This window comes from Bufo bufo, chromosome 4, assembly GCF_905171765.1.
Source record: "Bufo bufo chromosome 4, aBufBuf1.1, whole genome shotgun sequence".
NCBI lineage: Eukaryota > Metazoa > Chordata > Amphibia > Anura > Bufonidae > Bufo > Bufo bufo.
In genome coordinates, this window is record NC_053392.1 from 294604768 (window position 1) to 294676856 (window position 72089).

The 72089-nt window shown below is 45.4% G+C and overlaps 1 long non-coding RNA gene across 1 annotated transcript; it reads left to right on the forward strand.

The window, feature by feature from the left end:
• Positions 1–11600: 11600 nt before the first annotated feature.
• LOC120996936 lies at positions 11601–42555 on the forward strand. Its single transcript, XR_005777988.1, has 3 exons — positions 11601–11716; positions 41813–42045; positions 42373–42555. It is a non-coding gene; the product is annotated as an uncharacterized LOC120996936 (long non-coding RNA).
• Positions 42556–72089: the final 29534 nt, after the last annotated feature.

Sequence of the window (72089 nt, forward strand, 5' to 3'; positions counted from 1 at the left end):
TTTATTATGTAGCTGAAGTTAATATAAGCCACTTACTAATGTATTGTGATTGTCCATATTGCTTCCTTTGCTTGCTGGGTTCATTTTTCCATCACATTATACACTGCTTATTTCCATGGTTATGACTAGGGATGAGCGAATCGACTTTGGATGAAACATCCGAAGTCGATTTGCATAAAACGTAGTTTCAATACTGTGCCACTTGGAACCGAACCCAAGTTCGGGAAATGTTTTTTTACAGTAGAAATAAATTTCTGAAGTTATTATGCGAAGTCTCACGAGACTTCGCAATGTAATAACTTCGGCTCATCGGAGCCAATACATTCTAATACTGTACGGAGTGCTCACTTACTGAGATACCCCTACAGTGGAAACCCCTATAAAAGTGACTCCATTTTGGAAAGTTCACCACACAAGCAACTTTTCAAGGGTTGTAGTGAGCACCTTGACCCAAATGGAGTTTTATAGAATTTAGAAACACTTGGTAGTAAATATGGCAACCCATATGTGTGGTCATAAACTGCTGTATGGGTTAAATGCAGGGTTCAGAAGGGAAGGAGCGCCATTTGGCTTTTGCAGGGCAGATTTTGATGAAATAGTTTTTGGCCGCCATGTTGCATTTAAAGAGACCCTGAGGTACCCCTACAGTGGAAACCCCATAAGGTGACCCCATATTGGAAACCACTCCCCAAGGAACTTTTTTAATAGGTGTGGTAAGCACGTAGACCCAACAGACATTTTATAGATTTTAGGTGCACTTGGCTGTAAAAAATTAAATGTTTCACACGGGCGAGTTTTCCACGTGGGTGCAATGTATGAGGTGAACACATTGCACCCGCACTGAATCCAGACCCATTCACTTCAATGGGGCTGTGCAGATGAGCAGTGATTTTCATGCATCACTTATGCATTGCGTGAAAATCGCAGCATGTTCTATATTCTGCATTTTTCACGCAACTCAGGCCCCATAGAAATGAATGGGGCTGCATGAAAATTGCAAGCATCCGCAAGCAAGTGCCGGAACAGCCTCTTCGCAAGCAAATGGATAAGGTATGTTTTTGGGGGTTTTTTTGCCATCATTTCAGGAAAAATAGATTTGTTACCACAAAGCGCGAGGAAATTCAATTTGACAGCAAATAGAATGTTTCCTGAAATTCGAATCAAAGTGAATTAATTTAGCTTCGATTAGCTCACTACTCGTCCCCCATACAGCATCATTGTTTGCTGGCAGCAGAGAGCTATTTAGACTAAACCAGGGATGTTCAACCTGCAGCCCTCCAGCTGTTGCAAAACTACAACTCCCGGCGTGCCCTAAATGCTGTAGGCTGTGCAGGCATGCTGGGAGGTGTAGTTTTGCAACAGCTGGAGGGCCACAGGTTGGGCATTGCCGGACTAAACAATCTGCTGCCAGCAAAATATAATTTAGGTGATCACACCAATGATCTATCACCCAATGAACAAGCTTTTCACTTGTTCATTGGGTAACTGGCGAGACCTTTAGGCCCCTTTCACACAAGTTTTCCACACAGTCGCGATGTGTGAAGTGAACGCATGGCACCCGCACTGAATCCTGACCCATTCATTTCAATGGCTCTGTGTACATGTGTGTGTGTTTTTTTTTTTTTCATGTATCATTTCTATGTTGCATGAGAATCGCAGCATGTTCTATATTCTGAGTTTTTCACGCAGCCCTGGTCCCATAGAAGTGAATAGGACTTCAGTAAAAAAAACACATTGTATCCGGATGCAGTCCGGGTGCAATGCTTTTCACTGATGGTTGCTAGATGTTGTTGTAAACCTTCAGTTTTTTTCACGCACGAAAAAAAGGAACAACTGAACGCAATCGCAGACAAAACTGACTAAATTTGCTTGTGAAATGGTGTGAGTTTCACTGAACGCATCCTGAGCCAATCTGTATCGTTCATGTGAAAGAGGCCTTACACCACAGATCATTGCTAATGAGCCTTCCTAAGAACGCTTGTTAGTAATTATCTACTTAATGGTTGGCCAGCGTTAAAGGGGATTAAGTCTATAAAGAGAACAATAGAGCTGTCAAATTGTTATCCTAATTCTACCTCTACCATTATACTAACAGATAATATATTTCCCTCGCAGTAGCAATAAAATAACAGTGCGATCCCTATTTATATGGGAGTCCTGACTGCTAAAAAAGGACAATATTATGTATTTACTTTTCAATAGCAAAATAATGCATATTAGTATGAATCAATACTGAATATTAGTAACATACCGTAGTAACATGGTTTATAAGGCCGAAAAAAGACATTTGTCCATCCAGTTCGGCCTGTTATCCTGCAAGTTGATCCAGAGGAAGGCAAAAAAAAACTGTGAGGTAGAAGCTAATTTTCCTCACTTAAGGGGAAAAAAATTCCTTCCCGACTCCAATCAGGCAATCAGAATAACTCCCTGGATCAACGACCCCTCTCTAGTAGCTATAGCCTGTAATATTATTACACTCCAGAAATACATCCAGGCCCCTCTTGAATTCCTTTATTGTACTCACCATCACCACCTCCTCAGGCAGAGAGTTCCATAGTCTCACTGCTCTTACCGTAAAGAATCCTCTTCTAAGTTTGTGTACAAACCTGCTTTCCTCCAGACGCAGAGGATGTCCCCTCGTCACAGTCACAGCCCTGGGGATAAACAGATGATGGGAGAGATCTCTGTACTGACCCCTGATATATTTATACATAGTATTTAGATCTCCCCTCAGTCGTCTTTTTTCTAAAGTGAATAACCCTAATGTTGATAATCTTTCAGGGTACTGTAGTCCACCCATTCCAGTTATTACTTTAGTTGCCCTCCTCTGTACCCTCTCCAGTTCTGCTATGTCTGCCTTGTTCACTGGAGCCCAGAACTGTACACTGTACTCCATGTGTGGTCTGACCAGTGATTTGTAAAGTAGTAGGAATATGTTCTCATCACGGGCATCTATGCCCCTTTTGATGCAACCAATTATCTTATTGGCCTTGGCAGCAGCTGCCTGACACTGGTTTTTACTGCTTAGTTTGCTGTTCACTAAAATTCCTAGATGCTTTTCCATGTCAGTGTTACCCAGTGTTTTACCATTTAGTATGTACGGGTGACTTGCATTATTCCTTCCCATGTGCATAACTTTACATTTGTCAGTGTTAAACCTCATCTGCCACTTATCTGCCCAAGCCTCCAATCTATCCAGATCCCTCTGTAGTAGTATACTGTCCTCTTCAGTGTAAATTACTTTACACAGTTTAGTGTCATCTGCGAAAATTGATACTTTACTATGCAAGCCTTCTACAAGATCATTAATAAATATATTGAAGAGAATAGGGCCCAATACTGACCCCTGAGGTACCCCACTAGTGACAGTGACCCAATCTGAGTGTGTACCGTTAATAATCACCCTCGGTTTTCTATCACTGAGCCAGTTACTTAGGCTACATGCACACAAACGTTGTTTGTTTCCGTGTCCGTTCCGTTTTTTTTGCGGATAGGATGCGGACCCATTCATTTTTAACGGGTCTGCAAAAGACGCGGACAGCACACCGTGTGCTGTCCGCATCAGTATGTCCGTTCCGTTGCCCCGCTAAAAAAAATAGTGCATGTCCTATTTAATTCTAGTTTGCGGACAAGGATAGGCATTATTACAATGGATACGCAAAAAAACGGATACGCAAAAAAAAATGGATGCCATACGGAACGTCATCCGTTTTTTTTGCGGATCCGCAAATTGCGAACCGCAAAACACATACGGTCGTGGCAGGCACGCTGTCGTGTGCATGAGCCCTTAATCTGCAGGCAGCATGTTACAGAGCTGGAGGAGATGAGCAGATTCATATATAGTTTTGCGGGAATGGATTCAGTAGAATTTGAATTTCATTAATTTATATTCCTGATCATTCTGGGTTTTGACATGAAGGAGGTGGTTCTATCATTGATTTATAGTCATACCCATCTATGACTGTTACTACAGAGATAGCTGTCAATCGCTGATAGGACCTCCTTGACTTCAAAGCCCAGAACGAGCATGGATATAGATGGATATAGATTGAATTTTTCCCATTATCTATATAGTAATCTTCTCAGCTCCTCCTGCTCTATAACATGCTGCCTTCAGCTCAGATACTATGATCAAAGTTTCAGGAAATTCTCTCATTACTACTAATTAGTGGTGTTAAGATGTAGGGATAATTTTGCCTTGCGTCAATTGGTGTCCAGATTTATTGATCCCCTTTAGTGATTAGTTTAGTATGGTACTAGTTCGGGGGGGGGGGCACATGTAGGAGGACTTTGAGTCAAATGTGGCTCACAAACTATTAGTTGGGGAAGCTAGCTCTAAGGCTATGTTCCCATCTGTGGCACGGAGATCCGCCCACCTGATCCAGCAGAGAATGCCTAGAATTGGCTGGACACAAACCGCAGCAGTCAGACACTGGACACAAACCGCATTTGGATTGCAGCCAAATTTCCGCCGGACCCCATTATATTTAATGTGGCTAGCAGGCATACCCTTTGCATCCAGCAGTGCCTGATCCGGAGAATTCCGGCAGGCTGTTCTCTGCCAGAACAGCCTGCTGGAACCCATGCCGCAGATGTGAAAGTAGCATTAGTCATCGGTTTTAAAGGGAATCTGTCAAAAAAGTAGTTTTTTTCAGCACTTCCCAGCCCCTACCGAATGCTTTAGCATAGTCAAAACTGCTTATAGACTCCCTTTAAATCTTTATGTATCTCACAAGACATCTTTGTATCTGAATAGATTGAATGTGAGTGATGGTTTTCTGTAAAATAATTTGAATAAAATATTCTCTGATATAGAAATCTCTGATATAGAAATCGGTGTTCTGAAAAAAGATCAGCAATTTCTGCACCATTAAAATGCCACAAGCCAAACAGAGTACATGAAGAAACTGAATTAAAATGGCATACAGGTATTAAATCCATTATCTCAGGTCACATGATGAAAAACCTGGGTAAGAACCTACTTTTACTTTATTTCCGCTAAAAGCTTTGCTACTAAAGCATCGCATTATCTCAGGACTCGAGTACATTTTTTAAGAACAGCTATCGACGATGACTGTAAAAATCATGAGCAAGATGTCAGAAAAGTTGGAGTAAAGGTCACCAATGTGTTATTTTTAAATCACTTTTCATTTAATTAAAAAAATAGCAATTAAAGGTATTCAATGACACATGAGCACAGCAGTATGCATAAAAATAGAATTTAATAATACTGGGCTAATGCACAGTGGGGTTTCTGTAAGTATCCAGATGTTATTAAATAAAGAATCCTAGGAAATAGTACTGTGGACTACCGTTTTGTTACACGTAACATTTTAGAAATTGCCCTTAACCCCTTAGTGACCAGCCTGTTTTGAGTCTTACTGACCAAGCGTTTTTCTTCCTTTTTTCATTGTTGCATTCCAGGAGCCATAACGCTTTTTATTTTTCCATCTATATAGCTTTATGAGGGATTGTTTTTTTTTGGGACAAGTTGTAGTTTTTAATGGCACCATTTTGGGGTACACATAACTTTCTGATTAACTTTTATTAACTCTTTCTGGTCGGGAGATGGGAAAACCAGCAATACTGCCACTGCGGTCTTACGTTATAAATTTTACGGCGTTCATTTTTCGGTACAAATAACATAATATCTTTATTCTCTGGGTCAGTACGATTACAGTGATACCAAATACATATAGTTTTTTTACGTTTTACAACTTTTTTGCAATAAACCCCTTTTTTTTAAAGAAAAAAATGTTTTTGCATTGCCACGTCCCAAGACCCATAACTTTTTTATTTTTCTTTATATGGAGTTGTGTGAGGGCTATATTTTTGTGGGACGACTTGTACTTTTCATTGGCATCATTTTGGAATAAATGGCGCTTTTTGATCTCTATTTATTTTCATTGAAAGGAGTATTTTCAATGGAAAAAAAATATTTTTTTTATGGGATTTTTTATTGAATAAATTAGTTTTATTTTTTACTTTTTTTTAACACTTAATAGTTCCACAAGGGGACTATAACAGGCAGCTTTTTGATTGCTTTTAAAATGAAATGCACTATCCCTATAGTGCATTGCATTTTGAGGGCAATGCTATTCTGACATTGACCAGCAGGCTGCACCAGAGAGGCGCAGCGTGCTGGATATTACTCAAGGCTGGTCCTGGGCCTACATCAGACCCCAAGCAGCCTTTACACACATCGGTACAACGTGATCGCATTTGCGGGGTGCTGATGGGAAACAGAGGAAGTCCACTCCCTCTGTCAGCCCTTTACATGCGGCGGGCGCCATTGACCGTGGCATGTAAAGTGTTAAACAGCCCGGATCAGCACTCTTGCAGCGCTTAGACTGGGCAGCCATAAAAAGACAAAGACTATTGTAACGGTCACGTACACACACACACACAGGGGGGAGGATAGTGACCACTGCGCTCCACCCTCACGCCTGGCCCTGCCTACTTGCCTCACAAGTCCTGATGACAGGGGACAACTGGGCGGCAGTCCCTAACTTAGGATACGTGCGGGAAGGACAAACAAGACAAATAACGGATAGTGAACGGACCGGGTCAAAACCAAGAGGACAACGCAGTACAGAGGGATAAGCAAAGAATGGTCAGGAGAAGCCGGGGTCATAAATACCAGGAGAGTCGAGAAGTACCAAAGGAGTCCGCAAAGAATAGTCAGGTGGAAGCCGAGGTCAAAATACCATGAGGGATGCGCAGTACAGGAGGAGCAGGCAAAGGATCGTCAGTGAACAGGATCAGGTAAGTATACAGGTATCCAACAAACGCCAGGAACCTAAATTAACAGGCAACCTGTGGCCAGCAGGCTGCCTGTATTTATAGTGGGGAGTGAGGATCATGTGACGTGGCCAGCGTCACATGACCGACAGACCGACCAGTCGAGCACCGAGTGATCAGCTCGGCGCTCAAGGCAGACCTAGGAGCAGGGAGCCTCCCAGCTAGAAAAGCCGCCCTGGGAACAAGGTCAAACACAGATCCTCGCTCCCGAAGCTAAGCAGCAGGTCTGCGGTTGATGGGAGACCGAGTGCGCCTTCGGCACCCCGTTACAACTATATCTGTAATATGGATATGTGCACAAGGTCTTAGAGGACATTGTCTAGCATAATTCCTCTACACATGGTTGGGAAAGGGTATCAATGTGTGCATTGACAAATCACAAGGACGCTTTTAGTAGGATACTGGTGTAATGATGTTGTCACTGTTTTCCTTGTTCTCCGAGCTACAGATATTGATGGCCTATCCTTAGGATAGGTCGTCAGTATTAGATAAGTGGGGGTCCAACACCCAGCACCCCCACAATCAGTTATACAGACAGAAACAGAAGGCTCTGTACATGTCTAGTTTCCACCGATGACGAACTGAAGCTCAGCTCCCATTCACTTGATGAGCTGCAGTATATCAACACTGTCACTACAAAGTGTACAGAGCTATCTGCCTCCAGTTCTGTACTACAGTCAGGTCCATAAATATTGGGATATCAACACAATTTTAAAATTTTTGGCTCTATACACCACCACAATGGATTTGAAATGAAACGAAGATGATGTGCTTTAACTGCAGACTGTCAGCTTTAATTTGAGGGTATTTACATCCAAATCAGGTGAACGGTGTAGGAATTACAACAGTTTGCATATGTGCCTCCTACTTGTTAAGGACCCAAAAGTAATAGGACAATTGGCTTCTCAGCTGTTCCATGGCCAGGTGTGTGTTATTCCCTCATTATCCCAATTACAATGAGCAGATAAAAGGTCCAGAGTTCATTTCAAGTGTGCTATTTGCATTTGGAATCTGTTGCTGTCAACTCTCAAGTGGAGATCTAAAGAGCTGTCACTATCAGTGAAGCAAGCTATCATTAGGCTGAAAAAAAACAAACCCATCAGAGAGATAGCAAAAACATTAGGTGTGGCCAAAACAACTGTTTGGAACATTCTTAAAAAGAATGAACGCACCGGTAAGCTCAGCAACACCAAAAGACCCGGAAGACCACAGAAAACAACTGTGGTGGATGACCAAAGAATTCTTTCCCTGGTGAAGAAAACACCCTTCACAACAGTTGGCTAGGTCAAGAACACTCTCCAGGAGGTAGGTGTATGTGTGTCAAATTCAAAAATTAAGATAAGACTTCACCAGAGCAAATACAGAGGGTTCACCACAAGATGTAAACCATTGGTGAGCCTCAAAAACAGGAAGGCCAGATTAGAGTTTGTCAAACGACATCTAAAAAAGCCTTTACAGTTTTGGAACAAAATCCTATGGACAGATGAGACCAAGATCAACTTGTAGCAGAGTGATGGGAAGAGAAGAGTATAGAGAAGGAAAGGAACTGCTCATGATCCTAAGCATGCCACCTGTCACGAGGGTGTCAAGAGCCACGTCTGACTCCATTATACCCGGGGTCAGGAAGTCGCAGCGGGTGGCTGCGCGCTCTATGTATAAAGATAGTGCTGTTTCTTAATGGTAGCTTTCTTGGTTTGCCTTGCAATCCTTTTTGGCTCACTCAGGGATCCGTAGCTTCTTCTCCTCAGCTGTTTCTTGTCCAGCACTCCCAACCTCCTTATATTCCCCTCTCCCACTTCTCTGGTTGCCAGATATAGAGCTTCCTGCCTGGACTTCTATACTGACCCACTGGAACTGTGTAGCTGTGATTCCTGGTTGTTGTTCCAGAGCGTTACCCTCCGGATCCCTGTTGGGCTTTTGTTGTCCGCTGTTGTCGCCCACCTGGGATTATATGTTTTGTCTGTATTGTCTGTCCTCTCCTTGGTGTTTTCCTTTAGTGTTAGTGGTGCGGACTAGTGTTCCCACCGTCCTATTCACTACGTAGGGATCATCTTAGGGAAAGCTAGGGTTTAGGCACGTGATCGGCGTACAGGTGAGGAACCCGTCTAGGGACGTCAGGGCAGTCAGGTGCCAGCCTCAAGGTGAGTTAGGGGTCACCACCTTTCCCTCTCCCTTGGACAGGGCCTTCCCATTTCCCTCCCTTTGCGTCACGTATGTGATCGGCATGCCGGTCATGATACCACCTCAGCAGTTAAGCATGGTGGTGGTAGTGTCATGGCGTGGGCATGTATGGCTGCCAATGGAACTGGTTCTCTTGTATTTATTGATGATGTGAGTGCTGACAAAAGCAGCATGATGAATTCTGAAGTGTTTCTGGCAATATTATCTGCTCATATTCAGCCAAATGCTTCATAACTCATTGGACGGCGCTTCACAGTGCAGATGGACAATGACCCAAAGCATACCGCAAAAGCAACCAAAGAGTTTTTTAAAAGAAAGAAGTGGAATGTTATGCAATGGCCAAGTCAATCTCCTGACCTGAATCCGATTGAGTATGCATTTCACTTGCTAAAGACAAAACTGAAGGGAAAATGCCCCGAGAACAAGCAGAAACTGAAGACAGTTGCAGTAGAGGCCTGGCAGAGCATCACCAGGGATGAAACCCAGCGTCTGGTGATGTCTATGCGTTCCAGACTTCAGGCTGTAATTGACTGCAAAGGATTTGCAACCAAGTATTAAAAAGTATTATTCTGTCCTATTACTTTTGGTCCCTTAACAAGTGGGAGGCACATATGCAAACTGCTGTAATTCCTACACTGTTCACCTGATTTGGCTGTAAATACCCTCAAATTAAAGCTGACAGTCTGCAGTTAAAGCACATCTAGTTCGTTTCATTTCAAATCCATTGTGGTGGTGTATAGAGCCAAAAATGTTAGAATTGTGTCGATGTCCCAATATTTATGGACCTGACTATATTACTGCAACAGACCGTATTAGTGAATGTGTTAATGCAACAGACTGTGTCGTTCAAAGACATTTAGTGCAAAAACTGCATTCTTATACTTGTTAGTGAACACATTACTGCAAGATACCATGACATTTACTGCAAAAATTGCATTGTTATATGAATTCTAATACAGCAATACTCTATGTAGTTTAAACAGTTTAAACATGTCAATAGCAGTGTAAAGTCGGTTTGTAGAAGAGGAGGGACATTTAATTGCACCACTGAATTTAAATTACAGGGGAAAAAAACTTTCAGTTTTACTAGTACCGTTTAATAATCTGTTTACCAAACCCGTGACTTTTCAGTTATAGGCCTCTGGAAAACAGAAGAGTGCAAAACAAAAGAACCATGCCTCATCATCCAAAAGTCAGAATGTGGGTAGTAGCAGAACCAAACTCTGGTCAGTAATATTATCAGTAGGCCACAGTCTCCCTGGCTTTCGGTAGGTGCCACAATATTATTGAGGACAAATAACATGGGATTATGAACTGGATGGTTCACTCCTCCTCTCAGTCACAGCAGTATTACGTGGATGTCACCTCTGAATCTAACACCTTGACACCTGACCTTGAAGCCAGGGGTCACAACATTCCTCCTGCTTCTCTTCCTTGCAACCTCAGAGAAGCCTTTAGTTGCATACTCTGTCTTTACTGCTCCCTTCTGGTGGGGAGCCTTCATTATACCTAAAAAGAGGCAACAAAACCCCATGTGCTATGAAAGATACTCAACATAGTCTCCCTGTTGATAACTTCTGTGAGAACAGTTTGTGTTTGGACTGCCATGGAGAGGAGGTTCAGGGGAAGGTAGGGGACCCCATCCATAGCTGTGATGATGGTAGTATTAGTAGTGGCACTTATAGCCAAGGTGGTGGCAGTAGGAGCAGTGTTAGTCACAGTGACACTCAGGGAATATACAAAGCAGGCATTCAGGAGGAGGGCCATGAAGCACATGATGACATATCACAGTCTGATAAAAGTAGCGTCGAGGGTGAGGGTGATGATGATTGTGTGTTGGACAGGACCTAGGAACTGGATCCGGTGCTGTGGAAGAGGTAACATCAGAGGAGGAGGGTGGTGGCCACGGCAGCAGTGGCAATAAAGATTAGAGGCAAAGTACGGCCAAAACCTCCCAAAAAACTGCCAGAGCCAGATCTGCTATTATGGTCAGTTTGGGAACTGGTAATGTCATTGATATTGTGGGCGAAGGTTCAAAATGTGCCAGCCCTAAGCCAAGCTCAGCTGTGCTATCTCTATGTGGAGTGTGCGAGTATCTCCCGTCTGGCAGTTTTTCTCTACAAGGCCAGAAGACAAAGGCATTGTCATGTGCAAGATCTGCAGGATTAAAATAAGCTGTGGGCATTCAAACACAAACGTAGGTACTATGGCTCTATTGCAGCACATGGTATCACCGGTTCCTGTGGGAGATTATATATGACCACCAGCTAGCACAATAACAGTGTCCTCCTTCACTTGGTCTCATTTATGGCAGTCGGGCTGCATCCACGTGAAGTACAGTATCCTTGTCATCGTCATCATCAGTTACTGTTTCTCCCATTCAGACTACTTCTTCTACACTACTCTGTCGACAGTCATCGATAACAGAATGTGTGGCCAAGAAACAACTAAACGTACCCAGCAATTCACTGGTGTCCTAGCTTAACTCTCACCTGACCAAGTTTCTGATGGTACAGTCAATGCCCTAACACTTAGTGAATTCTGCTGCCCTTAGGGAGCTGATGGCGTGCGCTCTGCCTTGCTGGAAGATACCTAGCTGGCATTATTTCTCAAAGAAAAAAAAAACTATCCCTGCCTTGTACTGTCATATGGCAGAGAACGTGGTCAGCTCCTTGCAATTCTCGTTGCCCATCAGGGTGCACGCCAAGGTGGACACCTGAAGCAGCTGTTATAGGTAAGGTTACTACATGTTTTTCACCAACTGCTGTGTCAATGTTTCAGTTTTACATAATACAGCATTTAATGAGTTTTTAGTGAAGAAGAGTTGTCCAGCCTTTCTTTGAGAAGTTCCAAATGCACTTTATTCAATATCAAAATTTAAAAAGCATCCATGTACAGGTTGCGTTGGTCTACGCGTTTCAGACAGCAAACAGTTTCAGCCCTTACTCATGATCATTAAACATACACTCAGTCCTCACTTTTATAGGAGGAGGAAACCACACCTTGACCAATCAAAGGGTCATGTGGCCAGTGGCCACTCCCTCCTGCAAAAGGTGCATGACGATAAAACAAACTTAAAGTATCATCATAAATAACTTGAAGATACAGGGAATCCAATGTTTAGTATTGTAGAATCAAGTCTAATCTTTTATTTAGCCCTTGGGGTTGGCGACTTTGTAATCTGAAAATCCAAAAGGATTCTCTATTTAAAAGTTTCCTTTTACAGTCGCCTCCCCTTGCTGGTTTATTGACCCTTTCATTACCTTGCACAAGCATATCTAAAGGTGAGGACTGGGTGTATGTTTAATGGTCATGAGTAAGGGCTGAAACTGTTTGCTGCCTGAAACGCGTAGACAAACACAACCTGTACCTGGATGCTTTTTAAATTTTGATATTGAATAAAGTGCATTTGGAACTTCTCAAAGAAAGGCTGGACAACTCTTCTTCACTTATCCTCATTGCTCCCAGTCTGGGTGAGGGAGCGGTCCGTGTCCTTATGGTTGGAGTTTCCAGACAGGTGAGAGCTGCTCTAATTACCTTTGAATAGACAATGATTTTTTAGTGTCTCCATATTCTGAAAGCCATATATATATTTTTTTTTTTTTTGGGCGACTGTCTTATGTAGGGGCTCATTTATTTTTTTCAGGATGAGATGACGGTTTTATTGGTGCTATTTTAGGGTGCATATGACTTTTTGAACGCTTGCTATTGCACTTTTTGTGATGGCTTTTTTTACACCGTTTTTTTTTTTTACAGTGTTCACCTGAGGGGTCTAATATGTATACTTTTTTTTATTTATTTATGTTTTACACAATAACAGCATTTTTGAATTTTAAAAAATCATGTTTCAGTGTCTCCCAGGGGCAGACTGACAACTCATGGGGCCCCCGGGCATTAGGAGATTATGGGGCCCCTGTGTCCCCGCCCACCCTCAAGCTACACCCACCCACAGCCCCACCTACGTATCGTGCCACGCATGCTCCAGGCTCATGTGGGCCCTTGGGCAATAAAGTCTCAGTGGGCCCCCTTAAACAGTGATAACTCTCTGAGTACAGATAATATAGTAGATGTCCCCTGCGGTCCTATGTAACAACACAGATAACACAGTGATGGCTATCTGAGTACAGAAAATTTAGTAGTGTTACCTGCAGTCCTATGTAAAACCACAGATAACACTAGTGCTGATAATGTGGTAGTGTTAACTGCAGTCCTATGTAAAACCACAGATAACACTAGTCCTGATAATGTGGTAGTGTTACCTGCAGTCCTATGTAAAACCACAGATAACACTAGTCCTGATATTGTGGTAGTGTTACCTGCAGTCCTATGTAAAACCACAGATAACACTAGTGTAGATTATGTAGTAGTGTTACCTACGTCCTTAGTGTGCCTTCCTGTGTCTCTCCCACGGACTCCATGCTGGCAGCACTGCCTCCTCTTCCATCTTCTTCTTCTTGCCCTGCACAAAATGTCCTGATGCAGCTGCGTCAAGACATAGGAACACTGTTCGCATGGTGATGGTGACACACACAGGGAGAGACACACAGGGACAGATACACACAAACAGACAGACACACACAAACACACACAGGGACAGACAGACACACACACAAACACACACAAACACACAGGGACACACACACAGACACACACACACAGGGAGAGACACACACACAGGGAGAGACACACACACAGGGAGAGACACATACACAGGGAGAGACACATACACAGGGAGAGACACACACACAGGGAGAGACACACACACAGGGAGAGACACACACAGGGAGAGACACATACACAGGGAGAGACACATACACACAGGGAGAGACACATACACACAGGGAGAGAAACACACACACAGGGACAGACACACAGATAGGCCTCACCACACTCCAGTCAGGCTTCTCTCCGTACAGGAACACACAGGGTCACTAGTGGGGGGGAGCAGGTTTACTAGTGGGGTGAGAGGAGGAGGGGGGAGCAGGGTCACTAGTGGGGTGACAGAAGGTAGGAGGAGCAGAGGCACCAGTGGGGTGACAGGAGGAGTGGGGAGCAGGGTCACTAGTGGGGTGACAGGAGGAGGGGGGAAGCAGGGTCACTAGTGGGGTGACAGGAGGAGGGGGGAAGCAGGGGGGAGCAGGGTCACTAGTGGGGGGGGACAGGAGGATGGGGGAGCAGGGTCACTAGTGGTGGACAAGAGGAGGGGGGATCAGGGTCACTAGTGGGGTGACAGGAGGAGGGGGGAAGCAGGGTCACTAGTGGGGTGACAGGAGGAGGGGAAGCAGGGGGGAGCAGGGTAACTAGTGGGGGGGACAGGAGGATGGGGGAGCAGGGTCACTAGTGGGGTGACAGAAGGTAGGAGGAGCAGAGGCACCAGTGGGGTGACAGGAGGAGTGGGGAAGCAGGGGGGAACAGGGTCACTAGTGGGGGGGACAGGAGGATGGGGGAGCAGGGTCACTAGTGGTGGACAAGAGGAGGGGGGATCAGGGTCACTAGTGGGGTGACAGGAGGAGGGGGGAAGCAGGGTCACTAGTGGGGTGACAGGAGGAGGGGAAGCAGGGGGGAGCAGGGTAACTAGTGGGGGGGACAGGAGGATGGGGGAGCAGGGTCACTAGTGGTGGATAAGAGGAGGGGGGAGCAGGGTTACTGCAGGGTTACTAGTGGGGTGACAGGAGGAGGGGTTGCAGGGTCACTAGTGGGGTGACAGGAGAAGGGGGAGCAGGGTCACTAGTGGGGGGAGCAGGGTTACTAGTGAGGTGACAGAAGGAGGGGGAAGCAGGGTCACTACTGGGGGGAGCAGGGTTACTAGTGGGGGGGAGCAGGGTTACTAATGGGGTGACAGGAGGAGGGGGAGCAGGGTCACTAGTGGGGTGACAGGAGGAGGGGGAAGCAGGGTCACTAGTGGGGGGAGCAGGGTTACTAGTGGGGGGGGCAGGGTTACTAATGGGGTGACAGGAGGAGGGGGGAGCAGGGTCACTACTCTCCCATCTCCTCATCAAAGAGGCTGAAAAGACGCTTTTTATGGCGCATTACCAGTAACGCACCTTATCAGTAACGCACCCAAGTACCTGCTCCGTGTACACAGGGCCCGGGCTGCAGGTGCTTCCCAGTGACAGATCGTAGCACGTTCACTTTCAGGCAGAAAATGGCACTTGCAGCTGTATATTCAACAATAGCCTGTGCCTGTGCGTGGGTAGGGATGCAGTGAGAGCGGAGCGCAGGCACGGTTTAGCACGTATGAGGAGGCAGGCCCACTAAGGTGGAAGGTGGACCCAGGCAGCATAACGAGCAGGGGAACGGAGGCACTGGGCAGTGCTGCAGCAGCCATAGCAAGTGAAGTGGCGAGGTGATCAAGTCATCTCGCCACTTGCTAAAGTTAAGTGTGTGTGACTCGTGCTTATATTAAAGTAGCAGGCAGCGGCGCTGGAGCTGCCTACACCTGCACTAATAATTAACTGTCTGAGCCTGGCGGACCCCCTAGTGGCAGCGGGCCCTCAGTCCATGCCCGAGTGCCCAAATTGTCAGTCCGCCTCTGGTGTCTCCATATTCTGAGAGCCATAGTTTTTTTAATTTTTTGGGCGATTGTCTTAGGTAGGATATCATTTTTTGTGCTATTTAGGGCTGTGTATGACTTTTTTGATCACTTGGTATTACACTTTTTGTGATGTAAGGTGACAAAAAATGTCTTTTTGACACTTTTTTTTTTTTTTTACGGTGTTAACCTGAGGGGTTAGGTCATGTGATATTTTTATAGAGCAGGTCATTACGGATGCCTCTGATCGGGCGGATAAAGCTCCTGCACCCGCCTGATCAGCGCACTGTACCTGTACTGCGCTGGGGTCTCTGTCCTGCATTTCTGTGCCGTACATGTACAGTGCTGGTAGCGAACAGGTTAAAGAACTTAAAAGAGGGGGATCAGAGAAAGTTTGTAAAAAAAAGTACATTTGATAAAATGATATAAGAAATCTGAGTCCTCGGAGACTTCAGTGCTAGAGTTGAGCGAACGAACACCTGGATGTTCGGGTTCGAGAAGTTCCGCCGAACTTCCCGTAAATGTTCGGGTTCGGGATCCGAACCCGAACCGAACTTCGTCCCGAACCCGAACCCCATTGAAGTCAATGGGGACCCGAACTTTTGGGCACTAAAAAGGCTGTAAAACAGCCCAGGAAAGAGCTAGAGGGCTGCAAAAGGCAGCAACATGTAGGTAAATCCCCTGCAAACAAATGTGGATAGGGAAATGAATTAAAATTAAAATTAAAAAAATAAAAATGAACCAATATCAATTGGACAGAGGTCCCATAGCAGAGAATCTGGCTTCACGTCAGCAGAGAATCAGTCTCTTCATGCCATAGCAAAGAATCTGGCTTCATGTCAGCAGAGAATCAGTCTCTTCATGCCATAGCAGAGAATCTGGCTTCATGTCAGCGCAGAATCAGTCTTCATGTCATAGCAGAGAATCAGGCTTCACGTCACCCACCACTGGAACAGGCCACTGTCACACATTTAGGCCCAGGCACCCAGGCAGAGGAGAGAGGTCCCGTAACAGAGAATCTGGCCTTATGTCAGCGCAGAATCTGTCTTCATGTCATAGCAGAGAATCAGGCTTCACGTCACCCACCACTGGAACAGGCCACTGTCACACATTTAGGCCCAGGCACCCAGGCAGAGGAGAGCGGTCCCGTAACAGAGAATCTGGCCTTATGTCAGCGCAGAATCTGTCTTCATGTCATAGGAGAGAATCAGGCTTCACGTCACCCACCACTGGAACAGGCCACTGTCACACATTTAGGCCCAGGCACCCAGGCAGAGGAGAGAGGTCCCGTAACAGAGAATCTGGCCTTATGTCAGCGCAGAATCTGTCTTCATGTCATAGCAGAGAATCAGGCTTCACGTCAGCCACCACTGGAACAGGCCACTGTCACACATTTAGGCCCAGGCACCCAGGCAGAGGAGAGCGGTCCCGTAACAGAGAATCTGGCCTTATGTCAGCGCAGAATCTGTCTTCATGTCATAGGAGAGAATCAGGCTTCACGTCAACCACCACTGAAACAGGCCACTGTCACACATTTAGGCCCAGGCACCCAGGCAGAGGAGAGAGGTCCCGTAACAGAGAATCTGGCCTTATGTCAGTGCAGAATCTGTCTTCATGTCATAGCAGAGAATCAGGCTTCACGTCACCCACCACTGGAACAGGCCACTGTCACACATTTAGGCCCCGGCACCCAGACAGAGGAGAGTGGTCCCGTAACAGAGAATCTGGCCTTATGTCAGCGCAGAATCTGTATTCATGTCATAGCAGAGAATCAGGCTTCACGTCACCCACCACTGGAACAGGCCACTGTCACACATTTAGGCCCCGGCACCCAGACAGAGGAGAGGTTCATTCAACTTTGGGTTGCCCCGCAATATAATGGTAAAATGAAATTAAAAATAGTATTGAATGAGGAAGTGCCCTGGAGTAGAATAATATATTGTTAAGGGGAGGTAGTTAATATCTAATCTGCACAAGGGATGGACAGGTCCTGTGGGATCCATGCCTGGTTCATTTTTATGTACGTCAGCTTGTCCACATTGGCTGTAGACAGGCGGCTGCGTTTGTCTGTAATGACGCCCCCTGCCGTGCTGAATACACGTTCAGACAAAACGCTGGCCACCGGGCAGGCCAGCACCTCCAAGGCATAAAAGGCTAGCTCTGGCCACGTGGACAATTTGGAGACCCAGAAGTTGAATGGGGCCGAACCATCAGTCAGTACGTGGAGGGGTGTGCACAGGTACTGTTCCACCATGTTAGTGAAATGTTGCCTCCTGCTAACACGTTCCGTATCAGGTGGTGGTGCACTTAGCTGTGGCGTGTTGACAAAACTTTTCCACATCTCTGCCATGCTAACCCTGCCCTCAGAGGAGCTGGGCGTGACACAGCTGCGTTGGCGACCTCTTGCTCCTCCTCTGCCTTCGCCTTGGGCTTCCACTGGTTCCCCTGTGACATTTGGGAATGCTCTCAGTAGCGCGTCTACCAACGTGCGCTTGTACTCGCGCATCTTCCTATCACGCTCCAGTGTAGGAAGTAAGGTGGGCACATTGTCTTTGTACCGGGGATCCAGCAGGGTGGCAACCCAGTAGTCCGCACACGTTAAAATGTGGGCAACTCTGCTGTCGTTGCGCAGGCACTGCAGCATGTAGTCGCTCATGTGTGCCAGGCTGCCCAGAGGTAAGGACAAGCTGTCCTCTGTGGGAGTGGTATCGTCATCGTCCTGTGTTTCCCCCCAGCCACGCACCAGTGATGGGCCCGAGCTGCTTTGGGTGCCACCCCGCTGTGAACATGCTTCATCCTCATCCTCCTCCACCTCCTCCTCATCCTCGTCCTCCTCGTCCTCCAGTAGTGGGCCCTGTCTGGCCACATTTGTACCTGGCCTCTGGTGTTGCAAAAAACCTCCCTTTGAGTCACTTCGAAGAGACTGGCCTGAAAGTGCTAAAAATGACCCCTCTTCCTCCTCTTCCTCCTGGGCCACCTCCTCTTCCATCATCGCCCTAAGTGTTTTCTCAAGGAGACATAGAAGTGGTATTGTAACGCTGATAACGGCGTCATCGCCACTGGTCATGCTGGTGGAGTACTCGAAACAGCGCAACAGGGCACACAGGTCTCGCATTGAGGCCCAGTCATTGGTGGTGAAGTGGGTCTGATCCGCAGTGCGACTGACCCGTGCGTGCTGCAGCTGAAACTCCACTATGGCCAGCTGCTGCTCGCACAGTCTGTCCAGCATATGCAAGGTGGAGTTCCACCTGGTGGGCACGTCGCATATGAGGCGGTGAGCGGGAAGGCCGAAGTTACGCTGTAGCGCAGACAGGCGAGCAGCGGCAGGGTGTGAACGCCGGAAGCGCGAACATACAGCCCGCACTTTATGCAGCAGCTCTGACATGTCGGGGTAGTTGCGAATGAACTTCTGCACCACCAAATTCAGCACATGCGCCAGGCAAGGGATGTGCGTCAAACCGGCTAGTCCCAGAGCTGCAACGAGATTTCGCCCATTATCGCACACCACCAGGCCGGGCTTGAGGCTCACCGGCAGCAACCACTCGTCGGTCTGTTGTTCTATACCCCGCCACAACTCCTGTGCAGTGTGGGGCCTGTCCCCCAAACATATGAGTTTCAGAATGGCCTGCTGACGTTTACCCCGTGCTGTGCTGAAGTTGGTGGTGAAGGTGTGTGGCTGACTGGATGAGCAGGTGGAAGAAGAGGAGGAGGAAGCTGAGTAGGAGGAGGAGGAGACAGGAGGCAAAGAATGTTGCCCTGCGATCCTTGGCGGTGGAAGGACGTGCACCAAATAGCTCTCCGCCTGGGGCCCAGCCGCCACTACATTTACCCAGTGTGCAGTTAGGGAGATATAGCGTCCCTGGCCGTGCTTACTGGTCCACGTATCTGTGGTTAGGTGGACCTTGCCACAGATGGCGTTGCGCAGTGCACACTTGATTTTATCGGACACTTGTTTGTGCAGGGAAGGCACGGCTCTCTTGGAGAAGTAGTGGCGGCTGGGAACAACATACTGTGGGACAGCAAGTGACATGAGCTGTTTGAAGCTGTGTGTGTCCACCAGCCTAAATGACAGCATTTCATAGGCCAGTAGTTTAGAAATGCTGGCATTCAGGGCCAGGGATCGAGGGTGGCTAGGTGAGAATTTACACATTCTCTCAAATGTTTGTGAGATGGAGAGCTGAACGCTGCCGTGTGACATGGTTGAGATGCTTGGTGACGCAGGTGGTGGTGTTGGTGGTACATCCCATGTTTGCTGGGCGGCAGGTGCCAACGTTCCTCCATAGGCGGAGGAAGAGGCCGAGGCGGCGGCAGCAGCAGCAGAAGAGGCCGAGGCGGCAGCAGCAGAAGAGGTAGCAGGGGGAGCTTGAGTGACTTCCTTGTTTTTAAGGTGTTTACTCCACTGCAGTTCATGCTTTGCATGCAGGTGCCTGGTCATGCAGGTTGTGCTAAGGTTCAGAACGTTAATGCCTCGCTTCAGGCTCTGATGGCACAGCGTGCAAACCACTCGGGTCTTGTCGTCAGCACATTGTTTGAAGAAGTGCCATGCCAGGGAACTCCTTGAAGCTGCCTTTGGGGTGCTCGGTCCCAGATGGCGGCGGTCAGTAGCAGGCGGAGTCTCTTGGCGGCGGGTGTTCTGATTTTGCCCACTGCTCCCGCTTTTGCTACGCTGTTGGCTCGGTCTCACCACTGCCTCTTCCTCCGAACTGTGAAAGTCAGTGGCACGACCTTCATTCCATGTGGGGTCTAGGACCTCATCGTCCCCTGCATCGTCTTCCACCCAGTCTTGATCCCTGACCTCCTATTCAGTCTGCACACTGCAGAAAGACGCAGCAGTTGGCACCTGTGTTTCGTCATCATCAGAGACGTGCTGAGGTGGTATTCCCATGTCCTCATCATCAGGAAAAATAAGTGGTTGTGCGTTAGTGCATTCTATCTCTTCCACCCCTGGGGAAGGGCTAGGTGGATGCCCTTGGGAAACCCTGGCAGCAGAGTCTTCAAACAGCATAAGAGACTGCTGCATAACTTGAGGCTCAGACAGTTTCCCTGATATGCATGGGGGTGATGTGACAGACCGATGGGCTTGGTTTTCATGCGCCATCTGTGCGCTTTCTGCAGAAGACTGGGTGGGAGATAATGTGAACGTGCTGGATCCACTGTCGGCCACCCAATTGACTAATGCCTGTACCTGCTCAGGCCTTACCATCCTTAGAACGGCATTGGGCCCCACCAAATATCGCTGTAAATTCTGCTGGCTACTGGGACCTGAGGTAGTTGGTTCACTAGGACGTGTGGCTGTGGCAGAACGGCCACGTCCTCTCCCAGCACCAGAGGGTCCACTAACACCACCACAACCATGTCCACGTCCGCGTCCGCGTCCCTTATTAGATGTTTTCCTCATTGTTCCCGTTCACCACAATTTTGAGAATGGCAAATTTGGGAATGCTTTTTCAACCCAGAACAAAAAGTCTGCTTTTACGGTCACTACAAATAACTTGACCAGCTAAAACTGTGCAGATTTGGTTGAATAGAGATGTGAGACCTGTTTTTTTTTTGCGCTGTGTGACAGTTATAGGTTTAATCACAGAATGACACTTCTATCAGCACGCTAGCGTGTGTCTTAGGTTTTTCTGAATGACACTATCAATACCTTCAATGTAAGATTTTCTTTTTGGGATAGATTTCAAGTAGGCCTCAAATACCACAAACTAGTTATTTTGAGAATGGCAAATTTGGGAATGCTTTTTCAACCCAGAACAAAAAGTCTGCTTTTACGGTCACTACAAATAACTTGACCAGCTAAAACTGTGCAGATTTGGTTGAATAGAGATGTGAGACCTGTTTTTTTTTGCGCTGTGTGACAGTTATAGGTTTAATCACAGAATGACACTTCTATCAGCACGCTAGCGTGTGTCTTAGGTTTTTCTGAATGACACTATCAATACCTTCAATGTAAGATTTTCTTTTTGGGATAGATTTCAAGTAGGCCTCAAATACCACAAACTAGTTATTTTGAGAATGGCAAATTTGGGAATGCTTTTTCAACCCAGAACAAAAAGTCTGCTTTTACGGTCACTACAAATAACTTGACCAGCTAAAACTGTGCAGATTTGGTTGAATAGAGATGTGAGACCTGTTTTTTTTTTGCGCTGTGTGACAGTTATAGGTTTAATCACAGAATGACACTTCTATCAGCACGCTAGCGTGTGTCTTAGGTTTTTCTGAATGACACTATCAATACCTTCAATGTAAGATTTTCTTTTTGGGATAGATTTCAAGTAGGCCTCAAATACCACAAACTAGTTATTTTGAGAATGGCAAATTTGGGAATGCTTTTTCAACCCAGAACAAAAAGTCTGCTTTTACGGTCACTACAAATAACTTGACCAGCTAAAACTGTGCAGATTTGGTTGAATAGAGATGTGAGACCTGTTTTTTTTTGCGCTGTGTGACATTATAGGTTTAATCACAGAATGACACTTCTATCAGCACGCTAGCGTGTGTCTTAGGTTTTTCTGAATGACACTATCAATACCTTCAATGTAAGATTTTCTTTTTGGGATAGATTTCAAGTAGGCCTCAAATACCACAAACTAGTTATTTTGAGAATGGCAAATTTGGGAATGCTTTTTCAACCCAGAACAAAAAGTCTGCTTTTACGGTCACTACAAATAACTTGACCAGCTAAAACTGTGCAGATTTGGTTGAATAGAGATGTGAGACCTGTTTTTTTTTGCGCTGTGTGACAGTTATAGGTTTAATCACAGAATGACACTTCTATCAGCACGCTAGCGTGTGTCTTAGGTTTTTCTGAATGACACTATCAATACCTTCAATGTAAGATTTTCTTTTTGGGATAGATTTCAAGTAGGCCTCAAATACCACAAACTAGTTATTTTCAGAATGGCAAATTTGGGAATGCTTTTTCAACCCAGAACAAAAAGTCTGCTTTTACGGTCACTACAAATAACTTGACCAGCTAAAACTGTGCAGATTTGGTTGAATAGAAATGTCGGGTCTATTTTTTAGGCGCTGGGTGACAGGCTCAACTTGCCCCTGATGTAATATATGGCCAAAAAATAACCACACAGTTGATGGTTAAATGCACTTGGGTGACACAGGCTCAGCCTGCACCAGATGTAGTATATGGCCAAAAAATAATCAGACTGTTGATGGTTAAATGCACTTGGGTGACACAGGCTCAGCCTGCAGCTGATGTAGGATATAGCACAAAATAACCACACTATCGATGGTTAAATACACTTGGTGATAGCTCGTGCTGGCGCACCACAAGTCACAAAATGGCCGCCGATCACCCCAGAAAAAAAGTGATCTAAAAACGCTCTGGGCAGCCTCAAAAAAGTGAGCAAGTCAATAATAGCACTTCAATGATCCACAGCTGCAGATCGATCACAGAATGAAGTCTTTTGGAGGAGTTAATCTGCCTAATCTCGCCCTAACATCGCAGCTGCAACCTCTCCCTATACTGATCATAGCAGAGTGACGTGCGGCGCTACGTGACTCCAGCTTAAATAGAGGCTGGGTCACATGGTGCACTGGCCAATCACAGCCATGCCAATAGTAGGCATGGCTGTGATGGCCTCTTGGGCCAAGTAGTATGACGCTTGTTGATTGGCTGCTTTGCAGCCTTTCAAAAAGCGCCAAGAAAGCGCCGAACACCGAACCCGAACCCGGACTTTTACGAAAATGTTCGGGTCCGTGTCACGGACACCCCAAAATTCGGTACGAACCCGAACTATACAGTTCGGGTTCGCTCATCCCTATTCAGTGCATATTTGATTTCCGTAGAATTGATTTGGACACAAATCAAATATTTTAAAAAATTTGGTTAATCGTACATGGAACAAATTTCAAGAAGTTTGCTTATCTCTCATCTAAGCCTGTCCTGGAGACACATCGGCCCCAACCCTGTACAGTAATGTGAAGGGGATTTAATTATAGCAGCCATACATTGTCTTACTTGTGTTACAGTAAATAATAGTTAAGGGCACAGCTATAACAGTCATAATGAAATACTGTATACAGATCATATAAATGCTGTTTGCCTTTGTCATATTCAGCAAATAATTCAGCTGCATCATCACATTGCATAGTCTTGTGTCAAAAAGATAACCACATTAAGTCACACTTCCTCAAGCTCTGCTGCTTATTATATTTTATTTTAGCATTCAACATCTTGGTCATTTTGATTATGTTCAGAATTCATTTTAATTCGACATACAGTAGAAAATGTGTCTTATAGAGGACCTGTCACCTATCCTGACATGCCTGTTTTAGTAATTACTTGCATTCCCCATGTAATAACAATTCTGGAGCAGCTATTTTTATGACTTTGCTTTGTGGCATTTCGTTATTATTTCTTCTAGAAGTTATGAATGAATTGCTAGCAGATGGCAATGAAGGTCCAGATGGGTGTTACCAGCTATGGGTGTGTCCCTGCACAACCAGACACTGGCAACACTGATTGAATAGTGTCAGACTGTACAGAGACACACCCCAACTCATAACACTAAGCTGGACCTTCATTGCAAATTGCTTGCAATTCATTCATAACGTCTAGAAGCAATTATAAAAGAATGGCACATAATAGAGTCATAAGAATAGATGATGCAGAATTGTTATTACATGATGGATGAAAGTAGTTACTAAAACAGACATGTCTGGAGAAGTGACAGGTCCTCTTTAACTTCAGTCACCCATGTGAACAGTAGATACAGCTGGCTGTATACTTCAGTCATTCCAAAACATTATCATCAGAGAAATTCTGAGAAATGTTTTCAGTCCTGGGGAACTCTAAATCCCATTGCAACCTTGATGAAGATTTATGTAGGGAAGGGTAAAGCATTCTGCCTGAGATATGCTGGTTGTTTTACCTGTTCCCATTACAATGCACTCACCTTTCCGGACTCCAACATATTCCTCCAACTGCCAAGGGCGTAGCTAAAGGCTCATGGGTACTGGTGAAATTCAGCTTGGGCCCCCCCCCCTTTTCTCCATGTTTTATGGCAAGGCGCAGGGGTGCACCTAGACTTTCTGCTGCCTTAGGCAAAAATGAAATGTCCCCCCATGCCAAATTCTCAACCTAACTCCTGCCCTACTGTTAAAGACATATTTGTCCTTGACACGTTCTCCCGGTGCTTGTGTGGGTTTACACCGGGTACACCATTTTCCTCCGACACTCCAAAGACATATTGATAGAGAAATTAGACTATGAGCTCAACTGGGGACAGTGAGTGGTAATGACTATGTCAGTGCTATGAAGACAAAGAGAAATAGGAGGGGCACTCTCTACATAGGGGAACACATGAAGAGTTTGATAGACCCAGATAAAGGGTAATATAGTTTATTAGGGAAGTACTACTAATGACTCTAAAATACAATTTCATTAAATAACATAAAATGCACTTGTAAAATATATTCACTAAAGGAAAAGAATAAAATGATATAAACCACTAGCAATGGGAGCAGTCCTCTAAAGTGGTCCAATAGATCTATCTACTCCTCTAGACCGTATGTTTCAATACAGTTCCAGTGTACTTTCCAGTATTCTTGGATATCCACTGAAGAAGGGGGTTGTCCCCGAAACGCGTTTGGTCCCAGCTAGTGAGCTACTTCCATTGATGTATACCTAAAGACCGGAATTCATAACTTAAAACGACAGGCCTGTTCGTGAACGACTACAGTTAAATCCGGACACTAGGACCCCGACCATTACCAGTGCTACCAACATACCGGCGACTAACTCCCCTTCCGGGTCACGTGAGACGCCGCGCTGATGCCGTAACACCACGTGGGACGCCGCGTGAATGGTGAGGCGCACAACAGCGGGGAATGTACAACAGCCTCGTCCTGGTCCAAATCCTCTTCCATCATCGCCCTAAGTGTTTTCTCAAGGAGACATAGAAGTGGTATTGTAAGGCTGATAACGGCGTCATCTCCACTGGCCATGTTGGTGGAGTACTCGAAACAGCGCAACAGGGCACACAGGTCTCGCATGGAGGCCCAGTCATTGGTGGTGAAGTGGTGCTGTTCCGCAGTGCGACTCACCCGTGCGTGCTGCAGCTGAAACTCCACTATGGCCTGCTGCTGCTCGTACAGTCTCTCCAGCATGTGCAAGGTGGAGTTCCACCTGGTGGGCATGTCGCATATGAGGCGGTGAGCGGGAAGGCCGAAGTTACGCTGTAGAGCAGACAGCAGAGCAGCAGCAGGATGAGAACGCTGGAAGCGCGCACAGACGGCCCGCACTTTACGCAGCAGTTCTGACATGTTGGGGTAGTTGTGAATGAATTTCTGCACCACCAAATTCAGCAAATGCGCCAGGCAAGGGATGTGCGTCAAACCGGCTAGTCCCAGAGCTGCAACGAGATTTCGCCCATTATTGCACACCACCAGGCCGGGCTTGAGGCTCACTGGCAGCAACCACTCGTCGGTCTGTTTTTCTATACCCCGCCACAACTCCTGCGCGGTGTGGGGCCTGTCCCCCAAACACATAAGTTTCAGAACGGCCTGCTGACGTTTACCCCTGGCTGTGCTGAAGTTGGTGATGAAGGTCTGTCGCTGACCGGATGAGAAGGTGGTAGAAGAGGAGGAGGAAGCCGAGTAGGAAGAGCAGGCAACAGGAGGCAAAGAATGATGCCCTGCGATCCTTGGCGGTGGAAGGACGTGCGCCAAACAGCTCTCCGCCTGGGGCCCAGCCGCCACTACATTTACCCAGTGTGCAGTTAGGGAGATATAGCGTCCCTGGCCGTGCTTACTGGTCCACGTATCTGTGGTTAGGTGGACCTTGCCACAGATGGCGTGGGTCAGTGCACACTTGATTTTATCCGATACTTGGTTGTGCAGGGAGGGCACGGCTCTCCTGGAGAAGTAGTGGCAGCTGGGAACGACGTACTGTGGGACAGCAAGCGACATGAGCTGTTTGAAGCTGTCCGTCTCCACCAGCCTGAATGACAGCATTTCAAAGGCCAGTAGTTTAGAAATTCAGGGCCAGGGATCGAGGGTGGCTAGGTGGGAATTTACGCTTTCTCTCAAAGTTTTGTGAGATGGAGAGCTGAACGCTTCCGTGTGACATGGTGGAGATGCTTGGTGACGGAGGTGGTGTTGTTGGTGGCACATCCTCTGTTTGCTGGGCGGCAGGTGCCAATGTTCCTCCAGAGGCGGAGGAAGAGGCCAAGGCAGCAGCAGAAGAGGGAGCAGGAGGGGCCTGAGCCCTTTTTTTGTTTTGAAGGTGCTTACTCCACTGCAGCCCGTGTCTCGCATGTAGATGCCTGGTCATGCAGGTTGTGCTAAGGTTCAGAACGTTAATGCCTCGCTTCAGGCTCTGATGGCACAGCGTGCAAACCACTCGAGTCTTGTCGTCAGCATATTGTGTAAGGAAGTGCCATGCCAGGGAACTCCTTGATGCTGCCTTTGGTGTGCTCGGTCCCTGGTGGCGGTGGCCAGTAGCAGCGAACTGTTTCGGCGACGGCTGCTCTGCTTTTGCACCCTGCTCCCGCTTTTGCTACGCTGTTGGCTCGGTCTCACCACTGCCTCTTCCTCCGAACTCTGAAAGCCAGTGGCACGACCTTCATTGCATGTGGGGTCTAGGACCTCATCGTCCCTTGCATCGGCTTACACCCAGTCTTCCTCCTTGACCTCCTTTTCGGTCTGCACACTGCAGAAAGACGACGCAGTTGGCACCTGTGTTTCGTCATCATCAGAGACGTGCTGAGGTGGTATTCCCATGTCCTCATCAGGAAACATAAGTGGTTGTGCGTCAGTGCATTCTATGTCTTCCACCCCTGAGGAAGGGCTAGGTGGATGCCCTTGGGAAACCCTGCCAACAGAGTCTTCAAACAGCATAAGAGACTGATGCATGACTTGAGGCTCAGACAGGTTCCCCGATATGCACGGGGGTGATGTGACAGACTGATGGGCATGGGTTTCAGGCGCCATCTGTGCGCTTTCTGCAGAAGACTGGGTGGGAGATAATGTGAACGTGCTGGATCCACTGTCGGCCACCCAATTGACTAGCACCTGTACTTGCTCAGGCCTTACCATCCTTAGAACGGCATTAGGCCCCACCAAATATCGCTGTAGATTCTGGTGGCTACTGGGACCTGAGGTAATAGGTTCAGTAGGACATGTAGCTGTGGCAGAAAGGCCAAGTCCTCTCCCTGCACCAGAGGCTCCCCCAACACCACCACCGCGACCATGACCACGTCCCTTATTAGATGTTTGCCTCATAGTTAGCATTCACAAAGCAAAGTAAAAATTGGTTAAGTATGTTAAAAATAATTAACCGCCAATATAAACCCTGATGTAGGGTATTGCACTAAAAAAAAAAAAAATTTTTAACTCTATATGACAGCGGTATTTATGGCCTAAATGTGACAGTCACCGATGCACGTGTAATCAAACATGACCAGTATATGAACAAAAGTTTTTTTTTAACCGCAGTAACCTAATGGCCGTATTTTTGGCCTAAATGTGACTGTAATCAATGTATGTTTAATCAAAGATGACTAGTATATGAACAAATGTTTTTTTTAAACCGCAGTAACCGAATGGCCGTATTTGTGGCCTAAATGTGACTGTAATCAATGCACGTTTAATCAAAAATGACCAGTATATGAACAAACTTTTTTTTAAAACCGCAGTAACCAAATGGCCGTATTTGTGGCCTAAATGTGAATGTAATAAATGCACGTTTAATCAAAAATAACCAGTACATGAACAAACATTTTTTTTTAACAGCAGTAACCTAATGGCCGTATTTGTGGCCTAAATGTGACTGTAATCAATGTACTTTTAATCAAAGATGACCAGTATATGAACAAAGTTTTTTTCAAACTGCAGTAACCAATTGGCCGTATTTGTGTCCTAAATGTGACTGTAATCAATGCACGTTTAATAAAAAAATGACCAGTATATGAACAAACTGTCTTTTTTAACTGCAGTAACCTAATGGCCGTATTTGTGGCCTAAATGTGACTGTCACCTATGCACGTTTAATCAAAGATGACCAGTATATGAACAAACATTTATTTTTTTAACCACAGTAACCTAATGGCCGTATTTGTGGCCTAAATGTGACTGTCACCTATGCACATGTAATCAAAAATGACCAGTATATGAACAAAATGTTTTTTTAAGCACAGTTAGCAAAAAATCTGTATTTGTGGACTAGCAGACATGCAGATAGATAGTGCTGGTGTACTATCGTTGCATAAAATGGCTGTCGATTAGGTATTGATAGTGACAAACTGAAGTAAAAAATAGTTCGTTTTCAGCAGAAGTTGGCTCAGTGCAGGCTTAAAAAAATTGTGCACTGCACCCACAAAACACATTACTGCTGAGTAAAAAGGCAGTTCTTCTTAATATTTCTCCCTGATCTCTCCCTGACAGCAGCTGCAGCCTCTTCCTACACTAATTAGAGCAGAGTGACGGGCGGCGCTACGTGACTCCAGCTTAAATAGAGGCTGGGTCACATGCTGCAGTTAGCCAATCACAGCCATGCCAATAGTAGGCATGGCTGTGATGGCTTCTAAGGGCACACAGTTAAACGCTTGTTGATTGGCTGCTGTGCAGCCTTTCAAAAAGCGGCAAGAAAGCGCCGAACACCGAACCCGAATCCAAACTTTTACGTAAATGTTCGGGTTCGGGTCTGGGTCCCGAAAAAGCTATAGTTCGGTACGAACCCGAACTTTACAGTTCAGGTTCACTCAACTCTACTCATAAGCTGTACACTCATTTTATAGTCTGTAGACCTTTGGTGCTCATTTTATAAAGACTTCAAGTGGCAAATGTAAGGAAAACAATATTTGGAATTTTGTCATATATGTCCAATTTTTTCTGCCTGGAGTTCCACTGGCAGATAAAGTTTGAGAACCTCTGCACCAGACTATGAAAATCATACATTTTAATAAATGATATTGATACTGCTTTCAGGACCAGCTGCATCTAACACAATGTTTTAATAAAAGTTATATGCTTCATTCATAGTTCCTCTAGAAGGCTCAGCATATAGAAGTTTCCTTTGTAATAGATGCATCTGCTGCAAAACAGAAGCCAGATGTGATGCCAACATCATGTGCTTACGTCTGCAAACTTTGCATCTAATTTAGGTAACATATGAGCTGGATGTGTGATTGGAAAAGTAGAGCCATTATCTATCTAATGGGCTAGCAAATTCAGATTCACATTGGAGAAAACTGAAGAATTTTACTGAAGACTCTAAAATATTTATACAAGGAAATTGTATTTGAGATGAGTGAAAGCCAAGCAGATCTGTTTTTCCATACAGATTACTAAATCTGCATCACTGCACCACTATGATTTGTAATCTCTTAGATCTAAGAGACAAATGTCTCACCAAAAATAAACCACAATTCTGTGTGGAAGCTAATGTCAAGATTAATTGACACACACAGGTTGATATATATTCTATATATATCATAAAGTTTATATATATTACTCTATAAACGGTCATATACAGTATGTAACATAACCCCATTCATAATGGCAATACATTAGTACTTTCTAAGGGCTTGATGTTTCTTGGAAAAAAAAAAAAAAACTCAGCACAAATGGATTCCAGCTGCCTGAGACCTTAGCAATAGTAGGATGAGAGGTCCCTAGAAAATTATGACTCATTATTCCAAACTACTTATGATAGCAAATGTGGTAGACTATTTTCATGGAGTTTTGCATGTGCTGCTGTACTATAAAAAAAGGTATGTTCAGGGTCGGACTGGGGTTCCTTGGGCACACCAGAGGAAATTGTTCTAGGGGCTTAACTCCCATATGATCAGTAAAGTCTAAAATAATTTCTTTCAAAGAAGACCCTAGTTGCAATTTATTGTCTCCAAAGGTATTTTTCCCTGGACTTTTGGAGCTCACCAGAGCACCCTCTGGTACTCTAATGGGCCACTCCGACACTGGGTATGTTATATGTTGGATGTTATATTCTGTAAGTCTCTATATTGCTTTAATACTGTTTTCTGGAATGTAAATATCCACATTCAAATGCTTAAAAATAAAAAAATTGCAATATACAGTATGTCCAGTACTGATTCCGCATTGTTCCTGTGGTGGGAGTCTGTGGGCATTAACATGGTATGTATCAGCATGGATGAAATCTCACCACTGCCTCAACTGGCAGCTATGGTGACATGATGAAAAGGTTGCAGATCCAATAAGTATATTACATTTCTTTACACTTTCAGCATACTCAACTTTCTTTAGAGCTCAAAAAAAAAACCTTTAAAAGGGGGTGTCTCACTATTCATAATCTATTCCATATTGGCATATGGATGGAAAAAACCCTTTAAAGGGGGCGTCTCACTACACATAATCTATTTCATATTAGCATATGGATGGGAAAACCCCTTTAAAGGGGGCGTCTCACTACACATAATCTATGTCATATTGGCATATGGACGGTGATCTTGAGACCACCAGTAAATAGCTGATTTGTCCCAGCATAACAATGTAGTAGTAATACATGAATGACTCAAGTCCACCAGAGTGGGAGCTGTATTAAAAGAACGGCCCTCAGTTTTGGCTCATAGAATGGGGTTTCCAAACAAGGGTGTGACAGCCTCATGCCGTAATGAGTGCATGAACAGGAGCTGTCTTCACTCACTACCCCTTTAAACGTTGATATCCTTATAAAATTGTGAAGAATAATTTGTCTATTTGTTACTCTTGAATATGTTCTCTGTCCTCACCATTAGAGCACTGCAATGCAGTTTCTGTGGGAGTAAAATAGAGCATACCCTTGCACTTCTCCACCTTTATCAGAAGTGATGATATAAGTTAGAAGCATTCTAAAACGTATATTAGTAGAAATGTCCCTGCATGTCCCAGCTACAGACCTAATCTAGCCAAAGCAATTTAGGAATTTGACAAAGAAAGGTTTCGTGTGGTTTCTTAACTTGTGATGTATACGAAAAACGTAAAATATTACAGTTGTCATACAAATATAAATATTCGGATTTTAACACTGTACATGGCAGAGGAAAACGTTATTTTTGTGCATAGACAAAACAAGGAAAATGGGCCCTTACATAGAGCGTATGTTTATTTTTCTGCTATGAAAGCAGTTGATTAGTTGCCAGTACATAGCGATTTGGTGTCACTGTTCTTAGTCTAGTTTCCTATCTCTGGCATGGATTCCTGCTGAGAACAGTCTGCCTGAATTCTCCATATCCGACACTGCTGGATGCAAACGGCAGCCTGATCTCCATGTCGCAGATGTGAAACTATCTAGCTTTAGGCCTCTTTCACACAAACTATACGGATGGGTTCAGGGTGCGTTCAGGGAAAACTAGCACCATTTTGCAAGCAAGTTCAGTCAGTTTTGTTATCGATTGCGTTCAGTTTTTTCCGTGCGGGTGCAATGCGTTTTGATGCGTTTTTTATATGCGTGATAAAAAAACTGAAGGTTTACAAACATCTCATAGCAACCATCAGTGAAAAACGCATCGCATCCGCACTTGCTTCCGGATGCAATGCATTTTTCACTGAAGCCCCATTCACCTCTACGGGGCCAGGGCTGTGTGAAAAACTTAGAATATAGAACATGCTGCGTTTTTCACGCAACGCAGAACTGATGCGTGAAAAAAACACTTATGTACACAGACCCATTGAAATGAATGGGTCAGGATTCAGTCCGGGTGCTATGTGTCCATGTCATGCATTATACCTGTGCGGAAAACTCGCTCGTGTGAAAGAGGCCTTAGGCCCGTTGCAGACGAGCGTGTCCGGATTAGGTCCGGATGCGTCCCGGTGCATTGCGGCAAACCCGCGCGAGTAGGTACCCAATTGCTGTCAGTTTTGACTGCGATTGCATTCTGTTGTTCAGTTTTTATCGCGCGGGTGCAATGCATTTTGCACGCGCGTGATAAAAAACTGACTGTGGTACCCAGACCCGAACTTCTTCACAGAAGTTCAGGTTTGGGTTCAAGGTTGTGTAGATTGTATTATTAATAGCATTCTGAATACAGAATGCATAGTACAATAGGGCTGGAGGGGTTAAAAAAATAATAATAATAATTTAACTCACCTTAATCCACTTGTTCGCGCAGCCGGCATCTCTTCTGTCTTCATCTGTGAGGAAAAGGACCTTTGATGACGTCACTACGCTCATCACATGGTCCATCACATGATCTTTTACCATGGTGATGGATCATGTGACGGACCATGTGATGAATGTAGTGACGTCATCAAAGGTCCTTTTCCTCACAGAACAAGACAGAAGAGATGCCGGCTGTGCGAACAAGTGGATTAAGGTGAGTCAAATTATATTTTTTTTTTTAACCCCTCTAGCCCTACTGTACTATGCTTTCTGTATTCAGAATGCTATTATTTTCCCTTATAACCATGTTATAAGGGAAAATAATAATGATCGGGTCCCCATCCCGATCATTACCTAGCAACCGTGCGTGAAAATCGCACCGCATCCACATTTGCTTGCGGATGCTTGCGATTTTCACGCAACCCCATTCATTTCTATGGGACCCGCGTTACGTGAAAAACGCACAAAGAGGAGCATGCTGCGATTTTCACGCAACGCACAAGTGCGGGTGCAATGTGTTCACCTCACGCATTGCCCCCGTGCGGAAATCTCGCCCGTGTAAAAGGGGCTTTAGAGTCCTGTATTTTAGTGGTCTTGATTTACATAATTCTGTTGCTTTTATAACACCACTATATTCTGCATATTCCAATTTTAGACATACACTCAGGCCAATTTCAAAAGGAAGCCAATTAAACACATTGTATGGGTTTGGATTGTGAAAGTTTATTTCTATCACTCTCATTAAGGCCTCTTTCCCACGGGCGAGTTTTCCGTGCGGGTGCAATGCCTGAGGTGAACGCATTGCACCCGCACTGAATCCGGACCCATTCATTTCTATGGGGCTGTGCACATGAGCGGTGATTTTCACGCATCACTTGTGCGTTGCGTGAAAATCGCAGCATGCTCTATATTGTGCGTTTTTCACGCAACGCAGGCCCCATAGAAGTGAATGGGGCTGCGTGAAAATCGCAAGCATCCGCAAGCAAGTGCGATTGCGGTGCGATTTTCACGCATGGTTGCTAGGAGATGATCGGGATGGGGACCCGATCATTATTATTTTTCCTTATGACAGGGAAAATAATAGCATTCTTAATACAGACTGCTTAGTAAAATAGGGATGGAGGAGTTAAAAAAAAAAAAATAATAATAATTTAACTTGCCTCATCCATTTGTTCGCGCAGCCCGTCTTCTCTTCTGTCTTCTTCTTTGATGACCTGGAGGAAAAGGACCTTTGGTGACGTCACTGCGCATATCACATGGTCCATCACATGGTCCATCACATGATCCATCACCATCAGAAGAGAAGCCGGGCTGCACGAACAAGTGGCTGAGGTGAGTTAAATTATGTTTTTGTTTTTTTTAACCTCCCATCCCTATTGTACTAAGCATTCTGTATTAAGAATGCTATTATTTTCCCTTAATACATGTTATAAGGGAAAATAATAAAATCTACACAACACCTAACCCAAACCCGAACTTCTGTGAAGAAGTTCGGGTCTGGGTATGCCGATTTTGGATCTGTCTGCGCCAGCCACACGGATGTTGCCATGCATTGGGGACCTCAAATTGCGGTCCCCAATGCACGGAATGGCCGGAACACTGTCGTGTGCATGAGCCCTTAGACGGAACTATTAACCCTGATTTATGTGCGGAGTTTATAGGCCACATCTTTCCTAATGCCCATTAAAGTTGCATAGTGTCAATCCATTAACCTAAAAAGGGTTAAATCTGAGACTCCCAATGAATGTGTTAGTTTATTTGTCCCTTTCATTTATTGTGTTAATGATGGGATTAAGATAGCTGACTCTAGAAGTAGCCTGTGTAGAGGAGTAGATCACCCTATGATACACTCAGGAGATAATCCCATCACATTAATCTCCTCTCTCCTTATTGTTTCATCAAGACACTGGGGATGGAATGTCTGTTTGAATGCTGTTCATGTTTGATTGAACTGTATATATAATGAGTTGGTCTTCAAAAAAGGGAGTTCTTGATTAACTCTTCAACATTGATGTTGCCTGATGATTAAGGAGTTTATCGTTCTGTCCTCATATATTGGCTATGTCCAATTATTAGGCAGGTTTGGGCTGAGGACACTGGAATTCGGGATCCAGCGGAGGGGAAGCTGTTTTCTGATGGAGGTACCCAGTCAGGGTACTAGGTGGTCCGTCACAGCACGTTTCACACAAACATAAATATATCTTCGTGTGTGTGTGTGTATGTATATATATATTGTGACAGTCCGTTATTTGGCTCACCTTTCCAGAGGTGAAAAGGTAGGGGGATTAGTCAGATTATTTCGCAGAAGGAGACCTCAGGAGACAGAAGTGCATTTCAACTGGCGTCCTGCCAGCTTTTATTTCACAGGTTGCATTAAAACACAAAAACATAAACAAAACACCTAGCCTTGTCCAGGCTCTAACTAAACAATAGGTCCCTCTCTAGGACGTGGATGAGCTATCCTCAGTCCACCCAAAATAAGCACACTGTCTGAACAGCAACCTGTGATACTTGCAGTTTGCAGGCTCTGGACCTTCAGGGTCCCTGAGTGAGATGTGGCTTCTCTCACTCCCAGGAAGTTCTGAGCAAGTGTGTTGTCAGCCCAGTTATCTAGCAACTCCCCAGGTGCAGCTCATCAGGACCCAGGCTTAGGTTTTTTAACCCTTTCCTAAATAACTTTCTTCAGCATATGCTAAGAACCTGGGAGACACATATATACCCTCAATTACTTCACCCTGTGAGACACCACATTTCCCCCCCTTTTGCACTAACCTATGGGTTGGGGCACCCTGGCTTGACAAACAATAAGTACGAGACAAACCATCTACATTTCCCTGGAGGCTGCCTGCTCGGTGCTGTACTGTGAACCTAAAAGGCTGGAGGGACAGAAACCACCTGGTAACCCTACTATTCTTTTCCTTGTTATTCTGCATCCACTTTAGGGGTGCATGGTCTGTGATAAGGGTGAATTCTCTGCCCAGTAGGTAGTATTTGAGAGCGTCCAGGGCCCATTTAATGGCCAAAGCCTCTTTCTCTACAGTGGCATACCTCTTTTCATGGTCATTCAGCTTCCGACTTATGTATAAGACAGGGTGTTCTTCCCCATCAATTATTTGTGATAACACTGCTCCTAACCCAGCCTCCGAAGCGTCGGTTTGCAGTGAGAAGGGTTTATGAAAATCCGGACATACCAGTACCGGCTGGGAGCACAGGGCTTGTTTCAAGGATTGGAACGCCCTCTCGGCCTCTGGGGTCCATTTTATCATCACCGAATTTTTTCCTTTTGTAAGATCGGTTAAGGGAACCGCCATAGATGCAAAATTAGGGATAAACCTTCTGTAATACCCTGCAATTCCCAAAAACGACCTCACTTGCTTCTTGTTTAGGGGTCTAGGCCAGTTTTGTATTGAGTCTATTTTGTTTAGCTGGGGTTTGATCAGACCTCGCCCAATGGTGTATCCCAAATACTTGGTTTCTTCCAAGCCGATGGCACACTTTTTAGGGTTTGCGGTAAGACCCGCCTGTCTTAGTGAATCCACGACCGCCTGCACTTTTTGTAGGTGAGACTCCCAGTCGCTACTGTAAATTATTACATCATCCAGATATGCTGATGTATAACCAATATGTGGCCTTAGGATCCTATCCATCATACGCTGAAAAGTCGCCGGGGCCCCATGGAGGCCAAATGGCAACCTAGTGTATTGGAAATGACCACTGGGTGCAGAAAAAGCCGTCTTTTCCTTGGCCTTTTCAGTTAGCGGAATTTGCCAGTACCCTTTAGTTAAGTCCAATGTTGTTAAGTACCGAGCACTACCCAGCTTGTCTATTAGTTCGTCTACTCTCGCCATTGGGTAGGCGTCAAACTTTGAGACCAAGTTTAACTGGCGATAGTCATTACAGAACCTTATGGACCCATCAGGTTTGGGAATTAAAACGATGGGACTAGACCACTCACTTACGGACTCTTCTATTACCCCTAGGTCTAACATCTTGTTAATCTCTTGGGTAATGACCTCGCGCCTCGCTTCGGGGACCCGGTAGGGCTTAATCTTCACCTTAACACTGGGTTCTGTGACAATATCGTGTTTTATCACATGAGTGAGGCCTGGGAGTTCTGAGAAGAAATCGTTATTTCTCATAATGAATTCCTGTGATTCCTGTTTCTGATGGGGAAACAGGGACTCAGCAATTCTAACCTCAGGTACGGTGTAGCTTCGTGGTACCGAGTTTACCACCAGAGCTTCCCTATCTTTCCAGGGCTTTATCAAGTTAATATGATAGTTCTGTTCGGGTTTTCTCTTCCCGGGCTGATGAACTAGATAGTTCACCTCGCTTATCTTTTTAACAATTGTGAAGGGCCCTTGCCATTTTGCTAAGAATTTGCTCTCTACTGTGGGTATTAATACAAGCACCCGGTCCCCTGGGCTAAAATGACGCAGTTTCGCACCCCGGTTATATATTCTACTTTGGGCCTGTTGGGCTTGCTGCATATGTTCTCGAACCAAGGGCATGACTGCCTTGATCCGGTCCTGCATCTGTGACACATGCTCAATTATACTGCGGTACGGGGTAGATTCGTGCTCCCACGTCTCTTTAGCTATGTCGAGTAGCCCTCGGGGCTGCCTGCCATACAGAAGTTCAAAGGGTGAAAACCCCGTAGACGATTGCGGTACTTCTCGTATGGCAAATAGTAAATAGGGAAGTAGGCAATCCCAATCCCTACCATCCTTGGCAATCACCTTTCTTAACATGTTTTTCAGGGTTTTATTGAATCTTTCCACCAATCCATCCGTTTGCGGATGGTAGACTGAGGTTCGGATATGCTTCACCCTGAATAGCCGACATAATTCTTTGGTCACCCTGGACATAAATGGGGTGCCCTGATCCGTTAAGATCTCTTTAGGGATCCCAACCCTACTGAACACCAGGACCAACTCCTTGGCTATGGTCTTTGCCGTCATATTTCTTAATGGAATAGCTTCTGGATATCTGGTGGCGTAGTCTAGGATCACCAGTATGTACTGATGTCCGCGAGCTGATTTCACTATAGGGCCTACCAGATCCATAGCTATTCGTTCGAATGGCACTTCCACAATGGGTAAGGGTACCAATGGGCTTCTAAAGTTAGGGGACGGAGATGTATATTGGCACTCGGGACAAGATGCACAGTAATCTCGTACCTCTGCTACTAGCCCTGGCCAAAATAAACGCATTAAAATTCGTTCTTTTGTCTTTTCCATCCCCAGATGTCCCCCCAACAAATGACCATGTGCTAGATCCAAGACCATCTTCCTAAATGGCTTGGGAACTATCAGTTGTTCTACGATGTCTTCACCTTGCTTGTCTACCTGATACAGTAAGTTATTTTGCATCGCAATATGGGGATAAGCAAGCGTGACCCCTGGGTAAACCAGAACACCATTTATTATTTTTACATTTTCCCGGGCCCGAACCAAAGTAGGGTCATTCAGCTGCGCTGTGGCAAAATTGTCGCGTGAAACCTTTATATCCGCTAAGACATTTTCAACCCTCTCCTCTGGCTCCCCACTTACATCAGTGGTTTCGGTGTCCCCTGACATTACATCAAAAGGAAACACGGTCTTATCAGGAGATGACAGAACCTCATGAAGAAGCTCAGGTTCTGTGACTCCTGTTGCCCTTTCTCCAGAGATCGTAACCACTGTTGGCTCTTTAACCCTTTTTTCCCACAATTCCCAGAAAAAAGGAAAATCCCTCCCCAGTATTACGTCATACATGAGAGTGGGTATTAACGCTACCTGACAGGTTACCTGGTTGAGCACAGTTCCTATGGTAACACGTGCCGTATTATACTCACGAGTTTCCCCATGAATACAGGTGACCCCTACTGACTGGGTCTGTAAGCTATCGGAGTTTACCAAACTGGCTTTGACTAACGTGATCATACTGCCAGTATCCAGGAGAGCCTGCACCTCTCTCCCCTCTACTGAAACAGGACACAGATGTTTATCGACCTTTTCAGGGGTTACAATAGAACAAACCCCTTGGGCAAACATCGATTTCATATTTGGCATAGCACTCATATCACACTGCATGGGCTCTGAGTTTAACGGACAGTTAGCAGCAATATGTCCTGGTCCCTTACACCGGAAGCATTTGATAGGTTCTGGTCTCAGAAAGTCAGACTTGGACCTTTCGAAGCGTTCCGGCCAGAGTTCAGCTTTGGACCTTGTGTCCCTGTTAGGGGCCCCACCCCACGCAGGAGTACCCCCCTGCCGGGTACTTTCCTGGGTTAGGCGGGGCTTTTGTAGCAGGTCCTTTGCCGCAGCATATCTTTCCACCAGAGAGACCAACTCATCTGAGCTGTTAGGGTCACCGTGGGTAACCCACTTGCATATTTCAGGTGGAAGGGCTCTAAGATATCTGTCCACTACCACACGTTGGACAACCTCTGGAGCCGATAGAACATCTGGTTGTAACCACTTCTTGGTTAAGTGTACCAGGTCGTACATTTGGGAGCGAGCTGGTTTGTCTGCCTGAAAACCCCAATGGTGCACTCTTTGGGCCTGAACCGACAAAGTAACTCCCAGACGGGCCAAAATCTCCGCTTTCAGCTTACAGTAATCCTGAGCGTCAGCAGGATCCAAATCATAATAAGACTTCTGAGCCTCTCCACTCAGAAAGGGGGCTATCAACCCCGCCCACTGATCTAGTGGCCATCTTTCACGCTCAGCGGTGCGCTCAAAGGTCATCAAATAAGCCTCCACATTATCCGTGGCAGCCATCTTTTGTAGGTAGTTCCCAGCACATATGTCCTTCTTCCCCATGGGACCACTTTCAGTCGACCAAGGGGTCTGGTCTGCAAAGCGCTGCACCACCTCAGTCAAAGCAACACAATCTTTGTTTTGCATCTCGGGTAGAGTGGTAAGTTGCATTGCCATAGACCGCGCCAGATCCTCTGTCTGCCGATTAGCTTCTTGCTGCACTTTGTTTGCATGTTGCTGGGCTGCGGTGGCTTGCAGCAAAGCCTTTAACATATCCTCCATGTCAGGAGTCTTTCTCTGCAGCAATGTAGCAGGTTTTACCCAGGACATATACCTGTTCCCAAGTCCAGAAACAATTTGTATTCAGGCGTTACCCTTAGCAACCAGCTGTTCAAGGACCAGAAAAATTTCCAGCAGCAAGCCCCCTTTAACTCCACACAGTTTTTTGTTTTGTTTTTCCAAAGTATTCAGCAGCACCTGTTCCACTGAGCAAACGGGCTTCTGGCCCTTTAAGTTCCCACACAGCACTGCAGCATTCAGCTTTTCTGAGGTGTCGTTGCCCGCATCCGACACCAATTGTGACAGTCCGTTATTTGGCTCACCTTTCCAGAGGTGAAAAGGTAGGGGAATTAGTCCGATTATTTCGCAGAAGGAGACCTCAGGAGACAGAAGTGCATTTCAACTGGCGTCCTGCCAGCTTTATTTCACAGGTTGCATTAAAACACAAAAACATAAACAAAACACCTAGCCTTGTCCAGGCTCTAACTAAACAATAGGTCCCTCTCTAGGACGTGGATGAGCTATCCTCAGTCCACCCAAAATAAGCACACTGTCTGAACAGCAACCTGTGATACTTGCAGTTTGCAGGCTCTGGACCTTCAGGGTCCCTCAGTGAGATGTGGCTTCTCTCACTCCCAGGAAGTTCTGAGCAAGTGTGTTGTCAGCCCAGTTATCTAGCAACTCCCCAGGTGCAGCTCATCAGGACCCAGGCTTAGGTTTTTTAACCCTTTCCTAAATAACTTTCTTCAGCATATGCTAAGAACCTGGGAGACACATATATACCCTCAATTACTTCACCCTGTGAGACACCACAATATATATATATATATATATATATATATATATATATACACATAAACTGCAATCATCATTCTGTATTCCAGTAAAAGGCCCCATCCATCATTACATTAGATACATCCCACACTTAACTCCTTACATGTACATCAGATCTGGACGTGACTTAAAGCCCAGTGACATAAATGTACTGCATGGTGATCGGTCGGGTTCAGGAGCTGACCGCAGCACGTGCAAACTTCAGAAATGTGCGGGGTGTCCATCAGGTTCCCACGCCGCTGTGACGGGGACCTGATGGCAGGGAAGGTAGCATCGCGGCTGCCTTCCGGGAGGGCCTGTGAGGTCCAGCCCCCTGTATTACACTGTGTAATACACTTAAAGCCAATGCATGGCAATACAGAAGTTTTGTAATGCATTGTAAAAGAGATCAAACCCCCAAAAGTTGAAGTCCCAGAGGGGGACAAAAAATAAACAGAAAAAAAAGTTTAAAAAAAAAAAAGTTTTCAAAAAATAAAAATAAAATATTTTCAAGTGAAAAAAATAATATCCTTTTAGCAAAATAAAGTTAAATAAAAATTGGAAAAAATAGGAAAAAAAAAGAATAGTAGACATATTATCCATCGCCGCATCCGTATCGACCGGCTCTATAAAAATATCACATGCCCTAACCCCTCCGGTGAACACCGTTAAAAAAATATAAATAAAAACTGCTAAATAAACCATATTTTTGGCACATTACATCACTAAAAGTGCAACAGCAAGTGATCAAAAAGGCGTATGCCCCCCAAAATAGTACCAATCTAACCGTCACCTCATCTGGCAAAAAATGAGGCCCTACCCAAGACAATCGCCCAAAAAATAGAACTAATAATTCTCTCACACTATGGAGACACTAAACCATGATTTTTTTTCGGTTCAAAAATGTTATTATTGTGTAATACTAAAATACAAAAAAAGGATACATATTAGGTCACGTCCGTAATAACCAGCCGTATAAAAATATCACATGACCTAACCCCTCAGGTGAACACTATAAAAAAAATTTAAAAAAAAATTAAAAAAAGCCATTTTGTGTCACCTTACATCACAAAAAGTGTAATACCAACTGATCAAATTTTAGGTGAATTTGTAATTTTTCTTAAAAACAACAAAGACATTTTGTGACTGAATTTTACCACTGCCATGAAATATTTGACGAGCAAACAATCTCAGAATGGCTAGGATAAGTAGAAGTGTTTTAAAGTTACTACCGCATAAAGTTACACGTCCGATTTGCTAAAAAATGGCCTGGGCAGAAAGGTGAGAAATGGCCATGTAATTAAGGGGTAAATTTGCATTTGTTATGAGTTCTGAGTTGTTTGTCCACATTCTGAACATTGTGTAATTCCACTTCCCTCTGTACAGCTGAGAACATCTACAGAGGAGATGGAGGTGGTTGTAGTGTCGACAGAGGAGGAGGACGAGGGAGAGCAGGCAGGACCTTCCCAAAACTGCTCCACCAGCATCTTTTGTGGGGGAGAATGTGGAGGCCGAAGAGGCTTCTACCTGTCAGAGGCCGCAATCGCCCCCCCCCCCCCTAGCTCCTGATGAGGAAGAAGAGGAGGAGGAGGAAGTTGTCCACTGCCCCCGCCAGGAGGGTAACTATGTGCACACAGCATTATAATTTTGTTATCCATGAAAAAAGGGCCAACAATGAAGGGAAAACCACACACTACAGTAGTATAAAACAACATCAATAGACACTAACTCTGTAATCTACTTAAAAAACATTAAATAACCAACGAAATCACATTATACTCTACATAACTCTCACAAACTAACCAACTATAAAATCATCATAAATACCTTTAACTAATGAATTGTAATGTAAATCGTCAGCGCTTTAACAAATACTCCCCACAATGAACTAATTGCCTCTTAATCTTAATTAAAAGTAATTTTAATATTTTTTTTAATCCTAACAGTTCTCACTAAATAAAATAAAAATTGATCCAGCTGCAGTGGGACGACCAAGTCGCAATGCTGGAAATCAAAACCAGCAAAAAAAATAATTATGTAGCAGCAAAGGAGGATCCAACAGCAGCAGCGGCTTCTGGAGAAGAAGGTCAATCAGCTGGAGGAGCAGCACGAAAAGGGGCTCCAGGAGTTGCTGGACCTCCAGAAGCAGCTGAAACAGTTGTTGATAAATATTTATTTATGTTCTAACGTGTCCTTTCATTTTTCGATATTATGTTTTTGATTAATTTTACCCTATAAGGTTGCAGGGAGGCCCCTTTAATCCTGGGGCAAACTCATCAGGATCAGGACAGACAGCAGCAGCAAATAAAGGTAACCTTGGAGTATAAGGCCTAAACATAAGTCAACATGATCAGGACAGACAGCAGCAGCAGGTACATGGTAATGGTCGAGTCTAAGGCCTACACATAGCTCAGTCTCACTCAGCAGGAACACACAGCAGCAGGTTCTTTGCAGCAGGATTGTGTTCTCAGGAATGGACACCCACCAGACCTGCGCAACACCAAAAATAAACTTAAACATCTCTGACAGCAGCAGGTCATACAAACATTTTAAGTGGTGGCAAAGGGTACTTTTCATCAAACAGGTGTCCCACAGAAGAGAGAAACACTTGTGACAGCATTTCAAATCACACATTTGTAAAAGTGCAAAATTACGAGCAGACCCTAATTTTTCACTTTCGCAAAAGGGTTAAAGGAGAAAATTCACCCCTGTATTTTTCCCCTATTTTCTACCCATTTAGCAAACACCCTATATTTGCTTGTAGCGTGTTGTGTGGGACCACAGCAGTGCTTCTAGAGGCAAAGGGCAAAATATGGTTTTTGTAGGCCTGAATAAACAGACCTGTGAAGAGATTAATAGCTTCTAAAAAAAATATGTGGATATGTGCTTAATTCATAATAAGTACATGTAAAAAATATGTCCAAAACCAATTGTGTCATTAAAAAAATCCGGTGTACCGATTAAATACATAATGTAGGGGGCGAAGAACTAACCAGCATGGATCTGATATAGCGCCCCATTGTGTTAACTACGCATGTCAGCGCATAGCTTCCTCATTACATAAAGAAACATGTGATGCCATTACGTGATCGCATCGACGGAGGAACACACACAGGCCGCGAGTGTCCATAGACAGGGCATTCACATGATAACAGATCACATGTTTGCGCCTGAAATTGAAAGCAAGCTGAGCCAGAAGCGCATCCTGTCTATGCGGTCACATGATAGCAACCATGGAAATGAGTAGACTAACTCCAGAAATGGTGACATGGCTTCAATAACATTATACAGTATATACTACAGTTTATATTGTAAAGTGAAAAGCTTTGATTCTATAAAAATCGCATGTGCAAATTATCATTACATAGTTGTCAAAAAGTAACATGAAATAAAAATGTATATTTAGATATATACATGTGGCAATAACACTCCATTCCCAAAACAGGATTACTACACAGATGAGTATAACGCCAGTCACACCCAACCATTTGGAGAGGTCAACATGGAAGTCAGGCATCCTGTTCAGGACGACAGACAACACCATGTTCGAACCTAAATCCTGATAAAAACAAAACAGAAAATAATAAAATTAAATTTGGTTTCTCAATCAGTCCTGTACAATGTTAACTGCACAAGACCAATTTGACAAGGGAAGCCCACATGCGGTCCCCATAGCAAAATTATAACATATAAAATGAAGTAATGAAAAAAAGTTTTTTAGTGAATGACTGTATTTTATTCAAACAAATCTTTATATATATATATATATATATATAAATCTTGACAATATATGATGAACAGAGCACATGCGCAAAAGTTAAGCATGCACACCAGTTTAAGAGAATTCTAATACTCGATGGTTGATAACGTTCAAGGGCGAATAAGTGGTCTATGCTGGTTGTCCTCAGCAGTATCAGGACACACTGCAGCGGCAGATAATTGTTAATGGTATATTATAAGGCTTACACTTCGCTCAACTAAACTCAGCAGGAGCAGGACAGACTGCATCAGGTACATAGTAACGCTTATGTGTAAGGCATACACATAGATGGGCCTAACTGAGCATGAAAAGAACAGACAACAGCAGGTAAATGCAGGTACATTAGGCGGTCACAGGATAGAAATGTAACTGTCGGCCAGTACAGGCCCCAAAAATTAGCCAATAGGCATTCACCTGACAGCAAAGAACTTTGGATTCTGTGACTGTAGGTACATTAGGCGGTGACAAGATAAAAAAAATTATGTAGGCCAGTACAAATATATGTCAAATACATATGTTTAAAATAACTAAAAATATAAAATTGGATTAAAAACATGGCTAACGAAATCCCCCCTCTTGAATAAACCCCAAATGATAAAAGGTGAAATTCAATTAGACATGCTCATCACAGGTGTTGAATTCCTCCGAGATACATGCCTCATTAATTTTTAGAAATGTGAGGTAGTCCACACTGTCTTGAGCTAGGCGAGTGTGCCTATCGGTCACGATCCCCCCTGTTGCGCTGAACGTCCTTTCGGACAGGACACTTGACGAGGGGCAAGCCAAGAGTTCTATGGCAAATTGTGCCAGCTCTGGCCACAGGTCAAGCCTGCGCACCCAGTAGTCAAGGGGTTCCTCGCTTCTCAGAGCGTCCACATTGGCCGTTAACCCAATGTAGTCGGACACCTGTCGTTCTAGGCGTTCCTGAGGCTGGATCCGGAGGGCGGCTGTCGATGGGTTGGCTTTAAGAATGATCTCATATCCGAAGTGACCAACACATCTTCAAACCGCCCTTTTGCAGGCGCGGTAGGATTAGTACTCGCACCTGTTTTGCTGTGGGTGGAAATTCCTCTGCCAGTGCCCGCAACAGCAGAATGCAGCATCTCTTGCAGCAAGGCCTGGAAATGCTGCATTCTGCCAGCCCTCTGTGATGCTGTTAACATGTCCGCCATTTTGTGTTTGTACCGGGGGTCTAAGTACGTCACCACCCAGTACTGGTCCTTGACCTTTATGCTTTTTATAAGGGGGTCCCTCTTCAAACACTGGAGCATGAAGGCCCCCATTTTCACTAAATTGGACGCGTTGGAGCGCCCTGGCTCCTGCTCATCGCCCAGGAGAATGTCATCCTCTGTCTTTTTCCCTCAGCGACGGACAACCCCAGAGATCCCCGAAAAGTTTAAAGCCTGCTCTTTTTGCTCCTCCTCCTCCCCCCACCATCCTCCTCTTACTCCTCTTCAGACTCCTGCTGACTTGTCTTAGATGGAGTAGCCCCCACTGGGAATTCATTCAGCATTGCGACTTCCTCCTCTTCCTGCTCCTGCTCCTCGACGGCTTGATCAATGACACGACACAATGCTCGCTCCAGAAAGAAGGCGTAAGGTACGATGTCACTGATGGCGACCTGGTTGCAACTGACCAGTTTGGTGATCTCATCAAATGGCCGCAGGAGTCTTTTAACCACTGGGCTATAGAGCTCAATGCTAAGTCAGTGCTGAAAAACATCATAGAAGTTTCTATTTTGTTAAAAACAGCATAGAAGTTTCTCTTGTATTATACAAGAGAAACTTCTATGAGGTTTTTCAGCACTGACTTAGCATTGAGCTTGCCTTTAATGTAGAAGGCTGTGAGTTCAAATCCCCACAGAGACATTTCAAAAATAGAGTCTATATTACATTTATATATACAGGGTGTCCCTAAGCATAATGACAATGCTTGGGAATGCCCCTTTCATGTTCATGGACATATGCATATATGGAGTCAGAGCAGGGACTCCTAAGCTGGGAAATTCCCCACTCTGGAGTCGGGCGGGACTGAAGCAGGGGGCCCCCCAATTGCCCAGTTTGCCCCCCCCCCCCCAACCCTGGCCCTGCTTGGGTGTAATCCATCTGGTCCTGGAGCCTTGTTCACATTTACCCTATTTAACTTATCTTGGACCATATCTACAGTTAGCCAATTGAGTATATTACTGGATGTACTAACAGCCCCAGCACCACAGATATCAGCTCCTTTCTCTTCTTTTGTATAAACAGTGCTAAAAAAAACATTTAGTAAGGCTGGGTTCACACGGGCGTCACGTTTTGGCTCAGGATGCATCCCGGGTGCATTGCGGCAAACCCGCGTGAGTAGGTACCCAATTGCAGTCAGTTTGACTGCGATTGCGTTCCGTTGTTCAGTTTTTATCGCGCGGGTGCAATACGTTTTGCACGCGCGTGATAAAAAACTGAATGTTGTACCCAGACCCAAACTTCTTCACTGAAGTCCAGGTTTGGGTTCAAGGTTGTGTAGATGTAATTATTTTCCCTTATAACATGGTTATAAGGGAAAATAATAGCATTCTTTAATACAGAATGCTTAGTACAAGGTAAATTGAGGGTTAAAAAATAAACTAAAAATTAACTCACCTCTTCCAATTGATCGCGTAGCTGCAGATCTCCTGTTCTTTCTTCAGGACCTGTCAAATCACTGAGCTCATCACATGGTCCAATCACATGGTCCATCACCATGGTAATGGACCATGTTATGTGACGTCACCACAGGTCTTTTAGCCGGCAGCTCATGATTAAAGAAGTAAGAAGAGATCGGCAAATACGCGATCAAGAGGAGGAGGTGAGTTAATTATTTTTTTTTAACCCCCAATTGACCTTCTACTAAGCATTCTGCATTAAAGAATGCTATTATTTTCCCTTATAACCATGTTATAAGGGAAAATAATACAGTGAATAGTCTGTCATCTTAGCAACCATGCGTGAAAATCGCACCGCATCCGCACTTGCTTGCGGATGCTTGCAATTTTCACGCAGCCCCATTCACTTCTATGGGGCCTGCATTGCGTGATAAACGCACAATATAGAGCATTTTCACGCAACGCACAAGTGATGCATGAAAATCACCGCTCATCTGCACAGCCCCATAGAAATAAATGGGTCCGGATTCAGTGCGGGTGCAATGCGTTCACCTCACGCATTGCACCCGCGCGGAAATCTCGCCCGTGTGAACCCAGCCTAACTCTGCCTTTTCCTTATCTTCAGTGACTACCCCCCCCCCCCCCCCCCTTTACCATTATTTAGTGGACCTACCTGTTCAGACCTAGGTTTTTTAGCATTTATATATTTAAATAATTTTTGGGGATTGGTTTTGCTCTCTTTTGCTACCTGCTGTTCGTTTTGTATTTTTGCTAATTTTATCTCCTTTTTACAGATTTTATTAAGCCCTTTGTAATCTTCAAACGCTACAGCTGACCTCTCAGATTTGTATTTTTTAAATGCTCTCTTTTTGTCTTCTATTGCCCTTTTTACAGTAGCTGTAAGCCATGAGGGGTTTAATTTTAACCATTTATACTTGTTACCTAAAGGAATACATTTTTTAGTGCAATTACTCAATGTGGATTTAAAGCTCTCCTATTTATCCTCAGTATTATGTGACAGTAGCTCCTCCCAGTCTATGCCCTAAAATGCTGCCCTCAACCCAGGGAAATTAGCCTTTTTGAAAATCAGTGTCTTTGCTCTGCCTGACAGAGTTTGCTTCTTATAGTTTAGGGGGAATATATTTATATTGTGGTCATTATTATCTAGTGTTTCTCGAACAGTAGCATTACCAACAAGCTCTGCATCATTAGAAATTACCAGATCCAACAGAGCATCGCCCCTAGTGGGAGCTTCTACCAACTGGCCCATAAAGTGGTCCTGCAGCAAGTTGAGGTATTTTCTCCCCTTTGCGGTTGAGGCAGAACCATGACCCTAGTCAATATCTGGGAAGTTAAAATCTCCCATTATGACCACTGTACCAGCCTGTGCCGCCCGCTCTATTTGGTTACACAGTTGAGTTTCTATCTCTTCTGTGAAGTTAGGGGGTCCATAGATTACACCAAGTATTATTTTTTCAGTGTTTTTATCCCTTTGAACTTCCACCCATAAGGTTTCATTCTGTATAGCATCTACAGACTTTTTCATAATAGTTACTCTGTCCCGAATCAAAAGATCATCCCTTATAAGGGCAACATTGGACCGGATGGTCCCGAGCTGCATTGAAATATCATGTATTAATTTCCCATTTTTTTAACTGCCATCAATATTTCTTTTAAGGGGGAAGAGTCAGCATTAAGTAGATCTCCTTCCTCCATTCTCTCCATCACCTCATTTTGGGGATGTTCACTCAATGTTTCCTCCAGCATAGTTGGGGAGTTGTTATAATATTTTTTTGGATTAGTATCCTGCATCCCTTTTTGTTCTGCTCTCATACTGATTTTTGTGGTTAGGACTTTTGGAGATTTCAAAAAGTGTGCAATTTTTGTAGATTCCAGAGATTTCTGGCCTGTTTTAACACATAAAAATCAGCTGAGTGTCTATTATGCTTAGGGCCTTTTTTTCCCCTCTTTTCTCTCCTTTTTTCTTTTTTTTTTTTCCCTTCCCTTTCTTTTTTCCCTCTTTTTTTTTCCTTTCCCTTCTTTTTTTTTCTTTTTCCCCCTTCCCCTTCTCTTCTTTTTTCCCCTTCCCTTTATAAAAAAAAAAAGGAAAGCCCAAACACAACACAAGAATAAAAAGAGAGACAGCTAAATTAAGTCCCAAATTAGAAAGACATCACCTTCTTGTGAGAGATCAGGCAAACTACAGCAGATCCAGGAAGTGCAGCACACACAACGCAGGAGAGGAATCCATGAGAATTGGAGGCAGAATAACAGGACCAGTGTGAGCACCGATAGCAGGAGCAGGCTCGATGGAGTCTAGGAGACGGAAACAGGCAGAGGGCATGGGGCCAGACATTCCCCTGGAAAAGGTAAAATAAGAGGAAAACTTTCCCAAAGCTTCAGGCTCAATTTGGATCAGAGAGGACCTTCATGCAGAGGGAACAGCAGGACATCTAATGGGAAGCTGGCAAACCAACCCTTGAAGCAGCCAGCATTACAGACCACTATTATCAAGAAACACGGCTGCCACAGCTGGACCCACAGACGGCATGAGGCTTGGGAGCAAGTCCTAGCATCGAGCAGCAGGAGACGCAGCGGGATGCGGAGGAGGGGAGGCGGGCATGACAATGACTTTGATAATCTTTGATCAGTTATTGAACATAAGTGTATATGATAGATAGATAGATAGATAGATAGATAGATAGATAGATAGATAACCAAGAGGCCAAGAAAACAGCTGGTTTGATATGAAGTGTAAGACCACTAGGAAGACTCTAAAAACAGCCTACAATAAAAAAAAACTGAGCCCCAAACAACCCTGATCCAAATGAAGCCTACTACACCATACATGACAGCCATGTGCACAATACAAAGCATGGAATGATTTATGCCTGTTTTCTGTACTTTAAGAAGGCCTTTGACTCAGTGCGGAATCCAGGCCTATTGCTTAAACTTCTGGAAAGCAGAATAGGAGGAAAAACAGAGTCCAACGCTCTTTAACATCTACATCAATGAGCTGGCAGCATCTCTGGAGCCCTCCTCAGTACCAGGTCTCACATTCCATAACAACAAGGTGAAATTTCTGCAGTATGCAGAAGATCTCCTGCTGCTATCACAAAATGAGAAATATATCCAAGACAACCTGCAAATCCTGCATTTAGCACCACATGGTTTCTGTCCTTCAATCCAAAGAAAACGCACATCATGATGTTCCAGAAGAGAAACCTGAAACCAGTCTCCTGCTAAACAACTGTCCACTTATAGTGGAAACCTACAGGTACACCTTCCTGGGCCTAGAAATCAGCCAATCAGGGAGCTTTAAATAAGCCACAGAAATACTGAAGGCAGCACAGAGCAGGAGGCACAGTATGGGGGGCACAAAGCATGTGGCACTGTATGGGGGCACAGAGCTTGTGGCTAAGAGCATGTGGCACAGTATGAGGCCACCGAGCATGAGGCACAGTATGTGAGCACAGAGCATGTGGCACAGTATAGGGGCACAGAGCATGTACTGCTATATTAAAAGACAGAGCACGGAGGCAAAGAGCGTGGAGCACTATATAAGGGGGCACAGAGCATGGGGCACAGACCACGTAACGCTATATAAATGGGAACAGAGCATGTAGCACTATATAAGGAAGAACAAGCATGTAGCAGTATATAAGAGGACACAGGGCAGGTGGAACAGTGTGGGTGCACAGAGCATGTGGAACAATATGGGAGTACAGAGTGTGTGGCACCATCTATAGGGGGCACTACCAGTAGGGTCATTGTGCGCTACATTATTTTCAGGGGGCATACTGGTGTTTAGCTAGTTTTGTCAAGATTTGTTGGCATTAGTGCGTAAATGTAATGTCTTGTCTACTCTCGATTAATAAGCTATCTCTCTGCAAACTCTCTTCTTGACCCCTTACAATCTGCCTTTCGCCCTCTTCACTCTACAGAAACTGTCCTTACTAAAGTGTCTAACAATCTCCTAACAGCAAAAAGAAATGGTGATCATTCTCTACTGAATCTTCTGGATCTCTCTGCAGCGTTTGATACTGTAGACCATAAATCCTCCTCACCATGCTTCACTCAAATGGCCTTAAGGACAATTCTCTCTCTTGGTTCTCTTCCAATCTCTCTGGCCACTCCTTTAGTGTATCATTCGCTGGCTCTTCTTCTCCTCTTCCTCTTGATGTTGGCGTTCCTCAGGGCTAGTACTAGGTCCTCTACTCTTCTCCCTCTATACAGCCCCCATTGGGCAGGCTATTAGTAGATTTGGCTTTTGATACCATCTCTATGCTGACGACACCCAACTATACACTTCATCCCCTGACATCACCCCTGCTTTACTCCAAAACATTGGTAATTGTCTGGCAGCTGTCTCTAACATCATGTCCTCTCTGTATCTAAAATTGAACCTCTCAAAAACTGAACTTCTTGTCTTATCCCCATCTACTAACTCACCTAAACTTGATATTTCAATTTCGGTCTGCAGCACTATCATAACTCCGTTGCAACATGCCCACTGTCTTGGGGCCACATTTGACTCTGATCTTTCCTTTGTTCTCCATATTCAATAACTTACTTGCTCTTGTCGTCTGCACCTTAAGAATATCGCCAGAATCCGCCCTTTTCTTACAGTGGAAACAGCAAAAACTCTTGTTGTTGCCTTGATTCATTCTTGTCTTGACTACTGCAACGCATTACTAATCGGTCTCCCTCTCACTAAACTCTCCCCCCTTCAGTCTGTCCTAAATGCAGCAGCCAGGCTCATCTATCCATCCAACCGCTACACTGATGCTTCTAGTCTGTGCCAGTCACTTTACTGGTTGCCCATCCACCACAGAATACAGTTCAAACTTCTCACCCACAAAGCTCTCCACAGTGCTGCACCTCCATATATCTCCTCCCTCATCTCCATCTACCACCCTACTTGTGCTCTCTGTTCTGTTAGCGACCTAAGATTAATAACCTCCATAATTCGTACCTCTGACTCCCGTCTTCAAGACTTTTCTTAAGCTGTACCTACTCACTGGAATACTCTGTCCCGGAATATTAGGTCAATTCACAACTTCTCCACCTTCAAACGTGTCTTAACCCCTTAGGGACCCATGACGTATCGGTACGGCATGGTTCCCGAGTCCTTAAGGACCCATGCTGTACCGGTACGTCATGTGTTGTTCCGATCACCGCCGCCCTGCGGGCGGTGATCGGAAGAAGGTGCCTCCTCAAATCATTGAGCAGGCACCTCGGCTAAATGTGTGGGGGGTCCCATGACCCCCCCCCGTGTCGGCGATCGCTGCAAACCGCAAGTCAATTCAGACCTGCGGTTTGTGGCTTTTACCTGGTGCTGTGGCGGTGGTGCCATTGGGTCCCCATGGGGCTGTGGGGGGGACCCGATGTCATGGAAGGCAGCGCGATTGGTAAATTATAGGGGGGAAAAAAAAGTATACATATTAGGTATCGCCGCGTCCGTATCGACCGGCTCTATAAACATATCACATGACCTAACCCCTCAGATGAACACCGTAAAAAATAAAAAATGTGCTAAATAAACCATTTTTTTTGTCACCTTACATCACAAAAAGTACAACAGCAAGCGATCAAAAAGGTGTTTGCCCACCAAAATAGTACTAATCTAACCGTCACCTCATCCCGCAAAAAATGAGACCCTACCTGAGACAATCGCCCAAAAACTGAAAAAACTATGGCTCTCAGAATATGGAGACACATAAACATGATTTTCTTTTTGTTTCAAAAATGATATTATTGTGTAAAACGTACATAAATAAAAAAAAAGTATACATATTAGGTATCGCCGCATCCGTATCGACCGGCTCTATAAAAATATCACATTACCTAACCCCTCAGATGAACACCGTAAAAAAATTTAAATAAAAACTTTGCTAAATAAATCATTTTTTGTCACCTTACATCACAAAAAGTGTAATAGCAAGCGATCAAAAAGTCACACCACCCCATAATAGTGCCAATAAAACAGTCATCTCATCCCGCAAAAATCATACCCTACCCAAGGTAATCGCCCAAAAACTTAAAAAATTTGGGCTCTCAGACTATGGAAACACTAAAACATGATTTTTTTTGCTTCAAACATGAAATCATTGTGTAAAACTTACATAAATAAAAAAAAAGTATACATATTAGGTATCGCCGCGTCCGTATCGTCCGGCTCTATAAAAATATCCCATGATCTAACCTGTCAGATGAATTTTGTAAATAACAAAATAAAAACGATGCCAAAACAGCCATTTCTTGTTATCTTGCCTCACAAAAAGTGTAATATAGAGCAACCAAAAATCATATGTACCCTAAACTAGTACCAACAATACTGCCACCCTATCTCGTAGTTTCTAAAATGGGGCCACTTTTTTAAAGTTTCTACTCTAGGGGTGCATCAGGGGGGCTTCAAATGGGACATGGTGTCAAAAAAACCAGTCCAGCAAAATCTGCCTTCCAAAAACCGTATGGCATTCCTTTCCTTCTGCGCCCTGCCGTGTGCCCGTACAGCTGTTTACGACCACATATGGGGTGTTTCTGTAAACTACAGAATCAGGGCCATAAATATTGAGTTTTGTTTGGCTGTTAACCCTTGCTTTGTAAAAGTAAAAAAAATATTAAAATGGAAAATCTGCAAAAAAGTGAAATTTTGAAATTGTATCTCAATTTTCCATTAATTCTTGTGGAACACCTAAAAGGTTAACGACGTTTGTAAAATCAGTTTTTAATACCTTGAGGGGTGTAGTTTCTTAGATGGGGTCACTTTTATGGAGTTTCTACTCTAGGGGTGCATCAGGGGGGCTTCAAATGGGACATGGTGTCAAAAAAACCAGTCCAGCAAAATCTGCCTTCCCAAAACCGTATGGCATTCCTTTCCTTCTGCGCCCTGCCGTGTGCCCGTACAGTAGTTTACGACCATATATGGGGTGTTTCTGTAAACTACAGAATCAGGGCCATAAATATTGAGTTTTGTTTGGCTGTTAACCCTTGCTTTGTAAAAGTTAAAAAAATATTAAAATGCAAAATCTGCCAAAAAAGTGAAATTTTGAAATTGTATCTCTATTTTTCATTAATTCTTGTGGAACACCTAAAGGGTTAACAAAGTTTGTAAAATAAGTTTTGAATACCTTGAGGGGTGTAGTTTATAGAATGGGGTCATTTTTGGGTGGTTTCTATTATGTAAGCCTCGCAAAGTGACTTCAGACCTGAACTGGTCCCTAAAAATTGGGTTTTTGAAAATTTCTGTAAAAATTTCAAGATTTGCTTCTAAACTTCTAAGCCTTGTAACATCCCCAAAAAATAAAATATCATTCCCAAAATGATCCAAACATGAAGTAGACATATGGGAAATGTAAAGTAATAACTATTTTTGGAGGCATTACTATGTATTATAGAAGTAGAGAAATTGAAACTTGGAAATTTGCAATTTTTTTACAAATTTTTGGTAAATTTGGTTTTTTTTTATAAATAAAAATGCATTTTCTTTACTTCATTTTACCAGTGTCATGAAGTACAATATATGACGAAAAAACAATCTCCGAATGGCCTGGATAAGTCAAAGCGTTTTAAAGTTATCAGCACTTAAAGTGACACTGGTCAAATTTGCAAAAAAATGGCCAAGTCCAGAAGGTGAAATAGGGTCGAGTTCTTAAGGGGTTAAAAACACATCTTTTCAGGCAGGCTTATCAAGCTACCTAAACTGTCTATTCCCCGACTAAACCTGTCCCCCACCAACTCCACTGGCCTAAACTCGATCCTCTAGCAGTCCCAAATGCAAAGCAGATCGGCCGGCACCACTCCTTTCAGTTCAATAATGGCTTGAATTCTACTTGTCACAATCAACTACCTTATGTGTCACCCCCAATTCCTCATAGATTGTAAGCTCTTGCGAGCAGGGCCCTGACTCCTAGTGTTTCAGTTGTATATTAGCCAGTTACTATTGTTTTTTAAATGAACCCTATGAATTTGTAAAGGGCTGCGGAATACGGTGGCGCTATATAAATAAATATTATTATTAAATGGATCAGGCATAGCTGACATGGCTGACAATATTAACGGAATCTTAAGTTTCTTTGACAAAGAATACTGCACAAAATGCACCCTTATAATGTTTCAACAAACTTTATTGTTGTGTTTTAGGCAGCAGTTGGATCTCAATGCTCTTGCAGATCCAGTGTTTCCACTTATTGTATGCATAGGTACCCCTGCAATTCCAAGGGTTAGAAGAATATGACTTGCTCGAGCCCAGCACTGGGTTGTAGAGTTCTGGATATGTTTTCCAGAATGATTTAGATGTAGTGAAGGGGCAGATAAGAACCGTCACAGTGACTTTTTGTCTTTCTGCCATTATTTTGCAATTCTTCTAATGGTATGAGGAGAAATTCTTCCAATTCACTATCAATAACCTTTGTGCGTTCTGTGCACACACTGAACTGTGATTTAGTACTGGCCGCTTGCTTCTTCTCCTTTCAAGATTAATGAATGTTAACATTGCCATTTATACAAATATCATAATGTTAATATAGGTGACTCCTTTGAAGATGGTTCACTGGCTATTTAACCTTGCATTTAGAAGCACATAGTTTATTTTTGTCTGCCTTTTAGCAATTAAAGAACTGGGATTGGTTGAAATGACATGTTTACACAAATTTCCATTAAGGTTACATTTGATAAAATTCACACGACTCAACACAGTAGTCATCTGACAACGAAATGCACATTCAAACAGAGCCAGCTCTGGGTCAAGCAAACACAAAAGAGTCTGTTCTGGATAGCAGTAGAATGTCATGTGTAGTAAAGCTATCTCCAAAAAACATCTAAAGCTACTAGTTTAGTGGAATGACTTCTACCAGTTTGTTTATTAAGCTGCCATTGATCTAATTTACAGTATATTCTCCAAAATATAAGAGCTTATCACCAACTAATTATTGTTAAAATCAAAATGGACTGGGTGGGAGGGGAACACAAGGGCTCCATATTGTTATACAAGGCTGACATACATTGAACCTTACTGAGTTACACCCAGCCCATCTAGCTGCTGTCTTTGCTGCACACAGTGGTTACTCTGGATAGCTGGTGGATATATATATATATATACAGTCGTGGCCAAAAGTTTTGAGAATTAGATAAATATTGGAAATTGAAAAGTTGCTGCTTAAGTTTTTATAATAGCAATTTGCATATACTCCAGAATGTTATGATGAGTGATCAGATGAATTGCATAGTCATTCTTTGCCATGAAAATTAACTTAATCCCAAAAAAAACTTTCCACTGCATTTCTTTGCTGTCATTAAAGGACCTGCTGAGATCATTTCAGTAATCATCTTGTTAACTCAGGTGAGAATGTTGACGAGCACAAGGCTGGAGATCATTATGTCAGGCTGATTGGGTTAAAATGGCAGACTTGACATGTTAAAAGGAGGGTGATGCTTGAATTAATTGTTCTTCCATTGTTAACCATGGTGACCTGCAAAGAAATGCGTGCAGCCATCATTGCGTTGCATAAAAATGGCTTCACAGGCAAGGATATTGTGGCTATTAAGATTGCACCTCAATCAACAATTTATAGGATCATCAACAACTTCAAGGAAAGAGGTTCAATTCTGTTAAGAAGGCTTCAGGGCGTCCAAGAAAGTCCAGCAAGCGCCAGGATCGTCTCCAAAGAGGATTCAGCTGCGGGATCGGAGTGCCACCAGTGCAGAGCTTGCTCAGGAATAGCAGCAGGCAGGTGTGAGCGCATTTGCACGCACAGTGAGGCGAAGACTTTTGGAAGATGGCCTGGTGTCAAGAAGGGCAGCAAAGAAGCCACTTCTCTCCAAAAAAACCTCAGGGACAGATTGATCTTCTGCAGAAAGTATGGTGAATGGACTGCTGAAGACTGGGGCAAAGTCATATTCTCCGATGAAGCCTCTTTCCAATTGTTTGGGGCATCTGGAAAAAGGCTTGTCCGGAGAAGAAAAGGTGAGCGCTACCATCAGTCCTGTGTCATGCCAACAGTAAAGCATCCTGAGACCATTCATGTGTGGGGTTGCTTCTCATCAAAGGGAGTGGGCTCACTCACAATTTTGCCCAAAAACACAGCCATGAATAAAGAATGGTACCAAAACACCCTCCAACAGCAACTTTTTCCAACAATCCAAGAACAGTTTGGTGAAGAACAATGCATTTTCCAGCACAATGGAGCACCGTGCCATAAGGCAAAAGTGATAACTAAGTGGCTCGGGGACCAAAACGTTGACATTTTGGGTCCATAGCCTGGAAACTCCCCAGATCTTAATCCCATTGAGAACTTGTGGTCAATCCTCAAGAGGCGGGTGGACAAACAAAAACCCACTAATTCTGACAAACTCCAAGAAGTGATTATGAAAGAATGGGTTGCTATCAGTCAGGAATTGGCCCAGAAGTTGATTGAGAGCATGCCCAGTCGAATTGCAGAGGTCCTGAAAAAGAAGGGCCAACACTGCAAATACTGACTCTTTGCATAAATGTCATGTAATTGTCGATAAAAGCCTTTGAAATGTATGAAGTGCGTGTAATTATATTTCACTACATCACAGAAACAACTGAAACAAAGATCTAAAAGCAGTTTAGCAGCAAACTTTGTGAAAACTAATATTTGTGTCATTCTCAAAACTTTTGGCCACGACTGTATATGTACACACACATCAGTATAGAGAGGGAGGGATCTGCAGCACCGCAACAGGCTGGAAGAGGCAGTGGGGTGCCAAAGGGGAGAAGGTGGGCCACACCAAACAGGCCCGCAACTGTTCCACAGAGCACCCTCTTGCGGAAATCTCCCTTGCCAAGGGGTAGATGTTCTGCAGTATGGCGATTTTTTTAGGAAAGTGCGGACGATAAAAGAATAGTAGTTTGCAACCTGTGCCATACGAAAATGAGCCGGGGCGTGAACACTAGCAACCTCACGACCACCAGCATGATCCGCCACATGGCATCGAAGCACCGTAATTAGTGAGATGAACACCTGGGTCCACAATCTATGTCTGCCATTCACACCACTGCCTCCTCTTCTCCTATCTTGTGTGCTGGCCAATCCCCTGTCGAAAGCTCAGGCACGGATGCCTCAAGCCCTGCACCTGGACCTTCACAAGCACCATCAGCGACCACATTCACTTCCGTGTCCCAGCGCAGCGTCCAAATGTCCTTACCCCAGGCATTTGAAAGCAAGCGAAAATACCCAGCCACCCACCCACAGACCATAGCACTAAACTCGCAGCTTTCCAAATTACTGGCCCTGGAAATGTTGCCATTTAGGCTTGTGGACACTGAGGCCTTCCGCAGCCGTCCTGCGTTACGCAGTCCCTAACCGACACTTTTTTTCAAGGTGTGCCGTGCCCACCTTACACCAACATGTGTCCCGTAACATCACACGTGCCCTGACCAACGCAGTTACTGGGAAGGTCCACTTAACCACGGACACATAGAAAAGTGCATTCCGCCAGGGACGCTACATTTCCCTTATGGCGCACTGGGTGAATGTTGTGGAGGCCGGGAGCGAGTCGTACCCTGGGATGGCACAGGTGCTACAAACACCAAGGATTGCGGGCCCTACGTCAATCAGGGATTGCGCCAGAACCTACATTAGTGGCTCCAAACCCCACTTCTCCTCTTCCACTTCCACCTCCGAATTATCCGTGTGCAGCACCAGTCAGTCATCAGTCGGTAGCTGGAAGCAGTGTAGCACTGTAGTGGGGAAGCGGCAATAGGCTGTGCTGAAGTTGATCTGCTTAGGGGACAAACAGCACACTGCCGCAGAGCTGTGGCAGGGGATAAGAGACCAGACTAAGCTGTGGATCTCACCACTCAACCTACAACTAGGCATGGTTGTGTCTGATAATGGCCATAACTTGGTGGCGGCTTTGGAGCTCGGCAAAATCAGACACATTCCATGCCTAGCCCACGTGTTCAACCTTGTGGTTCAGCGGTTTCTCAAAACCTACCCCAATTTACCTGAGCTACTAGTGAAGGTGCACCGCGTGTGTGCACATTTCTGAAAGTCATCGACAGTATCAGCCGATCTGTCAACGCTGCAACAGTGCTTGAAATTGCCAGCTGTTGGCCAGGCTTTGTGAGCAGCAGAGGGCAGTAGTGGTCGTCGCCTTTACAATCAGCTTCCGCTATTTACAAGCGTGGAGTGGGCATGGATGTCTGACCTCTGTGAGGTTTTAAGAAACTTTGAGGAATCAACACAGATGGTGAGCGGCGATAACACTATTATCAGCGTAACCATCTGACTTCTGTGTCTACTCAAATGCTCACTGCTCACAATTAAGGACGATGCTTTGCATGTGGAAGAGGTGGAAATGGGGGAAAACCACCCTCAGTTTGTCTTCTCAGCACGAATTGGACGATGAAGAGAAGGAGGAGGAACGCTACAGAGGGTAGTACCCATGGAAGTTTAATTTCATCTGTTCAGCGTGGGTGGAAAGAAGAGGAGGAAGAGGATGAGGAGATTGAGAGTGATCCTCCTGATGACGACAGCGAAGTCTTGCCTGTTGGTACTCTGGCACACATGGCTGACTTCATGTTAGGCTACCTTTCCCGCGACCCTAGCGTTATACGCATTTTAGACAACACGGATTACTGGTTGCTCACCCTTCTTGACCCCCACTACAAAGAGAACTTCTCATCTCTCATTCCTCTGGTGGAGAGGAAGAGCAAAATGGTGCAATACCATAAGATCCAAAAATTTCCATCTGACAACGCTGGCGGCAGAGTCCGTAGTTCCTTGGCCAACCGTGGAGGGGAGACAAGGGGAACACACAGCAGTTCCAACAGAGGCAGGGCAACATTCTCCAAAGCCTGGGACAGTTTCATGACACCCCGCCAGCACCCTCACAAGGAGGGAAAACTTTTGGAAGATGGTGAAGGAGTACATAGCAGACCGTGTCAGCATCCTCAATGATCCCTCAGTGCCTTACAACTACTGGGTGTCCAAGTTGGACACGTGGCACGAACTGGCGCTCTATGCCTTGGAGGTGCTGGCCTGCAGGGGGTATTTAGTGCTGCTGGTGGCATTATAACAGATAAGCGTATCCGCCTGTCAACTGAAAATGCTGACAGGTTGACTCCACCAGAGGAAAGCTGATGAACATAAAGCACTTTAAATGTGTTGTTTTTAATGTACTGAATACACTGTATTCCCATGCACCCCTTCCACCACAAACAAGAGTATATGGTTGAATCTTCCTTTTCTCATCCTCCTTCTCCTCTTCCATCATATCAACTCATGCTTATTCGTCGCATATAATGCCCTTGCATATATGCCCTTCATATATAATGTTTTACAGGGTCAGCTCACCAGCAGGCCCTCACCTACAATGTTTTACAGGGTCAGCTCACCAGCAGGCCCTCGCATATAATTTTTTAGATGGTCAGCTCACCAGCAGGCCCTCGCATATAATTTTTTAAAGGGTCAGCTCACCAGCAGGCCCTCGCATATAATGTTTTACAGGGTCAGCTCACCAGCAGGCCCTCACCTACAATGTTTTACAGGGTCAGCTCATCAGCAGGCCCTCGCATATAATGTTTTACAGGGTCAGCTCACCAGCAGGCCTTCACCTACAATCTTTTACAGGGTCAGCTCACCTGAAGGCCCTCGCATATAATGCTGTTGCGGGGTCTTTTAGGCATCATATCTGAGGCTGAGGGGTCTGAAGGGAGTCTGATCTAAGGCTGAGAGGTCTGAAGGGAGTCTGATCTGAGGCTGATGTAGGCTGGGGGGTCTGATCTGAGTCTGGGGGGTCTTTTGGGCATCATATCTGAGGCTGGGAGGTCTGATGGGGGCTTTTCTGAGGCTAGGATGGGTCTGATGGGGGTCTTATCTGAGGCTGGGGGGTCTGATCTGAGGCTCATGGGTCTGATCTGAGGCTAGGGAGGGTCTGATGGGGGTCTGATCCGAGGCTGAGAGGTCTGATGGGAGTTTGATCTGAGGCTGATCTAGGCTGGGGGATCTGATAGGAGGTGGAGGGGCAGATCTGAGACTGAGAAAGGGACAAAGGCAGGGATAGTTGCGAAGGAAGAGGCAGGGACAGTGGCAGAGTGAAAGCTGGGTGAACCCCTCTCTGGACCCCCCTGGGTTTAGATTGGCTGACATTAATCCCTTTCCCGACCTTTCACGTACTGTTACGTCATGGGAACCACTGAGTTCCTGCAATTTGACGTAATAGTACGTCATAGTGATCGCGCGGGCACTGGAGCGGTGCTCGCGCAATCACTGCAGGGGCCCAGCAGTCCGTGGTAGCCGGGCCCCTGCTGTATCCGCCGGCATCGCTGTAAAAGCCATATTAACCCCTTATATGCTGCGGTCCGCGCTGACCGCGACATAGAAGAGGTTTGTGTCAGGTGAACAATCCCATCGAGTCCCCACACTGCTGTGGCGGGGACCCAATGCGACACAAGGCAGCCCGATGCCGTACAGAGGCTGCCCAATGCCTTGCACGGCATCGGGAACTGCCTTCTACGGGTGCCGAGGAGATTCAGCCTCAGGCTGGGTCTCCTAGGCAACCTGTTAGTGTATGACTCAGTGTCATACACTAACAGGCAATGCATTACAGTACAGATGTATTGTAATGCATTGCAGAGAGGATCAGACCCCCAAAAGTGAATGTCATAAATAAAGTAAAGTAAAAAAAGTTAAAAAAAAAAAGTTTTTTTAATAAAATTAATAAAGTAATAAAATTAATAAAGTAAAAAAGAAAAGAAAAAACGCCCCTTTCCCCTTATTTTATAATAAAAAACAGAAAAAAAAAAAAAACACACATATTAGGTATCGCCGCGTCCGGCTCTATAAATATATCACATGGTCCACCCTGTCCGATAAACACCATAAATTTTTTTATATAAAAACAGTGTAAAAAAAAGCAATTTTTGTCACCTTACATCACAAAAAGTGCAACACCAAGCGATCAAAAAGGCGCATGCCCCCTAAAATGGTATGAATTAAACCGTCACCTCATCCCGCAAGAAATGAGCCCCTACCTAAGACAATCGGCCAAAAAAAAAAAAAAACTATTGCTCTCAGAACATGGAGACACTAAAACATAATTATTTTTGTTTCAAAACTGCTATTATTGTGCTAAAGTGAAATACATAAAAAAATATATACATATTAGGTATCGCCACGTTCGTAACAAACAGCTCTATAAAAATATCATATGACCTAACCACTCAGGTGAACACCGTAAAAAAAAAAAAAACTGTGTAAAAAAAAAAAGCTATTTTTGTCACATTACATCACAAAAATTGCAACAGCAAGTGATCAAAAAGGCGTATGCCCCCAAAAATAGTACCAATCAGACCGTAACCTCATCCCGCAAGAAATGAGACCCTACCTAAGAGAATCGATCAAAAAATACAAAAACTATGGCTCTTAGACTATGGAGACACTAAAATATGATTTTTTTTTTTTACTTCAAAACTGAGCTAAAGTAAAAAAAAAAAAAAAAAGTATACATATTAGGTATCGCCACGTCCGTAACAAACACTCTATAAAAATATCAGATGACCTCACCACTCAGGTGAACACCGCAAAAAAAAAAAAATATATCATTATTTTTTGCTTCAAAACTGCTATTATTGTGCTAAAGTGAAAAATAAATAAAATATATATACATATTAGGTATCGCCACGTCCGTAACAAACAGGTCTATAAAAATATCACATGACCTAACCACTCAGATGAACACCGTAAAAATATTTAAAAAAACTGTGTAAAAATAAGCCATTTTTGTCACATTACATCACCGAAATTGCAACAGCAAGTGATCAAAAAGGCGTATGCCCCCCAAAATAGTATCAGTCAGACTGTCACCTCATCCCGCAAAAAATGAGACCCTACCTAAGACAATCGGTCAAAAAATAAAAAAGCTATGGCTCTCAGACTATGGAGACACTAAAATATCATGACGAGGGTATTGGTTATCCATGTTCGCCTCGACCATTACTTTCATACCCACCTTACTCACCTCTAACCACCATTACACTTTCTCCCCCATAGCCCTAATCCCAATAAAACTCGGACCACCAATTGGAAATGTAATGGCCACAGCAGCCGTTTATTAAATAACATTTACAACCATAACATAACATAATACAGTATAAAACCCCAATGGGGGGAGGTCCTTGAAGCCCCAAAACATCGAGCTGTCAAACCAGGGTGAGCCATTCTTGCCTCCAGCCGTACCGCCCAGCTCAAAGGCACCATCGAATGACCCCCCCTCGATTCACCACAACCGCTCGGTCCACCTGGGAGTCCAGCCCCCACCGTGGGGCCCCCCCAATTGTCCTCAGATTCCACCGTGCCCAACTCCAAGGACCCCCCCCCACCGCCACCAACGACCGGACTTGACCACCTCAACTCCGGGCGTTCTTCCACAACCTCAGGGCCACCTCAATGCCTTCCTGCAACGCCAAACTCCACATATCCAACCCCACCGCCTTCAAATGCACTCCATCCGATCTCCAAAAAGCCCCCGTTCCCGCCTCCAAATCCCTATGCCTGACTACCACCGCCCCGTTCCTAGCCATAAAACGCCCAACTGCCCTGTTCACCTTTATCCTCGCCTTATTCACCGCATCCACAGACCTAGCCTCCCTCCACACCTGCCGGGGGACAATATCCGACCATATGGTCACCATATCCGGAAATAACGACCACAACCGTAAGAAATCCCACTTGATCTCCTTAATCAACTCCCGGATAGGCTTCGCCGCCAAATCATTGCCCCCCGCATGTACCACCAACACCTCCGGTGCCCTATCCTCCGGTGCCCTGGCCTCCTCCCGTCCACCCCAGCACCCATCCTCCTCAAACCTTTTAATGCCTGCACCACCAAAAATGACTTTGTCACATCCACCATCCGCCGAGCCTTAAAACCAAAAGCCAACCCGGCCATGTAACTGTTTATCTTGCTAACCGACCAACCCTGCTCCCTACCGTGACCCAAAAACATTAGCAAAACCAACTCCGGCTCCTCAATCCCTCCTCCCAAAGCGGCACACCAGTCCTCCCACACCATCCAAGCCCTCATATACGCATCCCACGTACCCGGAGCTAATGACGCCCGAATAAGCCCCATCAATGCTCCTCCAGCAGCTCCCACAGGCAACCCGGACACTCCAATGCCCTATCCATCCTCACGAACCTATGAATTTCAGGCAGCACCCCTTTCCAAACCATACCCCGCCTCCCAATCCACCTTACCACCGCAGACTCCATGTCAAATCCTAGCTGTTGACCGTCCGGCCGAACCGCTGCCCGGACGGCCCCCCAGAAGACATAGGAATGCCCCACAATCCACACCAGAGCGGGCGCTGTATCTGTAACGAGAGAACAAAAAGAACAATACCGCAGCTTTGCACAAACACAATAAACCTAACACCAACCAACCCTCCACACTTTACAAGCGATCCAAACGCACATAAGATTTAAACCTCGCCGATTCCCAACGGCCAATCCTTTTAATAACGTCTTCACCCACACCCCATCTAGCCGCTTCTGTCGCTGCCCCGATTCTAAAGGAGTGGCTAGAATACCCCACCTTATCCACCCCCACCCGGCTCAAACACCTCGAAAAAATAGCAGAAAACTGAAAGCGAGACAAAAAGGTGCCATCCATATGAACCAACAATGGGGACCCGTCCCCCCCCCCCTTAACCCATAATCCCGCAAACATTGAACCGGGCACATGTCACAATCCTCCACCCGGAAAAGCACCACCTTCTTCCCTTTACCCAACGTATCCGTCTTTGACCGCCGAATAATAAACTCTACCCTATCATCAAACAGCTCAACATCCCTCCTCAAAAGTCCCCCAACCCGACTCACCGACAGACAAACCAACTCCCCCACCCGCATAGCCCCAAAAAAGGCCAGCGAGAAAGCCAACCGAAACAACCTCGTTTCCCCCTCTGACCGACAAACCGTCCGCAACTGCCCCCCCAACTTAAGCAACAACCCAAACGACACTGGCCTCCTCCCGTCCACCCCAGCACCCATCCTCCTCAAACCTTTTAATGCCTGCACCACCAAAAATGACTTTGTCACATCCACCATCCGCCGAGCCTTAAAACCAAAAGCCAACCCGGCCATGTAACTGTTTATCTTGCTAACCGACCAACCCTGCTCCCTACCGTGACCCAAAAACATTAGCAAAACCAACTCCGGCTCCTCAATCCCTCCTCCCAAAGCGGCACACCAGTCCTCCCACACCATCCAAGCCCTCATATACGCATCCCACGTACCCGGAGCTAATGACGCCCGAATAAGCCCCATCAATGCTCCTCCAGCAGCTCCCACAGGCAACCCGGACACTCCAATCCAATCACCTCCGCCTCCGGAGCCAACTGCCGAAAACGATTCCACTGCGAACGAGAAAGGGCGTCAGCAATACAATTGTCAACCCCCGGCACATGCACCGCTACAACCCAAGCATTAAGTGACAAGCACTCTAACACTAACCTCTGCAGCAGCCGCACCACCAATGGCGACGATGCCGACAGCCCATTTATCGCTTGAACCACCCCCATGTTGTCGCAGTGAAAACGAACCTTTTTATCCCGGAACCGCTCTCCCCACAACACAACCGCCAGCACAATAGGGAACAACTCTAACAAAGCCAGATTCTTCACCCAGCCCCGTTCCACCCAAACAGCTGGCCACACTCCAGCGCACCATTGACCTCCACAAAAAGCCCCAAAACCTGAACCCCCCGCCGCATCCGTGAATAATTCAAAATCAAACGCCTCAACAACTTCCCCCATGAACAGCGAGCGACCGTTGTACTGGTCCAGAAAAGAACTCCAAACCTGTAAGTCCGCCCGCAGCTCCCTACCCAACCGAATATAATGATGCGGAGCCACCACCCCCCCAGTTGCCTGCGCCAACCGCCTACAGAACACTCGCCCCATGGGCATTATCCGGCAAGCGAAATTAAGCTTCCCCAACAGCGACTGAAGCTCCCTCCACTGCAACTTTTTTGCCCGAATAGCCCTAGCCACCAAGCCTTTCAGATCTACCAGCTTATCGCCCGGCAACCGACACTCCATCCTCACCGAGTCAATCACTATGCCAAGGAAACTCAATTCTGACACCGGCACCACTGTCTTACCCTCCGCCAGCGGGACCCCAAACCTCTCAAAAACCGAACTCAACGTTGCCAACAATAATGCGCAAACCGGCGACCCCGGGGGGCCTATACACAAAAAATCATCCAGGTAACGAATCAGCGATTCACAACCCGACGAGTCCACCACTGCCCACTCCAAAAACGAGCTGAAAGTTTCAAAGTAAGCGCACGACAATGAACACCCCATGGGTAAACACCGATCCACAAAGAACCCCCCATCCCAAAAACATCCCAACAAATGCTGACAATCCGGATGAACCGGCAACAACCGAAACGCCGCCTCAATATCCGTCTTTGCCATCAACGCTCCCGCCCCAAAAGGCCTCACCCAACCGACCGCCGCGTCAAGTGTTAAGGCTGGCCGCAGGCTAGCCTGGATTTGTGGGAGGGGCCGGTACCTGTCTTAAGCAGTCCGGCTCTCCCAGGCAGCACGTCGGCATTCGGACGTCTGCTACTTCCGGGTGTGACGTCATCAGCAAGCGTCCTGCACGAGTCGGATCTCAGAGAAGCCGGGTGTACCTTTCCCTTCAGTCTGCAAGCTGTTCAGATCGTTTTCCAAGATAACTGGTTTGTTTGGGGAGCGTGGCAACGTGGAGGAGGGTAGGAGGGTGTGTAGAGAGGGGGAAGTGTGCCGGAGGATCGCTTCTCCTCACTGCGTTCAGGCACATGAAATTCAAGTTTTGGCACCAGGGGGCAGCATTGTCACATAGTTGGAGCTCATTGCCTGCTCAGCACTCTCAGCATAACCTGTATCTAAGTTCATACAGGGGCTGCGAGTCATCTGGGCTCAGCAGGTTGAACTCTGGCAGCTGGGTCCTGGTGGCATTACTGAGTTGATTACTTACAAGGTTGCTGCTTGTGCACATGTTTGACACTCATCACATACACTACATACATACCTTAGACACATAGTTCGCACATCAGGCAGTTTGACAAAAAAAAAAAAAAAAAAAAGGTTACAAGTGGATTGTTACATAAAGTAAAAAAAAAAAAAAAAAGAGTGGGTTGTTCAAATAAAGAAAAAAAAAAGAAAAAAAAAGAGTGGGTTGTTTAAATGCAGAAAAATTATTTTTTTTGGGGATTTAAAACCTTTATCCACCAAGCTTCATCCATACACCTCTAGCATAGGTACATCCGCCAATACAGCTACACGCTCGCACGACATACACACCCTGTTTCATCTCGTAGACTAGTGTCATACGTCATACGGTCTGTTTTCCACAAATCCTATACTTACATACATCACCTACCACGTCTGTAGGTTCGTTAGCCCGCAGTATTCGTTTTTAATTAATCTGCCACGTAACAGATTCACACAAACTCGGCATCGCTTCATACGTCAGTGGAAACGACTATCATACTCCCTGTCAGCCTCGAAGGCTTTTCGTTCAATCGTTTCACGCTGCTGGGGGGGGGGGAGGGGAGGGGCTTAGATTCCATCATCTTGTCTGTCAGCTTACGGGCAGCAGGTCGTAGGGTTAACAGTTTTTTTTTGTTTTTTTTCTCTCTTTTTCTTTCTTCGTTTTTTTTTTGTTGTTGTTGTTGTTTTGTGGTGTTTGTTGTGTTGTTTGCGGTGGTCTACGCCATCTGCAACTTCAGCCAGTGCAGGCTCCTGCATGTCTGTGCCACATGTTTTAGGGCACATCCGGTCACGGTCTGCACATTGAAGCCGGCGTGACTGAGCCGGGTGAATGTGGAGGCACTAGACCAGCTGCTGCGGCTTCATCCGGTTCAGCCGTTCCGTACATTCCTGGTGGAAGGGTTTTCACGGGGGTTTCACACTGGGCTCATCACCTTGCCCCAGCAGACTCATGAATGCCCCAACTTGCAGTCGGCTTCTAAACATGCTGGTCTGGTGGATTCACTCTTGGCAGTTGAGCTGGACAAGGGTTTCATCATTGGTCCTTTCCAGTCCCCTCCTTTCTGCACTTGGAGGGTGAGCCCGGTGGGGGTGGTGCAGGGAAAATATTCCAATAAATTTTGTTTGATTTATGATTTGTCTGCTCCACATTCTTCCCACGTTCCAAGTCTCAACTCGTTGATTCCGTCCGAGGAATTTTCCTTGAAGTATACTTCCGTAGACCAGGCTATCCAGGTCATTCTTCAGACAGGCATGGGGGCTTGGCTGTCCAAAGCAGATGTCTCTGATGCGTTCAAACTGCTGCCCATTAGCCCATCTCTCTGGCAGTGGCATGGCATCAAATGGAGAGATGTGTACTATTTCGCCACCAAGTTGACGTTTGGTTCCAAGAGCAGCCCCAGTCTGTTTGACAGGTTAGAGCAAGGCACTGGAATGGATTTTGTTGGAACAGGGTTGCCAGAATGTCATTCACTACCTGGATGATTTTCTGTTGATCGAAGAACCCTCACAGGCGCCTGTTGACTTGCAGGTTCTCTTGCAGGTCTTCAAGGAGTTAAACATTCCAGTGGCCGAACACAAAACAGAAGGGCCTGCGCAGGTTGTCACGTTCTTGGGGATCTCTCTGGATTCACGCGCCATGTCAGCCAGTCTGCCACAAGACAAACTCGACAGAATCAAATCAGGTGTCCGTTTCTTGCTCATGTCTCAGGTTTGCACCAAGAGAGAATTGCAGTCTCTGTTTGGCATGTTAAACTTTGCCATGAGGATCATTCCTCAGGGTAGATCATTCATTTCAAGATTGCTAGTCTTATTACAACAGACCAGTGATTTGGACGCATCAGTGCATCTTAATGCAAACGCCCGAGCAGATCTGTTCATGTGGGACAGATTTCTCAGCGGGTGGAACGGCATTTCCATGTTTATTCCGAGGGCCACTTCTGATTCTCCACACGTATTTTCAGACTCGGCTGCCTCGGTAGGTTTCGCGGCCATATTTGGCTCACATTGGTTCGCCGGCTCATGGCCCACACACGTGCTACAGTTGCCGGGGTTTTCTCAGACGTCGGCATTGTTCGAGATCTATCCTATCGTAGCAGCTGCTATAGTCTGGGGGCATAGGTGGTCGGGTCACATGGTGGTTTTCCACACTGACAACATGGCGACCGCAGAGATCATTAACAAGGGCAGATCTAAATTGTTATTCATTATGTCTTTCATGCGTAGATTGACCTGGATAGCTCTGGAACAGGGGTTTCATTTTCATGCCCTGTTTTTGGACGGGGTCAGCAACGTTGCAGCTGATGCTTTATCTTGTTTTGATTTTTCTCGCTTTTTCTTACAGAACCCAGAAGCAGACTCAGTGGGCACCCCGGTACCGGACTGGCGGCTGCTGGTCTTGGATTAGACTCTCTGATGGTGGTCGCCAGTTCACTCATTACCAAGTCTTTGTCGGCCAGTACGTTGCGGTCGTACCGCCGAGCGTGGGTGGTTTTTTCGAACTTTCAGTTGGCATATCCTAGAGGTGACACAGGTCAGGTCAAGTATATGGTGGCTTTCGTGTCTTATTGTCATTCGGTATTGGCTTTATCCTACAACACCATTAGGCTATATTTGGCTGGGGTGCAGCATTTTTTGGCACTTCAAGAGCCAGACAGACCCTCTATATTTTCAGCTCACCCTATCAAGGCCATCCTCAGAGGCATTCAAAAAAGCCAGGTCACGGTCAAGTCGGTCCGTCGACCTATTACGGGGGACACGTTTCGTAGCCTGTCGGAAGTTCTCACATTGTCACCATTCGGAGTCCTTCCCAGCCTGGTGATCAAGGCGGCGATGTACTTGGCGTTTTACGGGTTTTTAAGACCAGGTGAAGTGACACAGGCCGGACAAGGCAGGTAGGTCCCGGCCATGTAGTTAAGTTCTTCCAGACCACAAACGCATGGTGTCCAGTGACAGTCTTGGACAACCTCTTGCTGGCCCTTAGTCTTCACAGCCCCACCGACCCATTACTTCCATTCCCTGTTGGTCCACTGACGTCCAGCCAGTTCATCAAACATATTCGCATCCTGTTGACCAGTGTAGGATTGAATCCGGCTCAATTCTCGGGGCATTCTTTCCGCATCTGTGCGGCATCCGCAGCGTCCAAGCATGGAGTCCCTGTGCATATCATCAAACACTTGGGGCGCTGGCGCTCGGGGTGCTTTGTACGGTATATCCCGGAGCCACAAGCGGAGCTGGTCCAAGCATTCAGTACATTGGCAGACTAGCACCTCAGGCCAATCCTTCCCTCACTGGTGGGTTTTGCCCCCTTTTTCAGGCATACCGACCTAGTGAGGCCATGGCACACCTCAGGCCAATTAGGTAGGGGGGTGGTGGTTGGGCATCTTCCACTCGTTTAGGTCCTGACCACAAACGATGTATATACTACAGAACAAACCGCCGGGTCAATACCATCATTGACCGAGGAGCCCCTCGGGAACGACAGGTGATGAATCAAGCGAAACTTATTCGCCTCTTTCTTAGGTACAACCCCCAACGGTGACACCCGCAAATTGTAAACCGGTGGCTCTAAAAACGGACCCGGAGCCATAAATATTGAGTTTTGTTTGGCTGTTAACCCTTGCTTTGTAACTGGAAAAAAAATATTAAAATGGAAAATCTGCCAAAAAAGTGAAATTTTTTAATTGTATCTCTATTTTCCATTAATTCTTGTGGAACTATATGTAATATATATAGTGCAGGCGCCATTTTGTGCTGCAAAAATACAGCGCTCTTGATTTTTTATAATTGAAGCGCAATTTCTGTAACTTACCCCTAAGTCATTTATATGTTTGACCAATGTCACAACCAGACAGTTGAGAAGCTCTGACAGGAGCCTTTCAGATCCTCCTCCTTGAATTTCTTTGTTTTGGTTGAGTTCCTCATCTCGTTAGTCTATCTCAGCTGTCATGCAGTTGGACTGATTGCTGCCCTTTAAGTTCCTCCCCAGAATGCAGTAGTGTGCGGCTTATACAACTTCCTGGAGTGTGTGTGCATGCTGTTCCTAGTTCTCAGTCCACAGTCCCCAGTCGTCTGCAAGATAAGTGCTGTTTATGTATTTATGATTTTCTGTTTTCTGGATCCAGGTGACCCTGACTCCCTCCGTGTCTGTGTAGGGAGCCGGTGGTCGTATCCCCTCACTATTGTAGGGTCTTCAGGTGTAAGATAGTCGAGGTACGTGGATATGCGCCCATCCACCTTTGGGGTGGTCGCATAGGCTGAGCAATAAGGGAGAGCGGCAGGTCTCATGCAGGGGTCTCCCTTTTGTTCCTTAGTTGTGGATCCAGTGAGTCATTGTTTATATTGTATTGTCTTGTTTCCTGCACACCATCCGTGACATTATAAGCCACCAAAACCGTCTCAAGCATGGATCCGGTTTCACTTTTGGCTGAGCGCTTCCAGGGTCTTTCTTTGGAGGTAGCTGATCTCCGTAAGACTTTTTCTCAGTTTCAAGTGACCGGTTCAGCTTGCGTTCATGGAGTTTGTTCTGAGCCTAAGATCTCGCTCCCGGATACGTTCTCCGGGGGTGGTGAGTATTTTGTGCGTTTTAGAGAGGCTTGCAAACTCCATTTTCGCCTTCTTCCCCATTCCTCTGGTGATGAAGAACGGAGGGTGGGGATCATTATATCGCTGCTCAGGGGTAACGCTCAATCCTGGGCCTTTTCGCTGCCGGAGGGGGCACGGCCCCTCCGTTCAGTGGATGAATTCTTTTTAGCCCTGGGTCAGATATATGATGATCCGGATCGTATTGCTCTGGCTGAGTCTAGACTACGTCTGTTATGCCAGGGTAAACAATCCGCAGAGATATACTGCTCAGAATTTCGGAGATGGGCAGCTGATACTGGTTGGAATGATGCTGCACTCCGAAGTCAATTTTGCCATGGTCTTTCTGAGGGATTGAAAGATGCATTTGCCTTTCATGAGAGACCTACCTCCTTGGATTTTGCTATGTCTCAGGCTGTTCGTATTGACAGGCGTCTTAGAGAGAGAGGAGAGATCTCTCCTTCCTGTCATACTCAGTCCCGGGACAGTGCAGCGGTCTCTTTCTGTGCGCAGGGGTCTCAGTCGCTGTCAGCCCCTTCTGAGCAGGAGCCCATGCAGCTGGGGTTGATTGCCTCTGACAATAGAAGATTCAGCCCGCATGGGAGGGTTTGTTTTTGTTGTGGAGGTATAAATCATTTGGCAAATGTTTGTCCCTCTAGGAGATTCAGGCAGTATTCTGGGAGTAATA